Source organism: Diadema antillarum, unplaced genomic scaffold, assembly GCF_040938485.1.
Source record: "Diadema antillarum isolate AM-2024a unplaced genomic scaffold, OU_Dant_1.0 scf00000074, whole genome shotgun sequence".
Classification (NCBI taxonomy): domain Eukaryota; kingdom Metazoa; phylum Echinodermata; class Echinoidea; order Diadematoida; family Diadematidae; genus Diadema; species Diadema antillarum.
Genome location: NW_027270963.1, coordinates 1,375,211 through 1,447,299, shown reverse-complemented (window position 1 = coordinate 1,447,299; position 72,089 = coordinate 1,375,211). Strand labels below are relative to the sequence as shown.

General features: G+C 38.8%; 1 protein-coding gene across 1 annotated transcript; it reads left to right on the top strand.

Moving 5' to 3' along the window:
- The first annotated feature begins 42,809 nt into the window (after positions 1-42,809).
- On the top strand, positions 42,810-48,864 carry LOC139717282 (myc protein-like). The gene is made up of 3 exons (XM_071628774.1): positions 42,810-42,911; positions 44,261-45,090; positions 48,233-48,864. Exons 2-3 carry the CDS (start codon positions 44,403-44,405, stop codon positions 48,862-48,864), a joined length of 1,320 nt encoding a protein of 439 aa, XP_071484875.1. The 5' UTR covers positions 42,810-42,911; positions 44,261-44,402.
- The last annotated feature ends 23,225 nt before the right edge of the window (positions 48,865-72,089 follow it).

The following is a 72,089-nucleotide window of genomic DNA, read 5'->3' as shown; positions in this document are numbered from 1 at the left end:
TGATATTTATCAGGCCATTTAACTTGTTTTTTCTACTTCTAGTTAAATTGAATATATTTTCCTATATAGCAGGACCAAGGAACAAGCTACCTTTTTAACCCTCTGTACATCCATCTCTTTCAACGCTGAAGAGAGTTTAATCCATTAATTTGGGTTTCTGCTGAGAAGTTGGCAAACTTTCCGATTGCCAATGTATCCTTTTCAAGGTATGCATAAGGCTTGAATAAAACTGTATAGCGAACCGGTCCTTTTCCAGTGAGTACAAACAATCTAAAGACAGAACGAACTTTCCGAACCAGTTCGAACCAGAAAAGACCAAGCGATGGGTGAAGTATGAGACGCCTGTGTCAGCTATCGGCAAATCATCGTACTCGTTTATAACACATCCTTTTTTTTAATATTATACCTGACATAGCAAATACTATTATCCGGAATTGATACAATAGAATTTATTTCAATTTTTCATCATATCGATACATGAACAAGATCAGAACCATAATCAAAATGGCCTAGTTGTCATGATGATAATATTGATTATGATTATGATTACACATCCTTGTCAATATCTTTCTTGATGTCATTGGTGCAAACATTATAATCATCATAACATCGTCAGCATGGTGTTCGTTTTCTTCACCCAATATCAACTCCGGTAAACTCTTCCGACTCTAAGGGCCTGGAGCTATCGTAATCTTCCCATTATTTGCCAGATGCTCATTGCAGATAAAGATTTGAGGGGTACTACAAGTGAAGACTATTTATAAGTTGAGGACATGTTCTGCTCGATGATGGCCTTTGCCCGACTGCGCTGGTCTCCGCCGTTTTGTGGATTGTAGTGGAACAGTAATGTTGGGTAAGTCAGAACTCATGGAATTTCGGGAGGTCGCTCAATCAGGGATGAAGAGGAGAAATTTTTGATTTCATTGTGATTTTCCTACATAAACGGTAGACGTGGAAGGACGCCGTCATCGTACTATATAGCAAATAGCAAATACGTGAGGAACCGGAGGCCAATGACCTGAGTTTTGCTTTGTTTTGTTTTATTTTGTTTTGTTTTGTTTTGTTTTGTTTTGTTTTGTTTTGTTTTGTTTTGTTTTGTTTTGGGTGTTTTTTTTGGGGGGGGGAGGGGAGTGGAAGGTTGGGTTCCTTCATGTGGCGTGTTGATATTGGTTTGGTATAAGAATTGCTGTATGATACAACCTTGATAGACGAGTCACACATGATTGGTTGTAATTTTTGCCCAATATGTTTGTTTGACTGTTTGTTTGTTTGTTTGTTTGTTTTGGGGGGACGCATATTTTGAGGGAAGACAACCATAGGCCCACCCAACTGGCAAGGGTATAAAGTACCTTCTGATAATCTCGATGTCGGGACTTACTCATATTTTTCAATCCTCCTCGCAAAGTGCATTATTATTCTTGAGGGGGACAATATATCGATCGTAAGAGGCTTTAGGAGATTGATATAGCCTTCTGGTAGCCAGATCATTATGGCCCAGGTTTATCAGACATCCTCTCAGCAACGTTATATGAATTTCGTCGGTCCGTCAACTCCTGGAGCGATTAGAGAATCGACAAAATTGCCCCGAGGATTGAGTCTGATTGTTAAAAAAAACAAAAAAACAAAAACAAATGGTGTTTAGTGACTGACAATTACGACCAGTGATAAAGGAATGGCACGCGGATAAAGGAATTTGGACTTTGGTTGGAATGCGCATCCTGTCAGTGATGGGGGCCTTCTCCTCCCTTCCACTCCCAACTGTCTATTCTCTCCTTATTGTGTGTATACGTTTGTGTGTGTGTGTGTGTGTGTGTGTGTGTGTGTGTGTGTGTGTGTGTGTGTGTGTGTGTGTGTGTGTGTGTGTGTGTGTGTGTGTCACTGTGTCTGCTTTGAGAAACAATCGCTTGATATCGATCTCCCAGACCGGTTAGAGTTGGAATTTTTTCGTTTAGTTATCGATAAGAATGTATGTACAGTGAGCTGGCTAAGACAAATTCTTCAAGTGGGGCGAAAAGAAGGTTACGAGACCGTGTCGTCTGCCCCCTCCCCCATGTGCTTTCAACTTTTCTTCCAGTTTGATGGTGTAGTATTGGTAGAGATGAGGATTTAGTTTCTTAGCCCTTGTGCAATGTCTCTATCTCATTTTCAGCAATCTCTCGATGGTCATGCCCCAGTATTGATAGAAAAATAAATTAATGGGATCGTATAGTTTTGGTTGAGACCTAATTTCAGGTTTCTAACATTTTTTGGTGAGATAATGAGAAACCTCTGATGAAATATGACAGAGCATGCAATTCTATGAGGAATTCAACGTTTATTTGATGAAAATTGGTTTTTAAATGGCTGAGATATCCAAAAAAGAGCGATTCTAATAAAGTGTGGGACCCACACTTTATTACAATCGCTTTGTTTTACTTTGTTTTTGGATGTTTCAGTCATTCCAAACCCAATTTTCATCAAATAAACTTTGAATTCCTCTTAAAATGGTATGCTCTGTACTATATCATAGGTGTTTTCTTGGTATCTCGCAAAAAAGTTTAAAGCCCAATTCTCATCTCCACCAATACTGTACTATCCCTTTAATGCATTCCTAAACATTATATTATCAAGCGAAACTTCCTATACCTTGATATCTTTTATGGAAACTCCGTTCCCAGTAAGTCCCTCCCCTAAGAAGAACACTGTACCACCTGTCCGCCTCCTCGTCCACGCCCCCAGCCCCGCCCATTGGCATTCTCTGTTCAATCTCCTTCTACTCCACTGAATCCAATTCCTTCTCTCCCTTTTTCCCCATTATTAGGTGATCCGAGTATCCTCTCGTTTATTGTGTTCTTCTTCTCCTTCTCCTCCTCCTTTATCTTGTCCCTTCTACTTTTTATCCATTTTCATCTTCTGTTTATCTCTATTCATCAGTAGAGGGGGTGCCACAAGAGCCTTTCCCAAAATAGGTCGTTAACAGTTTTTTTCTTTCTTTCTTTTTGAAGTGTGATCAGCTGTTCAAGAATACAGTAACGTCAGGTGTGGTAAATTGCGCTTGACCAACGACCTCTCGATCGATTTATTAATCCGCCCATCGGATCGTGTCCCCCTGAGATTATTTTGCGGTCAAGGCCGCGGTCTGTCTGAGTGTGACGGTTTAATACCCTCAGCAGAAAGGCCTTTTGTCTGTTTCATCGATCCTACCTCTCTATTAAATCCTCTCTCATCTTTCTTTACCCCTCTCCCTTTATACCTTATCCAGGTAAGGGGCATTTTTTGAACTCTGTTAAGCCGTTGTCAGCCTAAAAGCTTGACCATTAATCACGTTGTGTTTTTTTATCATTCATCCAACCCCAACACACGAGCACACACACACAATATGAGCAGGCCCTACCTCCATTGCGCAACATACTTGCGGACTCCACGACAACAAAATCTGACATCTCAAAATACCCTCAACATCACTTAGGTGGCCAGTATTATATCCAATATAATTATACTCGTCATTATTTTTTCCCCTTCATTTTTCAGCTAACTTTTATACCGCCAAAGGAAAAAAAACACTTCCAAACTAAGATTCTCATAGTGACATCATCTGTCAATCATTGCTAAAGTATACTAATTGCAGGGAAACACGGTTATTGTAATTTACGCAGCGTCTATACAGGGGAAAGTGCATTCCAATTTCATTTGTTAATCATAATTAGTAGTACTTTAGCAATGATTGACAGAATAACTCACTCGTAGATTCTTGGTTGGGAGGTTTTTTTGGATACATTTGGATTTTGTTTTGTTTTGTTTTTTGGGGGGTTGGTTTTGGGGGGCGTATTCAAATATTCTGAAGAAATATAGTAGCACCATGGTATTGAGAAATATATGACACATATCAAGACATTCTTTTGGCCACATAGTGATGATCAGGGTATCATAAATCAATGCAATTAGCAAGTCAAGGTGGAATTGGCGCTGCATCATACATCATTATAAAGGGTTTTACACCCATACTTGTGACTGCCATATGTTCATGTGTTACGTATGATTTTGCTGTTTTCACGTTTTCTAATTTTTTTTCTTTTTTTGTTGTTGTTGTTGTTGGGGGGGGGGGGGTGTGCACGTATGTCGTGTTACACGTCTTCTTGTCAGTTCATTCGTTTGTACACTATACGGGAGTACCTTGCCTTGCTGTAACTTTAATTGTGCCCGACTTGAAAGAGGCTAGAAGATTAGACCGTCTCCGAAGTTTGTAATTACCCAGAGAAACTCTAAGCCCCTGAAAAATCGAACTTCAGTAGCAGTCAGTGTCGGGATCTCCTTGGTCCAATCAATTAGCAAACTGTATGACCGTGGCATTAGTCTAGACTTAGCTAACCACTTGTTGCGGTTTCCAATCTCCCTTTGACCAAGGACGTACCTGCTTGCTTTGGCTATTTGTATCATTAAAACCTCGTACATAAACATGATCAACATCACGCCCACCAACTAAGTGCATTAGCCTGACGTCCAGACTTCTCCATATTTTTTCAAACTGTATGTTTGTGTGTAATATTACTAATAATCTGCTCTGGACGTTGGTTTAATAGATGTAACGAGTTCAAGGTTGGTTGCCATTACGACATACATTTCTCTAGGGCAAATAAGAGAGGCATAAAAATGTACGGTCCTTGATAGTACAATGCATCACGGTGATTGACCGTATTAAAAATAGACTATCGTTTGACCCGACAGATAGCTTCGGCTCTGCAGTATAGACCTATATACTAATGGCTTTGAAAGGGCGGAGAAAATAGGCTTTCACCTGCTTATGACTGTAATTATCGCACTGTCGGTGAACGCGTTATATACCGTGGTTCATGGAGCTATGCAGCCCCGCGGTTATACTTTCTTGCACCCGCCCCAAGCTATGATCAAATGAAAGGGCCTCGATATACAAAGCCCGGTTTTTTGCAGGACCACTGGTATACGCTGTACACTGTAATACGGTTATTGTCAGTACCTAATGGCCGCGAAATCATCATTACCAGATTTTCGGATCGGATTTCCGAACTTCTTTTCGAACATTCTTTCAAGAGTTAATGAACCGAACACAAAAGACTTCTATCACCCTCAGTAATCCCTATCCTATACATTTTGTTACCTTGATTGATTTTTTCAACCATTTTACCACCGAATTCCATGCTGTTCAGCCAAAGAAATAACTAATACCACAATTTCAGAACTGTCAGAATGACAACAATCCGGATGGCTAATTGATATTCAAATTCATTGATGTTTCTGACACATAAGGCGTATCGTGTTTTTTTTCTAGGGTATTTTGTGTATACCCTATATCATTACACCCAATCTGGATACTCAAATTGCATAAATAAATGAGCTCTCTCCATGCCGAGCAATAGACCCTTTCTGAAATGTATTATCTTATCAATTTTCGTTTACTTTATTGTCTAATAAAACAATTTATGGATGTTTCTTTTCCAACAGATATATAAACGAAGCGTCTCATTCATCTCCTTTCTCCCACTAAGTTTAGGCAGGAATTCACCCAGTTGTTGCTAGATAGAGCAAGTCTCTGGCAAGCTTTGTTTGTTGAGGGCAACTTTTGTGCACAAAGCATGCATCAACTTGAATACATTACAGAACCGGTCTATTCACCTAAGTTGTCGCTATAGATGCAAGAAGGGCAAGCTTTATGGTTGATCATAAGGGTAACTTTTATGAACAAAGCATACATTAAATCTGATTAAAAATATTGTTATACAGAACCGGCCTATTAGGTGGTTAAAACTCTATATAGGCACCATAATGACCAAAGAGCTTTCACCTTTTTTTATTTTTTTTTAATTCCTCAATTCTTTTTTTTTCTTTTTAGAATGGAGGCATGCCTGAGAGTCGCACTCGATGTATGCTCGTGAATCGTTATGTTAAAAGTTGCGACTTCTGAACTTGAAAAATTCAATTCCAAAGTAAAGTCACATCAACCTTATATGGTCTTCTTTGTGCTTTGGTTACAGTTTTGACTGATATCGAGCAAGGCAAGTTGTTCAGCGTGGTAAGCATTTTTTTCGCTACTGTAAGTTTAAGTTTGAGTATCCCCAAAATGTATTTCATATCATTTCATTAGCGGCCATGAAGTCGTAACGAATATATCGCAGTAAGTCTCCGTAACGTTTCTACTCTTTACAGACCATAAATTTTTTCAACAAACCAGAGATATTCAGGAAAAAAAAAATCTAATTTGTACGCCACTTGACGCATGGCGGCAAAGTGAAGATTACGTAACGTACACTAACGAAAAGACGGTCTTTCTTTACATTCAACTTGTAAAAGCTTACCAATTCAATAGGGATCTGTTGGCGGCTAGACGAAGGTAGCGTTTAATTGTTGTCACACTCGCAAAGAACCCCTTCGTGACGAGGAACTCATTACCGCGTGAGTTTTTAATCCCCCTCTGAATGGATAGACGATGACTAAGCAACGGCGTAATTCCTCAGTGTAGTTCAAACCCTCTTGAAACAGGTGAGTTATCGTTCCTCCCCGACCACCCCCACCCCTTCTCGTCCCTCTCTTGCCTTGCAGAATGTGGGATAGTATGAGAATTCCTCCAGCTGACAGAATAAGTCCTCCAGCTGACAGAATAAGTACATGTCTGTTAAGTCCTCCTTTTAAAGGGAGAGTATAGTTTTGGTTGAGGTGAGGATCTTGCCAGATACTGTATACTTAGAAACCACGTTATAAAGTACCATAATGCGCATACAATTTTAAGAGGAATTCAAACTTTATTTGATGAAAATTGTTTTTGAAATGGCAGAGATATTCAAAAAGAAAGTTTAAAAAAAAGCAATGTTAATAAAAGGTGGGTCCTACTTTTATCAGGATTGCTTTGTTTCGGATATTTCTCAGCCATTTCAAAACCGATTTTCATCAAATAAACTTCGAATTCCTCTTAGAATCATATTCTTTTCAATATTTCTTGAGAAGTTTCTAATTTTCTCAAAGTGTCATCATAAAAAAACCTTGGAAACCTGAAGCCCCATCTCAACCAAAACTGCACTATCCCTTTAATCGTCAGCTGAGGGAATTCTCATGCTATCAAACATTCTGACCGAAGAGAGGGAGGTGGGGGGGGGGGGGGGGGGGTCGGAGAGAATTGTATGCTCTTTAGCATTTTATACAGTGGTTTCCAAGTATCTCGCAAAAGTTAAAAGGCTGAATTCTCACCTCATCCAATAATATACTTTCCCTTTAAGTACATCATGTCTGTTAAGGGATAAATCTTCCTTTTATAAAGCCCTCTCACATTGTGCCAAATTCCAAAAATTGAGGGTTCCCATGCAGAGCATCTGTATAGATTTCAAAGGATGCAATGCGTTATTCTTTTGAGAGTAAGGAATTTGTGGAATTTCATTTTCTCTTCGCCTCAAGTTTGAAACGACTTCCAGTCGCACTCATCAATAGTCAAGACTATTGATTATCCAACGTACCCAATACTTGACTGGTCCTATTAGGCCAAGAAAAAAAAATCTGTATAGGCCTACGCTCTTTCACATGCATCCGATCGGTTTCAAAGAATTTACATTGTCTGAAACAATTTCCAGTTTAGGATAGTCTGGACTGGATAGATAGTTACAACATGGCCCCAGAGTCTCTGTTATAGAATCCACGAAAAAAACAAACACAAAACATTAGTGTTGTAAATGAATGCGATATGCTTTTTTAAAGTGAAGAGCTGTGAATAACAGGGTTTACCATACTCTAAATTTCCCATGAATATTCTGTCACAATTAACCATCACCTTGCCGTTTATTGACATGGTAATATTCGTTCATAATATCTCCTGTTATAGCATATAACAACGTAATTATTCCCATTTTCTTAAATCTGTTTTTGGATAGTGTTATATTTTCAATGTATGCTCGAGCGTCATTTCGTGCGTTTGAACATCCTCATTCAGCTCATTTAGCTCAATTTGACAATATCTGATAGTGAACCACCACAAGATTTAAAAGGTATATTTAACCCTTTCTGCGCCCGAGACTTTGGGCAGAGTGTACAATGGGTTTACTGTGCCAAGTGACATAGACTCAAAGAACGCAAAAGGCTAAGTTGCTTCTTTAAAAAAGAAGAAGTAATCTCTACTTTTTTATCCCTTTCAGTACCTCTGTCTCAGTGTCTGTCTGTCTGTCTGTCTGTCTGTCTGTCTGCATATCTGTCTCTCCCTCCCTCCCTCTATCTATCTATCTGTCTATCCATCTATCTATCTGTCCATCTATCTATCTATCTATCTATCCATCTATCTATCTATCTATCTATCCAACCATCTCTATCCATCTATCTATCTATCCATCCATCTATCTATATCTATCTATCTGTCTATCTATCCATCCATCCATCTATCTATGTATCTATCTATCTATCTATCTATCTATCTATCTATCTATCTTGATATATCTATTTCAAAATGACACAGCCGTTGTAAATGATAGATATGTCCAGGGAGGAGAGAGTTTGCCTCTCTTTCACCTCCCTAGCGATGCCGGGACGAATGAATCCAGACCAGGCCAATGACCTGGAAAATGCACCTGTTTGCATGGTTTGAGGTATGCGTAACTGCACAGATGGATGATGTGAGTATCATCAATGGAACGGCTTAGCTAAGTGTCGAGTTGTTCTGTTCAGTTTTTTTTTCTTCTGATGAATACATTGCTATACTTGGAACGTGTAGTCTTTAAACATTAGGGCCCGAATTCACGAAGGTGGTACAAAACCATGGTTTAAACCATGGACAAAGACCGTCGTTTTGTTTTGTTTTGTTTTGCTTTTTATGGGGCGCCAAGTGTCGCATGGCCTATTTCGTTACGAAATCAGTCATTTCGTCGACGTAATACATTTCGTAACGAAATGAACATTTCGTCGACGAAATCGACGAAAATGACTGATTTCGTAACGAAATAAGCCATGCGACACTTGGCGCCCCATACAAAACTACGGTCTTTGTCCATGGTTTAAACCATGGTTTCAATTATTGTACCAACCATTACCTTCGTGAATTCGGGCCAATTTGTTGCTATGTCGGGCAAGCTGTTTGAGCGTTGGGAAATTCCAAACTGGTAATGCATCAAATTTGAATGGTTATGATAATAATGACGTGGTCTATGCAAAGACCATGGACCTACTAGGTCCTATGGTGGATGTTCATCTCTCGTTAGTTAATGCATGCCACTGTTTCTGTCAAAAGCGTAACAGTTATTGATGCTTTCCTGCCTTGATCTCATCATAACCGCCGACAGTCAGCCTGCATAAAAGTAAGACGGTGCTTTGAGAAATCTAAAGACTACATACGCAGAAGATGATACTTTATTTTTTAAATCAAGAATAATGCATGTGCAGTTGGAGTGTATAATTATATTCAACAATACTTAACATTTATTATACTGATTCAGATTGATAGAACTATTTTGAAGCACCAAAGCTGCAGGGGTTCTGTTTCATCGGCAAATGGTAAATAATGCCATTAAGGACACTGTCTGGCTTCTGACTACCATATCACAGTATTCTATAGTTAAGCGAACGGGTTGAATGTATAGTCTTCTAAAGTGATTGCTGTGTTGTAGAGACCACCTTCATATACATAAGGATTTAGAGAATGCAGCAATATTAGTAGAACACATCAGTGAAAGTTTGAGGAAAATCGGACAATTCGTTCAAAAGTTACGAATATTTTAAGTATTTGCGCAGTCACTGCTGGAAGAGAAGACTACTACAGTGTATGATGTCACATGCGTACAACTATATAAGGAAAATAAAAAGAGAATTTCACAAAACTTTACTTTTTGAATAAAGTGCACATTTCTTCGACTTGCTACTGCCTTCTGAAAGAGAGAAGTCGAGTGTTCTTTTGTTATGCGAAAAAAAAAATGGAAATATGTTGAATATTCTTTATTCTTTCCTTATATCGTTGTACTCATGTGACGTCACAAGCTTTAGTAGTCTTTTCATCCAGCAGTGACTGAGCAGAAACTTCAAAAATTCATAACTTTTTAACGGATTGTCCGATTTTGCTTCAACTGTCACTGATGTGTTCTACTAATATTGCTGCATTCACTCAACCCACATGTCTATGAAGGTGAACTTGTCCACATTGGCCTTTCCTTCGTAGAGAGTGCTGAGGGAAGTGCGCAAAGGCGAAGGTTCCAAACTCGAGCTAAGAATCGACAAGCACTTTACGGTCTAGAGGCTGGGCAAATAGAGGAAGTACATGTACCGATATAATGGTGGAGGCGGAGGCAAAACTTAAAGGATCTGAACCGTGGAAATGCACGTTTGCTTAAATAAAATATAATTGATCTATACTTTCCTGATCACGTGGACAAAGAATATCTAAATATGTGGCACATATTTCATAATATTTTCTGGCATTTTTTTAGATTACTCAGATGCGGTCAGGAAGGAAACTTTTGAGACCAAGATTCTGTCGATGACGTCATAATTTATGTCAATCACTGCTTGAGTACAGATTATGAGATATGATTAGCAAAATGCATTGGAACGCACTTCCCCCAGACAAGGCGTAGCATATGCACGATTTCATGTAATTTCTTTTGGTAATCATATTTAAAGGGGACGGCTAGTAACTGATCAGTGGGAATCAGTGGGAATGCTGGGGGATGATTGTTCCAATCCTTGTGGTATTCATCTAAGCATACGTTGTATATCTATTGTTGTGTGAACATTATTTGCTTCAGAATGGTCTCATATTCAAGTAATGTGCAGTTTAATTGCCCCGTCACTGTACAGGCATGCTAATCTGGAAACATTAAACTGCACATTACTTAAATATGACACCATTCTGAAGCAAATAATTTTCACACAACAATATATATATAATGTACTCTTAAATGAATCCCACAAGGATTGGAACAATCATCCCCCAGCATTCCCACTGATTCCCACTGATCAGTTACTAGCCATCCCCTTTAAAGCACTGTAGAAATATGAAAGTTTCGCTCAGTTTTTCTGCGAAGGTGCCTTCCAATGTCTTTTGTTAACCGTATATACAGTACTTTAGCAGTGATTGGCACATTAAAAATGTCATCGAGACAAACTCGGCTTAGAGAAATCTTCTTTTTTTTTGGAGGGGGAACGTATCCAATGAATTTGAAGAAAAATGGCAGAAAGATCATTGTAAAACATAAATGACATGCATTCAGACATTCGTTAATTTGGCCACGTAAGTGATGCTACTGCTGCCGTTGTCATGAAATCAACACGAGACAATGTGGATTACGCATTAGGTGCATATAGGTCCTTTAATGACATGGGAGCACATTCTCACGGATGCTACACCTGATTGGTGGTATGCTTGATAACGCTCGAACTCTTTTAACACAATCCATTCATGTTTCACTCTTTATTGCACAAATAGATAAAGGTTTAGGGGAGAAAAAAAAAATTATGGATATATAGGAAAGAAAAGCCGCCCACGACGGCGCGCGTCAATTTGCACAGCTATTGTCGTGAGTGTGAACCAAGGTTGTGTGGTTGACAGGTAAAGGTGTCCGTGCGAAACGCTTGTTTTTTAGTCATTGTGGCGTCTCCACCTTTATGCTGATATCCGCCAGTCTAAATGTCAATCTTTCTTATAGCCTTTGTTTCTACGTCTATCCAAACAATGATAATGACAACAACATAAAAAAGATGATGTGTTATTGAGCACTTTAGCCATGATTATTGTGCAGAAATTAACAGCAATACACGTTTTAGTTCCTCGCTATTCATTGCGTGTTGTATAAACGTTACGGTATATGGAGACGATTGGCATTATTTGTTTTTGTTAGTCATGATTAATGATGCTTTGGCCTTCAGTAATTGCACGACACGATCATACTGTTGTTTCCATACATTCGCTTGAAACAACAATACACAGTCATATATTATAAAACAATATCAGTTTGTTGTCCTTTATTCACAAGGATCACCAAGTAAACGTGCCCGATATAATATAATAGCAACGACTGATGTACATCATCTGTATTTTATCCAAATGGATATGATAGACAGATATGTGCATTTTGATCTATGGTCATATTTCCGAAAGGTCCAGTGATGATAAGCCCGTTACTATAAATCCATTTATTGGATCGTTATTTGGGAATACAGCTCACTCACACTGGTTGTTGCGAACTGAGTGTTTTCTTTAAAACATACTTTGAATCATTATGTTTGTTTTCTTTTTTAGTCATCAACGTTTTTTGTTTTGTCTGTTTTGTCTTGGGTTTTTTTATTTCAACGGTTTGTATAAAAGCCGGTTAGTAATGCCGGTACACCGGCATATCTATCATAGATCGATTCAGCTTGAAAATACATGTAATGTAACTTATATCGTGTCGGCAGTAACTATTAAAAAAAGGGGGAGGGGGGACTTCTAAAATAAGAAAAAAAAAGATGATTTAATGAGTTATGCTACGATCCAGGTGCACTGCTATGTCAGTGCATAAAATCATGAACTTATTGTTATATAGGAATATAGCTGTAAAAGCCTCAAGTCATGGCTGAAATTGACATTGCCATAAAAAAAGCACACAAACCGAACATCTTTTGTAAATAGACAAATTGGCCCGAATTCACGAAGGTGGTACAAATGAAACCATGCTGGACAAAAACCATGGAGCGCCAAATGTCGCACGGAATATTTCGTTACGAAATTTGTCATTTCGTTTCGTTAATGATTCGTGGACGAAATGTATCATTTATATACAAAATGTTGTCATTTCGTTACGAAATGACTGATTTCGTGACGAGATATTCCATGCGACACTTGGCGCTCCATGGTTTTTGTCCATGGTTGTTAAACCATGGTATCATTATTTTGTACCACGTTCGTGAATTCGGGCCATTCTGTGTGGGTATTAATGGTAACTTCCAACTGGGGAGCTTCAAACATGCCTAACAAAGGATCATTATGCACTGACATATAAACGCACCTTGCTCATTGAATAACCATTGAAAGTGTTTTTGATCTTCTTTGGAATTAAGAACCCCCCCCCCCCCCATCCTTCAATTATAGCCGCCATATAAGTTACAGTGCTGTGAAGTCGGATTTATCTTTATACACCATTAGCAGCATGGATTTTTCGTTACAATGCAAAGTGGAAAGAAAGGCATCCATAAATTTGCATACATGAAGAGCGACAACAACAACAACAACCACAACAAAACTTTACTTTCTCGTGGCTACACTGCGCGTGCGCATGTTTGTGGTTCAAACACGCGTTGATGAATATTCATTTTTATGCTGTTTTCTTCCGGATAAAGTATAGGCTATAATGACACAGAGATGATAATGATGTGCATACATTATGAAACGACTTCTTCAACTGAAGACAAGAGAGCCTGCATGTGCGGCTTGCTTGACTGATTAACTACAAAACAACGCAAACTAAATTCCAGGTATTGAAATACATTTATGCGACGCAGGTGGAATGAATAGTTTCATGCTATAAAATGAATCCTTTTTAACAGAAAAAAAAAAGAAAATATAATGTATTCGTAAATCAATTTATCTACTCTGCATGCATGCATTGTCAGCACTATTTCGGGAAAGCTTCGGGGGAATTACCCACAGGTGAGCTTTTCATGCAAGGAGCCGTCTCGCATAACCTCTTTATCATAATGAGAACGAAAGCTCGATATTTGAATGCACATGGCAATTCACGCCCATCTATCATTAGTCGCGAATAATAATTTTCTGCATCACTTAAAAAAAACCGCATTCAAACAGTTAAAATAAATAATGTTAGACATTCCTTCCCAGACACTGATAAATCGTGGATAGCCATGCACGGTCTTTAACAACGTGCACAGGTTGACGTCAAAAGAGGATTTGGAAGGGAAAAATGATGTAGACATACAATAAACCACCTTTGTTATGTTTTCAATAGAATGCATATTTCCGTCAAAGCATGTTCTGAAGGGCCTGTCTTGCAGGGCATTCTTGACATGCCAGTAGCAATATAGAAATCGATATTATCCCCGCACACCGACAATGTATTTAACATACGATACGGTTAACTGAATGTATAAATTCAAAACCATGTGGGTATTTTCTTTTGAGGAATTTAGGGGAACAAGCTATTCCAACCACCTCTGTTTTGAATAGGCCTACAATTCAAAACATGGAATCCAGTTGGCGTGTATCGGTGACTGTTTGCTATGTGAATCTCGGGCAATCTTTCTGCATGGTTGCTAAAAACCCCATTCTTTTATAATGTTCGCTTATAGTGGAGCTCGGCAGATTTATTGACTAGACTGTCTTTGTAATAATGTATTTAAATTCTATGTATGATGTTTCTCTTTTTTCCACAAAAGATTGCTCTAACAACAACAAAACTTGCTGAAGGCTTGCCCTACATGGGATTCCTGCAAAGGAAACTTGTTGGTCATGACATTAGGTTACAGAAACGGTATTGAATTGGACCTGTTTACAACTTGGCAAGAAACGATCAAAAGGAGACTTCAGTGTTCAGAGTGTATGTTTCTAACCGTACACAGACGTTGTTAAGGACGATTTCAGCATTTGCTGCCTGTGATTCCAATTCACAGCCTAGGATTCGTTTTGACCTATACGCATATTCAAGATTGTGCTTTAGAGGTCAGAGTGCCTAATTAATTCATGCCAGGTTCCTGACGCAATCCACTAACTTTGCGAAGGAAATGTGATTACAAACTTAAAACTCATGAGTAAAGTGTCCATCAGAGAAAACCCTCCACTCATTTTGCCACCTAATTTCATATCTCAATGAAGAGGTCTCAGAGTTTATTATAGCACAATACCCTTTCAAAGATATTTTCATGTTCATTCATTTTCATAAATTCATAATAATCAATAGCATTATAAATATTTGACTGATCATTTTTTTTCTGGCCCCAGTTTTACTGCATGAACCAGAAAACGCACACACACACACACACACACACACACTCACACACATTACGAGCTCACGTCTTTGGTAGAAGTGAACAGAGAGAGAGATAGGAAGAATCGTGTGTCAACACGTAGAAAGGCATACACGCACACGCAACACATACACACACACACACACACGCACACAGGTATCACTTAAACTCACTCGCGCACTTCGCTGTTATGAAGCAGATTCACGTTGCATTTATAGGGATGATTACATGGTATAGTTTTGGCTGAAATGGGGATTCAGGTTGTATTTTTTGCGAGGTAATTAGAAACCACATGTTTGAAATATTAAAGAGCATACAATTCTGAGAGGAATTCTGAGAGTTTATTTACTGAAAATCGGTTTTGAAATGGCCGAGATATCCAAAATCAAAGAAAACCGAAGGGATTCTTATAAAGGTGGATACCACCTTTTATTCGGACCATTTTGTTTTTGGGTATTCTGTTTTTGATAAATAAAGTGAAGATTATCGAAAAAATGCTCAATATAGTATACATGACGGAAAAAATGATAATGTCTAAATAGAATAGGTACTAGTATTCGTATGCGCATTGATACAGGGCCTACATTGTATTGAAAACGGAATGCAGAATAAACTGAACTGAACGGAACTGTACTGAAATACTATATTGATATCATACCATTATAGAAGGGAGCCTTCTAAGGTCATTCTCAGGTCATACTTATATTGACTGCCACACTGCTTCTGGTCACTTTTATGTCTGGGTCATTTCAACAAGTCCTTGTCATATCGCAAACGGGCAATAGCCAAGACTTGCAGATTTTTTCCTCCTTTTGGTTTGTGTTTTTTGCTGGTATTGTCGAGGGTGATATTTCTGATTCTGACTACATGTATATGTGTATACTTCTCATACTGAAAGTGATCATAATGAAAACGAGTCCTGACTGTGTAATAACTCGCTGCGTTTCACGAAGTATGGCTGTATTTCTTGCGCAAATCTGTCTGTATTCGTTCGCGACTTCTTGGCGGCCACTTATCACTGGTTATTAGATGTTTTGCAACATAGATATGTCAGATTTTATCACTTTTTTTATTATTACTGCTTTAGATCAACATTCAAAACTAATGGCTTATTCAGAAGTTATCAGTACACTATAAGCGTTCTCTGCCAGCTAATAAAGTAATACAAACGTATGTATTGAAGTTTTACTTCGTCAGGTTCATATAGCGTTGTTTAATCATGTCAACTATAAGCTTTACAAGCTTTGCTTTTGAATAGTGTACCACCACATTTTGTGCTTTATCTTTCAATTGTTTTTTACTTATGTTTATATCTTTGAGTTGTTGTTGTTGTTGTTGTACAGAATATATGGTGGAATTTACTCTCTAAGTTTGAATGGTTTGCTATGATTCTATGCTGAATGCCATGGCTTCGCCTTTCATTCATATATTTATGATTATCTCTAAAATAAATATTGTTTCATTCATTGTGATTCAAATTGGAAAATGTAAAAGATAGAGATAAAACTCAGTTGAACTCAGCATTGTGAGGGCATGTTCTGTCGTTAACATATCTTATGTAATTGAATATACGATACTAGAATAATGTAGGAAGGAAGTTATAGAGTTGAAATTAATTGTCAGGATGTGGTATATGTAACATTATTATTATCACAATACGCGCTTCCGTCAAATGCACGAAATCTGCATTGGCGGGTTATTGTATATACACGGCGCTGTACTCCTGGTCGTTTCATAACTTTTCCAGTTACGTATCCAGTTTTTATTCGCTTCCGTTTCTCAATGAATCTTAATGTCGTCGCGCATGCATTATAATTCTCCTTTCGCCATAGATAAATATCGTGGGGTTTTTTTAAGGGAATATTATAGAGATCATTATACCACGCATGGTGGACTTGCTGGTATATATTATGTCGTTGGTTCTGCAATACAACGAAGCATTAACGGAAGCGATGCGTGGAAATATGAGATAGATTGCAACAACTTGATCGACGGCTGATCGTGTTATCGATCCTATCAATTTCCACCCACCTGTCTGCTGAGGGTGGTAGGTCGGTTCATCACGTCTATTAAAGGGTTGTATCGTATTGGTTGAGATGAGGATTGAGCTTTAACTTTTTTTGCGAGATACTACGAAACCGCTTATGAAAATAATGTGTAAGAGCATGCAATAATCTACAAGAGGAATTCAAAGTTTATTTGATGAAAATCGGTTTGAAATGGCTGAGATATCCAAAAACAAAGTAAAATAAAGCTACCCTAATCTAATAAAGGTAGACCTTTTATTACGACCCCTTTGTTTTGGATATCTCAGCCATTTTGCAATAAAAACAATTTTCTTTAAATAAACTTTGAATCTCTCTTAGAATTAAATGCTTTTTTTCACATTTCATTAGAAGTTTCTCTTTATCACACACACACACACACACACACACACACACACACACACACACACACACACAAAGTTTGGAAACCTGAAACCCCATTTCAACCAAAACTATATACCATCCCTTTAACCCTGCGAGGACCGGCTCTTTGAAATGCCACCGACATTACACGTGATATGATATTGTAAATGGGGGTGGCAGAGTTAAGATAATAACCATAATAATCATACCTGCACGATTTCTTGGCGAGGCGCCATGAATGAATATAATTATGAATTATTACAATATGATGGTGAGTACTAAAGCAGAATTGATATGGTTGATATGAGCTTTTTTTGCCGCCACAGTGATGATTGACAGGCTATATGGATCGTTGTATAGGATTTTTGCTCTGAGTTTTACTTGGCACCATGATACAGCCCCTCACAGTACAAGTTGCACTATCAAATCAGTATTATTCTCCTACTCAGAGACCTTGACTTGATTTGAACGGATAAGTTGATAGGACAAGCAAAATTTCAGTGTGTAACGATCAGTGTATGTAATGAAGTGCTCTTAAAACATTTTAAAACAAAAGTAAGTCCATCATCAGATACAGCTAAATACAAACCTTTCAATGATACCTGACTTGTTGAAAATTAAAGAATATACTCGAAATTATGATTGAAAGTATCCAATATTTTCTTATTATTCCCCTTGTTTATTTTTTAGGCTTATTCACAAATATCTCAAATTGACATGATGGAGTAAAATCGTTTTGTAATGTAATTCTTGATATTTGGGCGCTATATTTCCAACATCCATCAGGCAGCTCGCCTGAGGCTTGTGGATATTTTGAGAAAAGAGGGATGCATATAGTAAAACACATTTTCATCTAATGCAATGTACTGAGAATAAACCTCGATGTATTGGTTGCGCTTTTGAACAAAATCCTGGCCCAAAAATAGTATGCATAGGACCCTACATTTGAATACACTTGTCAAAAGGTTTCTGAAACCATAATTGATACCGGGCAGACTATCCGCTCGGTCGAGAGAGACGTTACGTAACTGCCCTGCAACACTGTAAAATAGGTGTTTTTGGATGCTTCGCTTGTACATTGTTCGTTAATCAAGGAGCTATACTAACGTACTACAATCCATGTATAACTAACTGGCTTTAATCGTGCGTACTCTCAAACACGGTCGCTTGGATTATCCACTCTCAAAACCACAACGGGCATTTACAGACAATAGCGAGCTTTAGATCTTGGACGCGAACGCTAAAGACGACGCTGATTAGGCCAAAATGGTGTTCCGCACAATGCGCGTTTCCATTGTCAAGAGCTCCTTGATCCACAGCAAGCTATCACGTCGCAGATCTAACAGCTCGCTATTGATTTTTGGCTGAGTTGATTTCTTCACGTGTGAAGGAATTTTCTTTCTGCTCACGTGAAGTATATTGTATCATTGTTTTTTTCTTCGTCAGTGGAATTCCTTTTAATTGCGGTTGAGACAACGTCTGACCACCGGCCATAAACCGCCTACAACAAACCGATTAGATAATTAAGTCGAAGCGGTGATAACAGTTTACTGTGTGTGATTAAGTACATCGCTTTAATCGCGTTAATGATTCAACGTTAACGCCAAATATAATACCAGGCCCTGCCGCTCTAAGTAAAGTGATGGACAAAATAAGTAAAAAGAATATAAGTACAGGACAGGAGCGCTGTTTATTGTGCACCAGTAGCAGTATTGTACGTGTGGTGCTAAGCTCTTCAACAAACCATGCTGGTTTAATGCTCATTGTGAATATAGGACAGCGCGAACTGATGCACTTCACGGGGCCGTAAGATAGAACCTACGGACCGCTGTTTTTGCTAGTCCTTTGTCTTTCAAGATTATAAACTAAAGTTTCCTCGGCCTGCAAAGCTAGCTAAATATTTGTCGGCTAAATCAGCGCCATTCAGGCTTTCACAATGACAGCATACAGTGTTGTTAGCACACGGCAATTTGTCAGCCCAGGTCTAGACTGGTTACTTAACGACGTTATGGTGTAACCAGGGAGGTGGGAGTTATCCCTGTTTAAAGTGTATAAGGCAGACCACAATGCACAACAGAATTCTGTACGCTTAGTATAGCCTTTTACCAAGGCCCTCTCCCTTGTATGGTGGCAATCGAATGGGACGAAGGCGAACGAAGCATGCCCCACAGGGCTCTCTTCGCTCACCAGGCAGTAAAGCCAGCACATAGCGAGAGGGCCTTAAAGGCCGTTATGCTTGAAGGGATCAAATAGTTTTGGTTGAGACCTAATTTCAGGTTTCTAACATTTTTGGGTGAGATAATGAAAAACCTCTTGTGAAATATGAAAGAGCATGTAATTCTATGAGGAATTCAACGTTTGTTTGATGAAAATTGGTTTTGAAATGGCTGAGATATCCAAAACAGAGCGATTCTAATAAAGTGTGGGACCCACACTTTATTATGATCGCTTTGTTTTACCTTGTTTTTGGATATTTCAGTCATTCCGAACCCGATTTTCATCAAATAGACTTTGAATTCCTCTTAAAATGGTATGCTCTGTTCTATATCATAAGTGTTTTCTTGGTATCACGCAAAAAGTTAAAAGCCCAATTCTCATCTCCACAAATACTGTACTATCCCTTTAACGCATCCGTTTACGGTGTATATCATAATTATAAAGGAGGAATTATTCAATGAAAATGGCAGACATTAAAGGACAAGTTCACCTTCATAAACATAAGGATTAAGAGAATGTGGCAATATTAGTAGAACACATCATTGAAAGTTTGAGGAAAATCAGACAATCCGTTCAAAAGTTATGAATTTTTGAAGTTTTTGTGCAGTAACCGCTGGATGAGAAGACTACTGCAGTGTATGAAAAACTTAGATGTCACATGCGTACAACAATATAAGGAAAATATAAAGAGAATTTCACAAAATTCCATCTTTTGAAAAAAGTACACATTCCCCTGACTCGTTACCGACAAATGTTATGGGTAATATTATTCCCCCTGCCTTTTGAAAGAGGCAAGTCAAGTGCTCTTTTATTATGCGAAAAAAGTGAAATATTTTGAATTTTCTTTTACATTTTCTTTATATTGTTGTACGCATATGACTCACAAGCTGTAGTAGTCTTCTCATCCAGCGGTTCCAACACGAAAATTTTAAAAATTCATAACTTTTGCATCGATTGTCCAATTTTCCTCAAACTTTCACTGATGTGTTCTATTAATATTGTTACATTTTCTGAATCCTTATGTTTATGAAGGTGAACTTGTCCTTTAAAAAGCAACGTTCTTAAAATACTTTTACTGCATTAGTCCGCATTTTCATTCACGAGTGAATGTTATAGACTTTTCGTTTCGGTTTGTTATAGGTATAGACTTTTCGTTTCGTTTTGTTTCGACCGCTCTGCAAAGAGGTATTAACATATTATGCAAAGCAAATCGATTTTGGTTTCGAATAAGGTCTAAATATGGATGATTATAGCTTATGAATAGTAAATTGTCTTGTGATTTGGCAAGGTAACAACGGACGTAACGTCGTTCTGGTTCGTCCTGATCTATTATCAAGGATAACATGGATATAATACAAGTGTATAGGCCTACAGGTCTCCAAAGACTTTAAGAGGTGTCTGCTGCTTCTCGCGGCGCGACCGTTTGGCGTATAATACAGCTCTTGTTAAAAATAATGAAAACCTCTATGGGTTGATTTAAAGTGTGCAGTGTGATATCGTATGCGAGTACACAAACCAACGATGCGGTGATAACGAGTAACTACATACGAGTAACTGCGTACTACATACAACAGATCAAAATCTATTGTGATCTGTCCTGGAATGTTCCACATGATTATTGTTCTGAATGGTAAGCCCATACAGCAGGTAAAAACTGTTACATTGTAATCCGAAATAGTTTTGTGGTATTATCATATCGTTAACCAAGTATATCACTGCATTTATCATGGACAAATACTTGCTTATAACAGAACGGAGTTCCGATACGTTCGAGATAACAAACAGTAAACAACATTAACGAAGTCACATTGCAAAGTTTACGCTAAACCAATGTTGTCACGGTTGTCCGCGGATGATTCAAAATGTTAGATTAGTTCAGCGATGTTAGTTTAGCACAACCAACAAGTTGAATTAATTCGTATTTCATAGTCTCTGAAGAAATAATCGAGTGAAAAATATTCACCCTTGAAGGAGTGAATAACAGAAAAGAGTGAATTTTGAGTGAAATTGTTCAGTTTCACTCATTTTAGAGTGACCTCAGGATCACTCCAAAAACTTCGAGTGATCCCTGAGGTCACTCCCAAATAAGTGAAAATGAAAATTGTCCCTCAAAATTCACTCAACTCAAAAGAAGAGTGAATTTAGAGTGAAATTGGAGTGAATTTTTAGTGAAAATGTTCATTTTCACTAATTTTAGAGTGACCCCAGGGATCACTCCGAAATCTTCGAGTGATCCCTAAGGTCACTCCAAAATGAGTGAAAATGAAAATTTTCACTCAAAATTCACTCCAATTTCACTCAAAATTCACTCCAATTTCACTCAAAATTCACTCCAATTTCACTCTAAATTCACTCTTTTTGTTATTCACTCCTTCAAGAGTGAATATTTTCACTCGATTTTTTTAGAGAGATAATAGAATTAAAAAAAAAAATCATTAAAGCTGTCAAGTAGAATGTTTTAACGATATATTTCTGATATTTTTCTTTAAGTAACGGAAGTTTGTACCGTTTTTTCCAATTTCCAACCAAAGTATGATTTTTACTGTGTATTATGTTTGTTCTTTAATGATTAATTCTTCTTTATAGTTTGATTTATAAAAAAAGGGAATTTGTGAATATTATCATTCACAAATGCAGAGGAAAATTGTAAGGCATCACCACTATTTTCGTGAAAACTTGGGGGAGGATAACAATTTCAATAATTTCCCCTATTTCATGTGATTTTGACTAACGTGCCTCTGTATAGTTATATTTTGGAGCATCAGCGACGATTCACTTTATGGAACAAAACAAAGTGCCTCTAACTTTCCCCAACGAGCTCTATTCAATATAAATCACTGAAGCAAAAGACCTAGTCTTTAACAATTACGATATGCTCAAGCACTTCGTATTCAAAGATAGTTATAGAGAAGGATAAAGTTAATGTTTCTCTTACATTTTTTTTTCATTTTCTGTATTCTTTCTGTTTTAAATTGTGCAGATCATGAATCCAACCATCTGCAGCATCGTCCGGTCTCTCTGCGATATAAGACGAAAAATTTTATGCAGTGAAATTATTCAGAGACTGAGGTCCACTCATTGATGATATATTATATAGATGAGGATTTCTGTAGCAAAGTTCCCATGGTATAATATTTATAAGTCAATTATGGCTATCATTATGAGTTCGCCGTTTTACACCACATGAGTCGACTCGAGTTATGAGTTTGGCGACCTTGATATAAAATGAAATTGATTAGCTGCATTTGCTGGCAGCTTTTGTATGGGAAACCTACCAGTGATTATTCCATCGTACCGACAAAGGCCCCGACGTGCCTAATATGGCGAAGCTGGTAGTAATAACGAAATTATTATGGCTTCTATCGAACCATCGAGCATTAAAAACATATAACACACATTAAAAAGAAAGGAAACGGTTATCAAAGTTTAGTCATCCGTTTATGCAACAATAGTTTGTTGACTTTGTACTTCCTATCTTTGCAGAGCTCGAATTGTATGATATTTTTATCATGACATAACCGATTTATTCCTCGACAGGACGTTTTTGGAAGCTGGGAAATTATAAGATATTACATGAAAAGATTGATAAAAAGAAAATTTAATGGACTAAATTGGAGCCTCCCTGGTAACTCGGAAGATCAGGGTTTCTCTTGGCAAACTCCGGAGAGGAAACTGAAGTGATAAAAAGTTTCGAATTTCAGTAAATCAGTAAGATATTATCTTACCCACTTGGCAAATAAGACCGTTAGCTGTCTCATGCCTAAACCTAGTCAAAATGCTAATGATATATCAATGTATAATTATTCACCGACGGTATCTACAATACTCAGTATACGGAATCAAATTTTTGTCATATCCATTGCGTGATATAATATGCTCTGGTATGCCTGTGCATACCCACATTTATAAAAGTGAAATCGATATATTTCTTGAATTTTGATTGAAGGTAATTGAACACGTCTTTCTCGGAAAACATATAGATATGCTCCAGTTATTTGTGTAGGGTCATGGGCGGCGTATATATTTATCACATACAGATCAGAGTGTTCGTGTGCCTTTTTATGAACGAAAGGCAAAAAAGACGCCGTATAAGGCTGCTTTTATACGAGATTTGTATTGTTGGCAAAGCATCGAGTCACGATGTCAAATTATAAAGACATCATCCAAACGCTATTTATATAACACATGAAATCGGATGCATTTTTTTTTTTATCTCTCTTTTAGGAATCATCTTCCATATCCCTCCATTGTGTGACACCTGCCATTATGATTATAACATTCTTAGGAATCAATTTATTTGCCGGTGGTGGCTTAATGGTTGAATGGAACTTGGCATGATTCAATCGTTCGTTCATTCATTCATTCATTCGTTCGTTCGTTCTTTCATTCGTTCGTTCTTTCGTTGGTTCATTCATTGACTCACTCATTCATTCAATCATGCATGCATTATATTATTCTACCAATTCATTCGTCGACATAACAGTCCTTTATTCATCCCTTCATGCATTATGTATTCATTATTCATTATTCAATTCATTCACCCATTCAGTTCAGTTCACTTTGATTTCATTTCTGCCTTTTCCATGAAAATTATACATTAACTAACAATACATAATTATATTTGAACAAAAATCTATAAGGAAACGAATTCGCAGAATAATAGTCAAAGTCGCTTTTCTAAGTGCTTGAACAAGTACATTGATGCCAAAGAAGTCAACAATACCATCATTTCCTGTTTAAGAGAGAAAAAATGGCAGCCTAAAAAAAGGAAAGAAAAATCAAACAAATAACGGTCAACTTGCCATTAAAGAATGTTTTGTATTGACTTACTGGGTTCGCCAAAGGCAAAGTAATGGGTAAGGAATGAAAAAGCAAACTTCAAGGTTAGATGTGCATTACAGTGGTTAAAAAAGTAATGTAGCAATGTACTAATATTTAGTTACTCTAAAAATCAGTGACAATTAATAGACAATTGGAAGAATATGAAGAAGAGACGGGAAAACAGGGTAAAAAGGTAACACTAAGTATACTACCAAGACAAGCATTCTTCGAACGAAATGAAGAATGGAGTAATTTTGGAGCGAAATTATTTTCTGACTTTTCGGTTTATCTAGTTAATGCTGTGCTCTGTGCACGCATGCTTAATGTGCATTATACTATATGAACGCAAGATTTGACATCTTATAATAAATAAAGCGTTACTAGTAATATCTTGACATCGTTCAAATGATGGATGTGGTTACATGATTATGATAATAAATCATGGCATACTTTTAAACCAAGTAATATCCATACAGCTGTGGTAGTATCCGGTCTTCCATGGAGTCTTATCTTTAAATATTATACCTTGCGGGACATTCATGTTATATATTTTCTACCTGCACCTGGGTCTATACAGAAAAGGGGCAACATCATGGGTAAGAAAGACCAATATACACAGCAGTTCGAAAACTTAGATCCACTTCACCACAATTTGATCCCCACAATAGCGCTGACGTGCATGTTCACGTGAATTCCGTGTGTAATATGGGTATATGTTTGTGTGCACTCAAAACTTGTGTTGCCTTGTTATCAGACCATATCTGCTATGCATACATACAGAGCAAACAAACAAACAAACAAACAAATAAGTAAAACAAACAGATAGTAGTCCAGTCCCAGTGGGTCACACATTAATGCTTCCATATATTTCTCTCTCATTTGTATTCATGTTTGCGTTTTTCCATGCGAAGATTTGAACTTTTCATTGATAAAAAGAAATACCACAGGAAACCAAAAAAAAAAAGCACTTACAGAAAAAAAAAGAAAACAGACAGTAAAAGAAAAGTGCAACACACTTTTATCTCGTTAGCGCTCACCCACACTGCTTGTATAAATACTTCTTCTGTTCTCTTACTTAATAATTTTGGTCGTTTTCATAGGTAACCAATGGAAGAGAACAGTGAAACTATACTGGGATATCACATTACAGGAAAAACAATAAATGATTGTGCTTTAATGTTTCTCATCACTCTGCATATGCTGTAGATGATAAAAATTTTATTCTAGTCGGCGCCTGTTCACGAGAAGGATGTCTGTGTTTCTTCTTCTTTCCAATCAAAACGACAGAAAAACAAAACAACACAATGTGATAAGAATGATTCAAGACGCATCTATAATTAGATGTGATATCACGTCGTGATACTTGAGAGCCTGTAGTAATAGTTCACCTGATCATGCTCCCATATGGTTCATTCATTGAGATCGCCCACGCATCTAAAATGGTGCTGGTATGTCGTGAATGAACGAGTCTGCTGCTAGTCTCAAACGAAAAGACACGGTTCTACAAAAACATTTTCCCCCGATATACGGCATGCGCCCCGACCAGAGACATTCGGGAGTTAGTACACTGTGCTCGTTAATCCCGTGGTATGAATTTGACCTTTGTGCCTCTTCACATGAAATAGCTATGGCAACGAGATTAATGCAACATTTCGGAATTGACTGATGTGAAGAGCAACAATATTACGGGGAACAAAGTCTGCACAGTATCAGAGCTATCCTCACACACGAGCGTCGTTGCTATGGCAAGGAATGCGTGGGTCGTGGCGCTGAGAAGCTAGCTCGGTGTTCATTTTCTCCATTCATGAAAATCCATGTGTATTCACGCCAGCTGTTTTTGGAGTAGAATCATGCAAATTACAAATACGCCTCGTACGCTCATTGGCCGATAGCCAAATGGGTGGAATAAGTTACTGACTGCGTGCTTGAACCGAGTATAGTCATGGCATTTTTACAGTACCTCCATATGGTATAGACACAACAAGAAAAGAAAAAGAATAGGATAAAAACGTTCTTTTTCCACGCAATGATATGCCGGCGACAGCAAAGATAAATCTCTATGACATTATTCTGATCGTACATATTGCAAATTGTCTATTACAGTCAGACTGCCATGTGGTTCTCTCACAGCAAGCATGCAATATAGTAGTAGTGTATGTACTGTAACAACAAGCCCCACTAGTATAGCAGTTGTAGTATTGGAAAGGTGTGTAGTAAGGTACCTAAGTATATGGTGTAATGGGGTACCTTATTTTGTTCTAACTTACTTTATGTTAGATTGTAGAAGATGAAATGCAGAAATAAAATCAGTCGATCAATCAATCCTGAATGAATGAATGAATTAATAAACGAACGAACGAATCAATCAATCAATCAATTAATCTATCTATCTATCTATCCATCTATAACTATCTATCTATCTATCTATCTATCCATCTATCTATCTATCTATCCATCTATCTATCTATCTATCCATCTATCTATCTATCTATCTATCCATCTATCTATCCATCTATCTATCTATCTATCTATCCATCTATCTATCCATCTATCTATCTATCCATCTATCTATCTATCTATCTATCTATCTATCTATATCTATCTTTCGATCAATTTCAAGGGCAGACAACAACGCAGTCACAGTGACAGAAAAAAGCTGCACATTTTCTTTCTTTTTTTATACATTTTCTTCTACTATAACACCCATTACCATTGCCTGTTGTACACTACCACACCACTACTACTAAATTACTACTTCTACTGCTACTACCTATACTACTACTACTGTTACTACTACTCTTACTATTACTACTTCTACTACTACTACGACTGCTACTTCTACTGTTACTATATACTACATAATGGTGATAACATTTCTACTTCGTCTTCTTCATACTTTGCGGATATTATAAGGCCAATATCCAATGTTGTCGATGTATAAAACTGAAAGAAAACAAAAACAGTTCTTTCTCTCATTAATAACATTTTTGTTCCCTTTCCTGAACTTGTTTGTAAATAAATGAAAATTGAACTGATGAAATCATACGATTTTATGTAGTGCTTGTTGGTGTGTGTGTGTGTGTGTGTGTGTGTGTGTGTGTGTGTGTGTGTGTGTTTTCTTTCCTCTGCTCAATGTCAGTTGCGCAATAGGATACTTTCGCAGTCTGATTAAAAACAAATGCATCCTTGAATTTCCAGATTTGATGTCATGCCTTTTTGCTTCATTTGCTTTAGATTTTTAGAGAGTGTGTTGTCTAGGTAACCATCTAGATTAATTTGCATAAATTACAATCTGGACAAAATCGCCGTATTTTTTTTTTCCAAACTAAACGCTTTGACCTAACCACAGGCACTTCCACGAAAATTTCCCCATGAGCAGACACACGAGGTGTTACGCGAATTCGGCTTTTTTTTTTTTTTCTAAAGTGATATGCGAGTACTGGGGTAGTCACTTGATGCAAGCAAATGAACATTGAGCGGCGTTTTGAGTAGCAGGTTTGAAAAGAGGTGGTTGTAAGCACACAGATCCATGCTGCGTACATTGCCATGTGCATCTTCAACATGCCGCATGCATAATAAGGTGTTTATGCGCTGACGCTTTACGCCCCGAATGAAGTTCATGTTTGGCACCACCACCGCGGGGGAATGGCATACAACAGCGTGACATTGGATCCGGAAAATCCATGATGCTACTACTAATAGGGAGGTGGTTTGATTTTCAGAAAGGGAAACATGTAAAGAAGGAAACAATAAGGGTATTTTAGTCGTAGTATAATAGTAATAATGACAGTAGTTTTGATATTAGTAATATTTGTATTAATAACTGCATGAGTGGTAGGAGAGTGCAATGGTAATATAGTGGTGGTGGTTGGTGGGACATAGTATAGTAGATTAATACAGTAGCAGAATAGCAGCAGTAGTAGTGATATTAGTACATGTAATTGTAGTAGTAGTAGTAGTAGTAGTAGTACAAGTAGTGGTAGTAGTGGTAGCAGCAGTAGTGCGTAGTAGTCGTAGTAGTAGTAGTGTGACTACTAGCCTACTCATATAGTGTAGCAGTTGTATAGACATTGCACGCTGTATTAGAAAGGAGTAGAGTCAATGGGGTGCCTATAGATACATGCAGTTGTATAAGGTGATTAGAATTTGATGTACTTGCAGATGTAGATGTATATGTTGCGATATAGTGTAGCACGATAGTACCGCTCTATAACACTCACAATAGCAGAAGCGGTAACAGAAGCGGAATAGCAGAAGAAATGGTAGTATTTACATGGTATATAGTATGATAATGGTCATATCGCATAGTAGGGTAGTAACAAATTTCGCAAAAGTAATCAAAATGGCCTAGTAAAGGTTCACGTATTATTACTATCGTGTATTATAATTATTTTGGACTACAAATATATATCCTCTGCTTACTGGTTGAGAGAGCGTCACGTGATCAAATATATTTTCAACTATTTCAAAGTGTTGGCATGTTTGGCACTCCACATAATCATACTCAGTGACATTTGTGAAATTACGTCACAAAGCAATTATGACATCGTAAAGTCATTGTGACAATGCGCGCGGTAATTTTTATGTGAAATGCGACAAAGCAATGTGACGTCACAAAGCAATTATTGACAGCGCGCGCTGCTTCGCGTACCGTCATTATGTGAGCGCGCGTTGCTTCAACGGTACGGTTACTTATAGGTTCCCGATCTCTTGATAACATTGCATCCACTAACCCTACTATGTTATGTACACGACTTCTCGCCTCATTTCCCCCTCTTTTGTTTAAACTTTTGATCCAAAATATAAAGCAATCCCGCGTTTCTGGTTAAAACTGTCTGCTTTGGTGCCGCCAATATAGGACTATTCACCTCGGAGTACTCAGTAAATAGTGACTCAATGGTACTATTTTGGAGTCATCTTTGTCCATTATTGAACCAGAAACTTCCAAGGCAAAGTATAATTGTATAATATGAATTTTGACAGTGATATCAGTCGAAGTTGTGTCTACCGTATGTCCCCCCCCCCCCAAAAAAAAAAAAATTACAACGGACCCTCCGCAATGATATCTTTAAAAATAGTGAATCAATCCAAATACAAATTCAGGGTATATGAAACTACTTTGTATAACTCATTGCCTACATCTTACAGAAAACCCCATTCGATTTGCTTCAGTGGTCAAAGAGAAATGAGGAATTTTGTAGAGGATGTCAAGAATCAAATTAAAAAACGAACCAGATGTAACAACTCTTACCTCTCTGGTTACAAAGATATAAAGTAACAATATGTAATTGTATACTCGTATACTACAATGTACCATCAAAAAATGCATGCTGGTATGGACGATCATATTCACAGGACAATAACCTAAAGACTATTCGCTTACACTATCCAGGGAGGGCTCTCACCTCCCTGCACTATCGGATTGTTCAAGAAGTTACAAAATGTGCCCTTACTGCAGGCAGACGTGTGCCCTAATTCAAAGCATGGGCAGATAATTATTCATAATGATCTTCAAAAAACCCCACGATATCTAGAAGTCTCTGGATGTATAAAGAGTCCCTTTAATATTGGCTATCAGGACGCTGTGACTTTTTTTTTGAAATTTTGAGGTTAAAGTCCAAAACCAACGGACCAACGAAGATAATAGTAAGTATAGCCTTGTCAAGATCGCGAGATACAGAGCATCAAAATTGATTAAGAGAGAGAGAGAGAGAGAAAGAGCAAATACTGTATTGCTCTGCTTTTTATTGTGCCAGACACGATCCATTTCACGCACCCACTCGGAAAGTTATCGAGATTATACGTTACAATATAGCTATGATAGTGTCATTTCTGAACGTTCTCGACCTGTTTTGTATGCCCCAAATATTCCGCCGAAATCTTAATAATCTATCATTGTGTATTGACACAGATCGTAATCCCCCCATCTATATGCAGTGATCCAGAAAAATACACAGTCATCAGACACACACACACACACCCACACACAACACACACAAAATGCAGGATGAACCTGTGACATCGTCAGCATCATATAGCTACTATGGCTCGACCTTGCTGCAAATTTAGAATTACAAGATAATGGATCTTAAATATCGGTTATGCGGATTGATAAACTCCCTTGTCCCTTCTTTGTACACATCGGTCAAGCTAGCGTCCACGGTTCAATGTGCGCCTGCGCAGACTCTCCTTTCTCCCCTCTGTCACTCTCCTCTCCATCCGATGAATACATTGGTTGCTATGGTAACGCTAGTGAAAGTCATGTATGAGGTTTTACTGGTATAAGAGTCCCTGGATATAGGTGAATAGTTGGTCGTTCTTTCGTTCATTAACCCATTGGACGGACTGTGCTACAACACGCATTTTCCATAATAGACACCTGCCCAAGTATATACTCGGGACTCGTCCTCAATGAGTTAAGAAAGAAACGTGGTATACACAAAGAGCGTTTTGTGTTGTTTTGTTCTGTTCTGTTTTGTTCCTAAATGTTTTTAACTTAGTTTTCGGAGGAAAAATTTGCTCTCTCTCCTCCCCTGCTTTCGCCAGCTCATGCAGGGACTGTGCCGTTTTGATTTAGGAGATAGCTTGGAAGAGATAGTATGGTTTTGTTTGAGATGGGGATTCAGGTTTTAACTTTTTGCGAGATAATTAGAAATCACGAATATGAAATATTACAGATCAGTACAATTCTAAGAGGAATCTAAAGTTTATTTGACGAAAATCGGATTTGAAATGCCTGAGATATCCAAAGACAAAGTAAAACAAAGTAATCCTATAGAAAGAAGGTGTATGGTTCCCATCTTTTATTAGGACCACTTTTTTGATATTTCAGCCATTTCAAAACTGATTTTCATCAAATAAACTTTATATTCTTCTGAGAATGATATGTAATATTTCATATTCGCAATTTCTAATTATCTCGCAAAAAGTTAAAACCCGAATCCCTATCTCAACCAAATTACACCATCCCTTTAAAACCAGAAGGTAAGAGTCTGAAAACCAGAAGGTAAGAGTCTGATGTGAGAGTGGAAGAGATAATATAGAGAAGGGGAGGGAGAGGGGAGAGAGGGGGAGGGAGGAAGGGAGGTGGAAGGGGAGTTTGTTTTTTTTGGGGGGGGGGGGGTGGACGGATGCGTGAGTGAAAGAGTGTTTATACAATGTACAATATTTGGAGTAAAAATTACACTGTGGAGTCGAGCTAAATAAATGTTCGGAGACTGGATTTTGTGACAAACTTTCACTTAAAAGTTATCAGGGAACGATAATCAATATTCTTGCGCCACTTGATTGCAAAGAACCTTCATCAAAGTATAATGATCTATAACTCCGTTCCTGTATAAATACGAAACTCTCAACAAAACATTGGCCAAGGTACAAAAAAAGGCAAGGTCGATGATACACTGCCCTGGCGGATTGGAAAAGCGTCGTCTGCAAAACCGATCGCCAACTTCCGGTCGGTTGGTAAAGAGAAGAGAAATCCGCTAACCTCGATCCGCAAGGGTCTCAAAAACCATTCACTATAAATGCCATGACCGTGGTGCGCAGAAGAGACAACGCCGCGGCAACCGCTTTGTGCAGACTGATCAGTTTGGGATATCGGCTCCGGTGTTTGATTTTCATTTCCTTTTTGCCTGGGCTTTTGAAAAATGAGAAAGAGATTTTTTTTAAAGAGACACAAACAAACAAAGGAGTCAATGTCCACTTAGGGTACATAAGAATCTCACTTCCACCCCACGCTTGAATGCGGTTTTTGACTCGAGAAGTAATGCAAATATAAATGGAGTTTGTACCAGGGGTATAGACTGATGTGAAACTCTAAATATTCCACATCAGAACTAAACTGGAATTCTGATTCTGCCTTGCTCTGCACATAATATGGGGATATAATATGGCGTGTGTCTGATGCAATTTCGGCTTCGTTCGACTGGTCGAAATAATGAGTTAACGTCAAACGTGGAACAAAGGTGCAAACGAAAATTACAGGAATTGCTCAGGCAGCGATACATCTGGCGAGGTGTTTTTTTTTTCTCGTTTGTTTGTTTGTTCGTATGTATGTGTGTTTTGGACACTGTCGAACCATCCACTGAAAAGATTTATAGACTATTTTGAGCCTTGCCACAGTGCTGCCATCGTATCCCTTAAATGACGGTCAGATTTTTAGCAAGCCCTGTATAGCTTCGAAGCAGTCTCAAGCTTCATGCGAAAATGCCTTCAAGTATAGGCCCTTTAGCAGTACGGATGACGTTGAAAGTTATAACAGTGTACTAGTATATAGGCAACAGATCACTCATGGAATTTTGGCAGGATTACAACAATGCATTAATGACAAATCGTAGCGATATCCACGTTGGGCACCACAGAAACAGGCATACAGTATGTCCCAAAAAACGGGGCCCTATGCATTGATATCTTTGAAAATGTTGCATCAATCTAAATACAAATTCAGGGTATGAAACTGTAACTCATTGCCCACATCTTACAGAAAACCCCATTCGATTTGCTTCAGTGGTCAAAGAGAAATGAGGAATTTTGTAGAGGATGTCGGGAATCTCTTTTGTCCAAGTTCTGTCTGTTCACACACAAAATCATCGAAGTGCTAAACTTGGAAAAATCAAACTCATGACATGCTTTACAACAATCTACATTTCTCTGTGACCGCTAAACCAAATTGAATGGGATTTTCTGCAAAATAGAGCTAAGATGTTATACTTTATAAGACATTGAAGTAGCACTTAGACAGGTGGATCATTTTGGATGTTATCATTCGAAAAATTGATTGTAATTTTCGGGGGACATACTGCAGTATGTCACACACAAATTACAATCAGATTTTCGCATTGATAACATCCAATATGATTATTTTTTTCAATGCTACTCCAGTTTCTTAAAATATAACATCTTTCAGGTCTATTTTGCAGAAATCCCCATTCGATTTGGTTAAGCGGTCACAGAGAAATATGGATTGTAGTAAAGCATGTCATGAGTCTGATTCTTCCAAAGTTAGCACTTCGATAATTTTGTGTGTGAACAATAGACAGAACTTGGACAAAAGAGATTACCGACATCCTCTACAAAATTCCTCATTTCTCTTTGACCACTGACGCAAATCGAATGGAGTTTTCTGTAAGATGTGGGCAATGAGTTATAGTTTCATACCCTGAAATCGTATTTAGATTGATGAAATATTTTTAAAGATATCATTGCATAGGGCCCCGTTGTAATTTTTTTTGGGGGGGACATACGGTATAGACAACATGCACACCTCGCCAGGAGAACTCTTACACTGCAAAAAGTCCGGTGTTAAATAGTGAACACCGAGCTGGTGTTAAATTTTTGGTGCTCATTTATGGTGTTAAATTAACACCAACGGGTGTCATTTCCAAATTTTAAACTGCTTTTTGAAGAGTTTCTTAGTAACTGCACTTCTTGTTGATTTTTAATTTAAACAAGACGATCAAGAATTTTACATTAAAATACTGGATTTTTGAAAAAAATGTGAAAATAAATTTACACCAAAGTAACACCAGCTGGTGTAGTCCCTTATTGAAGCTGGACGGGTGTTAAACCATTGATATTAACACCAACAAAGATCAAATCAACACCATGTGGTGTCATTTTTGAATTAACACCAGTACAGTGTCAAAATAACACCAGGTACAGTGTCAAATTAACACCACGAAGTGTCAGGTGAACACTTTTCAACACCATCACAGTGCATTTTTAACACCTGTGGGTGTGGTCCTTTATTGAAGTTTGATCGGTGTTAGATTTAACACCCGTGGTGTTAAATCTAACACCGATGTTTTTACAGTGTACATAGAAGAAGGAAAAAATGCTGAAGACACGTACATCTTCTTTTGTCTTTTTATTTGAGTAATCAAATCCACCTGATTATGCCCTTGCTCAGTAAAATAAAAATGTGAAACTGAATTATTTCCTTCATCCGTAATTGTATCACCGGCGTCTCTTATACCCGGATCCGGATTGAAACACTGCGTGTACAATTATATGCTTCAACCTTTAATTGCTATCACACTGGAAGTGGAATGATGGGTAACCAATCATTCGTCCATTCATGACTCGGCCAAATCGATTTGCTTCCATTGGGAACGAGGTGACTCAACGTGTGAGAGAGCCCGACAACCTATAATACCAACAACGAATATTTACACAAATCCTATCAGCAAATAAAAAGGCGCCGGTGTTTAGTCCCCTCTATAATACTCCCATTGCAGCGTGTGTTTGAATCCGGTCTCTTTCACGGGTATACGCTCGACGTTTCCTCGCGAATTCCAGTCATGAATTGAAAATCCCACCCTCAAATAAAAGTTGTCTCTTTCTTTAACTCTCCTTCTTTATGTCGCACAGAGCCGCAGGGGTAGGTGCTTCCGGGAAGTACAGTGGTCCGATACCAGCGGAGTCCGACTGGTGTATCAAACAAGACAGTCTCTCATATCCAGACCAAATACTTATCCTTGATGAAACCACTTTTAGCTTCGTAAAAGGAGAATTTCGGGCCAGTCAAAAGTAACTAATGTCTGAAAAGAAAGAATAACATTTATTCACAAGAACAACAGTGAAGATTTGATCAAATTCGGATAAAGTGTGGGGAGTTTATTTCATACCAAAAAAAAAAATTGTTGATTATTTTTGTTTAAAGCAGTTCTCAAACAGTTGATGTAGACCTACAAGTTCAAAGTGAGCTGATGACGTCATCACCTCGCAATTTTCGTTTGATCATGTAAAAAAAAAAATAATAAAAATAAAGATAAACGAAAATCCAAAGTTGTATCCCAGGGAAAATCCAAAGGTATTGATGGAAAAAAGGTGTTAATCTCTTAATATCATTCCTGGCTGAATGATCAGTCAGATAATAATTACTAAGATCTGCTTGAGAGTAATGGAGCATAATTGCGGGGTTTTTTTAAATCAAAAATCATGTATACAAATTATGGCATCTTGTGAGGCGATGACATTATCAACTCACTCATTTGTATGTATTCATATTGACTGCTTAATGAGATAACAGAAAAACCAGAGAAGTAGATGAGAAAAAAAAATGGGAAAATCGAACACTCGCACGGAAAAAAAAAAATGAAATGCAAATAAGAGGGGATATCAAAAGACCTTGATTGCCAACTCTGTGTATATAATTATGTAAACTTGTGTTAAGCAGCTCTCTCTTCGATGTGTACACACAAAAAAAATCACTAATATACATATTCATTTTTCTCCGGGGGGGGGGGGGGGGGGGGCATCTCCGGGCCTGTTCTGAATAATCTATTATATAGTTGTATAAGAGTACACTGTAATACTTCTACTGTGTTCTCCTCAGCGGGTGAAATCTGTTCGTGCCCAATATGAGCAGGGAGGTGTATGAGGGATCTCGCCTCCCTGATATAATGTATTATGAGCAAAATCAAAATTCATGAGTGAATGTTTGTCTACAGAACACATGGAAAGCATGCTCAACAACAAGGAATATACATATACAGAGATGCCATTTTGCCTTAATGCTCTCTAAACTTTTATTTACATAATCAAATAAACTATATATTCTGGTAAGAATTGTGTTCGATTTTCATTTTCTCACTCATTGACTGATCTGCTTCTCTGATTTTTCTACTTCCGTACCGGTTACAGCTCGTTATTCCGAAGTGTTCGTTATTCCGAAGGCTCTTCATTCCGAAGATTCGTTATTCTGAAGGTTCGTTATTCCGAATTTCATTTTCGGATCAACAAATCTTCGGAATAACCAACCTTCGGCATAACGCCACAAATTATGTTCGGATTAACGAACCACTAGGTATAGGGAATATGTGTTTCGGATTAACGAACCTTCAGAATAACGGACCTTCGGAATAGCGAACCTTCGGAATAACGAACAGCACCCTCCGTACCATGGAGCTATAGCTCCATGCGATATGCCAAGCAAGACGATAAAGGTGGACGACCTTGAAATGCCCTTTGATGTAACCTTGAACGTGATGCGGGATACACTTGAATTGAGGCGTACTTTGAATGGTTACCTTTTTGACTCTTCGCCATGGTGCCTACTTGCATTGCATGCTTTTGTTAATTACATTTTTGTTCATCACCTCGCGTTCAGAGGAACAATAATTATTTACGTAAAAATCAATTTTCCCACGTTTCTCTCTCTCTCTTCGTGTGTGTGTGTGTGTGTGGGTGTGTATGTGTGTGCGCGGGGGGGGGGGGGGAGTAATACCATTGTTATTACTAGGTATATAAGAAGTTGAATGTACACTGAGATAACGGGTTTCTGCCGCTGACTAAACGGCGATTTGAAGGTGAATTTAAAACTATATAGATACCCGGTACCTTTTTAGATGCGCGTTTTCCGGAATAGCTCCTTTGAAAAGATGAATAACTTCTGTGTTCTTGTCTTTAAGCAGCATGCATGACCTTGCAGCTTTACGAACTCTAATAAGCAAGGTCATGAAATTGTGAAATTCTTTAAACATCGCCTTCGTAGAGCTAAACGTAAAGCACACGTACAGAACGATAAAGTCAGCATTTGGATTCATGGGAAATGTATATACATTTTTGTATATTATAATAGCTGTAAGTTGTGACTCAGCAATTCGTGAGGTTGGCGTCGTTACGGTGTCGTACACCTCTGTTATGAGCCTTTTTGACAACAATCACGACGTCATTCGAACTATTAGCTAGTTGTGTATTTTCATTCAGCCGCGGCTGTTAAGATTATTTTGATCGCTTCCTCGGTAAATCATCGCTCAGTCGAACAAAATGAATTCACAGCTCCGTCGTTGACTCGAGAGCATTCTATCGATGAAAAAATATTATGAATAAATGAAAAAAAAATGTTACAATTCCTCTATCTATCTATCTATCTATCTACCTATCTATCTCTTTGCCAATCTACCTCTATATTATTTTGTTGTATTACGTTATGTCATTGTTATATAATACAACATTACTATCAGGCTGGTATTATATAATAATGTTATATTATGAATATAATATAATATGATATATTGTATTATATTATGTTATATTACATTATATCATATTGTATTATATTATATTATATTATATTATATTATATTATATTATATTATATTATATTATATTATATTATATTATATTGTATTATATTATATCATATTGTACTACATTTTCATATTACGTTATGTGTCATTGCAATTATTCAATATTAATGTTCTATCTGACCGTAATGATCAACTCTTTCTGTTGGATATTATTATACTTCAGGCTTCCGTTGATAGCTAAGATCTTATCTTATAATCTCCAAGACGGGTTAATTCTCGCTTTCGACTCACCGCAATGACGCAGACACCTGACTTGACAATCTACACACAGCCCAATCTTAAAGAAGTCAAAGTCCAATAGGCAAGTAACAAAATTATAGCTTCTGAAGATTTGTACCTCAATAGCTGACTGAGCCATTATTCCTTATTAAGATTTTGTCTGTTTTCCGTCCTTTATTAAGTTGAGAAGATTTTGGGTCAATTTTTTGAAGTTCTATCATACTAGCAGATCATTATGTTCAAAACTCTAAACTTTGTCTGTTTGTTTGTTTATTTATTCCTTTTTCTTACTGTTCCGTTTGACCCTATATCGATGTTAAATTAACCAAAGAGATATAGGTGAGCCTTTAGTATACCTCCTTGAATTAAACACGAAATGGCTTTTCACTTCCGCTGCAACGTGAGACATGGTAAATATCCCGCTCTGATATAATTTCACATACGGGGTCTCCTACAGGTGACACGCCCCTTGAATTTATACCACTGTTACACCAAGCTGTTTTAACCCCACCAGCTTCTATAACGTCAGAGCACATCCAGGTACAAAGGACCTTTATTTTTGTGGTTTGTGTACTCACATTATCTGTGTGTACATGTCCCTGAGAGATAATTCCAAATTCATTTTCGCTTTCATCCTGTTACATTTTTTCTCTTCCCCGTACACACCATGTCAGTCGACATTCGATGCTCTAATTAACTATCAAGGTTACCATTCACGTCTGTCATTTGTTTTTACCCCTGTAATACAGCTTTCGCATATGATGCATGCTTGTTGTACCTGGAAATTCCATTAATTCATGATAATACAGAATATTATTTCGTATACTTATAATCACCATCAGGAATAGCAATGTTAATCTGTATTATTCGCTGATCAAATATATAACAATGATAATGAAAACAGGTCTACTTCTTAAGTCCGTCAACCATCACCCATGCAAACATCAGAATGTATCACGGTTAATTTTGTTTGCCCCCATCAACAAATACCCCATCCCACCCCACCCCCTCATTTTAATTCACTCGACACCAAGTCAAGCAATGTAATTCCTCAACATAAATGATAGCAACTCCCTTCCTAGTAAATGTATAGGCCTACCTGAAAGTCAGTCCGATGATGTTTTTTGTTTCTTGTTTTTTGTCTTGTTTTGTTTGTTGTTGTTGTTGTTGTTGTTGTTTGGGGTTTTTTTTGGCTATGTATTCCGCACATGAATTTTCTTCAGCTTCGCAAACCCACTTTGAGTGTTTTCGTCACAGCATCAGGTCCCCATGCATTTCATAAAAAAACACACACACACACAAAAAAAACAAGTTTATACGATAGCAACTCGTGCTGGAATGGTAGTTGTCATGGAAACGACAAGAATCTAGCTTCCTGATTGGCTGCTGATATTGGAAATTGCCATTCCAGCAAGAGTTGCTATCCTATAACATCTTTTATGAAATGGGGCGCTACACAGACAGGACGGTGAGTGGGGGAAACTTGAACAACATAAGTCAACATGCAAGGACGCGGTCCACGAGTGCGAACTGTCTGATTTTGCACAAACTTTGGATAGAATTCTATCCCCCGATTTTGCTGGTTCAAATCCATTCACGCGCTTTCCTGCGTATTATTGTAAATTCCCTGAAAAGTGAGAGAGATTTCATGCCTATAGGTAAAGTTGTATAGCCACTCATGCATATTCGTGTGTGGCAGCGAGATTCGAAAGTATGTGTGGAATTTTGTTTCGTTTTACTTCGAATACCAGCAGTGTAGGCCTGGAATACCTGTTCGCGTTCCCCACTTGTCCGGTCTTTACACACCGGGAACATGTAAACGTTGACAAGACCAGTGTGAAAATGTTGTGGTTTGTCAACCCAAATATTTATCTTCGTCTATTTATTTATTCATTCGTTCGTACTTTTGTTCAACCATCCGTTCATATATAATCCGTTCATTTATTTTCATCCATTCATCTGTTTATTTATAGTTTTCTAGTACAATTTGTACTGATTTTGCATTCTGAGCTTTGATGTATCACTAAAAATGCATATGCAATGTTCAATCTTTTGCCACGATAAACTTTATAGGGGAAGTAAAGTTCTATCTCACAACCGCTTGAAAAATAGGGGTCCTACGAGAAATGATTTAAATGTGTTTATTTTCATGCAGTTCTTCTTAAAGGTCCTACGTCCCCCGCCTTCCTAGTAATCAGATCGGCTTGGGCAACATCAGTCATATTCACCCCACCCCCAGTAAGTGAGCCTATAGTCATAATGTTAGAATGTAAATGTCTCTTGCTGTCTCAGTCTCGTGGAATACTGTTGGCTGGTCATTTGACCGCTTAGTATAATACCAGAAATCTTGGAGTTCAATGAGAGGTACAGAGTGTAAACATTCAACCTTTTCGAACAAGCAGCCGTGCTTGCCCCCAAACTTCCGTCCCCTACCACCTACCCACGCAACGGTGGGTTAGGGCTTCGCACCGGCGCGTTGCTCGCTGCATACTCTGTAGTGTCGTGTATTGAGTCTGATATCTCGTAGTCTTCTTGCATAAAATGTCGAATATGTGGTCAATATCGGGGATAACCAAGCAGCGTTCACTTTCATGACAGCGAAGTGACACGTTCCTTTGTAAAAACTTGTAAAAAAACACATCAGTTTTTCTGTTAAGAAACCGAGTCTAGAATACGTGTCGTCACATACTGGTAGTTCGAATACTGCGCATCACTGAGTGGTTGTTTAAATTTGCCAAAATGATATGAACGGTAGTACGGCACACGACGGGCCGGGTGCAGGAAGACCATCTGATTGCATGCAGACATTTAGGCACTTTCAGCACCCTTCTTGAAGAGTGGAATAGCTTCGCGGGCTTGAGTAGTTCTCGGTCCGGCTAGTTAGGGATAAGCTCCGCCTTCCGTGACAAGTCAGTTATCTCATTGGTCAACATTTCTCGCGGGCTTCCCAGGGCCCCGCCTTCTCTGTCTCATGAATAATAACCTCGGTGGACGCGACAAAATTGTACAAAATATCGCCTGGAATGCAGGACGACTACTAAATATGAATACTCCTTTTACGCGATATTTAACATTTATGAAGGAAAAGTGGGATATAAGCGACTAACATTGAATAATTGCCCAGAAACTCACTCATCTATGTTTTTTGTCAGGCAGCTGATATCATTTCAACGCGATACTGCGGCTTATGAGGGGCCGGACTCCTATGGGTCGAATATAAACATCTCGCTTCGAGTAGCACTGCTCGAGAACGGTGTTAAAGGGAAGAGTCAGACTTCTGCTACAGGTAACTGCTAGTTCCCCGCAGCTTTTTCCCCCATAGTCCAACCAGAGTATCAGACCACACGTGATTTGTAATTGATGGGGGGGGGGGGGGGGGGGGAGAGTGTAAGTTAGTGGGTGAGTGAATGAGTGTCTTATTTTGTGCGCGTGTGTGTGTGTGTGTGTGCAAAACATTGACTTTAGTTGTGTTGAATATTTGTGTCAATGTGTGTTTGCAGAATTGTATCAGAATCGCATAGCGTTAACGATGAAAAAAAAAAGTGATGGTAGCAGTGGCGACATATTCTAAACGTTGGTGGTGGTTGAACATATTGCATTGATAAGTTGTGGTAAACTTGAAAATGGAATGGTGGACGACGTTAGAAGTGTTCCAAGGTTGCCGGTTGCGGTGCTTGATAAAGTTCAGTGTTGGTTTCAGGGTTCGGATCAGCGCTAAATTTGAGGAACGTGGTTTAGCATTTTGTGGTAAGGTGGTGACCCATCTTGGCCTATACGCTGGGTGATTAGGCCTACATTTGCGGTGGGCGGTTAAATGATTACTAGTATGTATATGTTGATGCTGTGGTGGCCATGGATGTGTTGTTGCGAATCTACAGTTGCGGCGGATGGTTGTGATATGGTAGACGGTGGTTGCTGCGTGGTAGGAATTGATGAGCTATAGCTATATTATTACAAGTTTCGTAGAGTGGTCTCGGGAGAAGGGGCAACTACTTATAACTTGTTACTGGTGGTTACTGTGGCGATGGTCGGCGCGAATGTAACCATGTCGTTTTATGTGTACAGATTGACCGTTTTGTGAAAGTCGACAACTTTTTGATAGTGAGAATTATATATATATATATATATGCCTATACTACTAGTAACCAAATAATAGTTTCATTACACTGTTTAGATATGTGCAACATCCCTCTTTTATCCCTATACTGCTAGGGAAAAAGTAACGAAAACAAAGTAACAAAAACGAAGTAAATAAATATTCCTACGCTGTAATACATAGTAACTGAAGGCTAACTTTGCATCTATTTTGCGCCTATATCGTAACTATTTTCACAATGCGACGCATGCTCTATTCCATGCGATCTTGTTAGCGTTTGATTTTGCGAAATATTGCTGTTTGGCTTTTTTTTTTTAATCGACTCTATTTCATGATGAATCCGAGGAGAGGAATAGTGTGAGAGATAAACGGTATTTACCTTTCTAGACGCACTAAATTATTATAAACATAATGGAAAGTTCATACTAATTAGGAGAACGAACTTCACAGGTAATTACACTCACTATAAACTCTATTTATCTATCTGAATAAATTTATGTTTTCTGCAGTTGATGTCGAGTGTAAGCAAAGCATGACAAGTGCACTTGCTGTGGACTTTAACACGCAGCAACTGTACTGTGTGTTTATCGAGCGGTCATACTGTATCACACCTTGTTCTGTACATATCTTACAGCTAGTAACCGTTGGAAAGAAGTTGACGCTATAGTATATCGTTGAAAAGGAGCAGAACGCAGGTTACCGTGTTTAGCATCATAAATTTGAACTTACCGGCGTTTGTTTGACACGGCTCCGGTTGTCGCAATCAAGTAAGCACAAGTAATATTAGTAAGCGTAATCCAGATATGAGTTCCTCCCCCCGTTTGTTGCGGATGAATATCCTCAAGTGTTACGGTCGTAGTTTTTTAAAGGGCAATCGTACGCTAGTGTGCATAATGAACGATCTTGTTGTACGCGTGTGTCTGTGTGTGTGTGTGCCGCCACGCAAGTCCATTTAGCGAGCATCGCGTTATTTTAGGACAGTGAAATATATTATTCCCGATCCAATCGTTGAGAGGTCACTCTTGTAGAGCCGACTCGGTCGAGACAGATCAGACGGCGTTGTTCGCCCCTGACATTTGGATTTATAATTGGGTTTTTCTCTAAGTGTTGCCCTCCGTGCCGAAGAATTCCGTAAGTAGTTTACCTATGTATCCTGTGTTTGTAAAATTTCGCGATTTGCTTTGACAATTTTAGACATGTTTCGGAACTTCCAGACGTGGGATACTAGTACTGTGCATCGACATCGTCTTGCTCTGCTGACCTGAGTAGAAACATATTGTGGTAGGGCCCCGGCTGAACAGCTGAGCGTAGATATTTCCACTTCGATCATCTTTCGACTTTGCTGCCTTCTTCCCTCTAGCTCTGCGATTTCATCTGCTAGTTCATCTGGAGAGGATGGATTTTGAGTTCATGTAGGCCTAGACCACTCTATAGTGATTGTAATTAGATATTTCATTTATCATGAAGTCGTATATCCAGCCTGTCTTCGCTTTCAGACGTGTACATGAGATTTCACTTTGATTCTACCGGCGTTTTTTTTTTTTTTTTTTTTTTTCCCCGAGTGTGCGATAATGCGTTGCGATGCCATGTGTGTGTGTGTGTGTAATGTGTGTGTGAGATTGGTCTGCGGTGTGCTGTGCTGTTCGCAGCAAGCGATCAACTGCGTGTATCATACACGTGTATATTGAGACGAGATTGCGAAATAGGTCTAGTTTTGCCAAGCCAACATGCGTTGGACCTACGTCGGGTACTATCTTCATTTTTCATGAATGTTCCTCCTTCGTTGTTCATCACTCGTGTGGTCACCCTTCTTGTTATTTTATGTCATTGGTATGTTATTCCACCGCCCATTCGGTAGGAATGATGTCTTTCTTCCTGATCAATTCTAACGTTAGGTCTGCATCTCCCTAGTGGAGTTTGTGTTGATGGGGTGCCTTTAGTTGTCGCTTACCCAAGCAAATCCTCTGGTGATGATGTGACCCTGTGAGCACTGGACACGGGCTGCGGGTCGTGTTTTATTTACTTTCAACGTGAACAAAGCCCTCTTAGATATAATACGATCAGGTGTTCTGATAGTGATAATATTGCATATGGTTTGGTGCTGTAATCTAGCTGTGTCGCATCTTGATTCGAGTTCTCAGATCTTGGATGTTTTTTTTCTAAAACTCAGCCCTTCTTGTCTTGGTCTCGCGGGCGGTTAGATGAGAATCTGGTTGGCTATGTTCTAAATCCATCGTTCATTTGGCAAATGCAGGTGTGACCTCTATTTAGTATTATGATGATGATGTGAAAAAAAAAACAAGTTAAGGTGCCTAGAAATCTAGACCCTAGTATTTAATTCAAATTGTTTTGTCTTTCTGTCTGGTTGAAGGGAAAAAAAAAGTGCTCTTGACACACTCTTTCATTCTCAAGTCAAAGTTTATTCTTCGGATGTATCAGCAACCATGCTAACAGTTTTTCTCTCTGTATTTCCGTCACAGGACATCCAAACTCGGAATATAATTCGGATTAATAATCTATTCCTAGCTCAACACAAGGTCGATTCGTGAGACGACGGGACTTCCTTATTCTGTGGACACTATTTCTATCAAAAGTCGTAACAACGGAACCGTCAAAAAAGCAATGGCTGTCATGGAGACCGACTTCGACCCGTTTAAACAGTGCTTCATCGACAACACCGACGTCGAGTTCTACGGCGAGAGCATGTCGAGCGCCTCGCCCAACGCCACGACGCCCAGCGAGGATATCTGGAAAAAGTTCGACGAGGACATTGATTTCGAATTGTCGCTGTTCCCCACCCCTCCCCTCAGCCCTTCACACCCCAGCAGCGACGGGGAGGATAGTGGCGGTGGAGGAGGGGGTCGTGGGTGTAGCCCCCTGCTGACGAGCTCGTTTTCCGAGAAACTGCAACACATGTCCGACCTGCTCGACGACGAACCAATGTGGATGACGCAGAGCTTTGCCTTTGTCGGGCCAGACACGGGCAAGCAAGTGACGGCTGCTACCTCCGCCACACCGACAGCGGTAGCCCGGGCGACTAGCCCCGCTAGGATTGGCAACCATAAGTCGAACTATCTCATTCAGGACTGCATGTGGAGTGCTATCCAGGCAGAGGAGAGGCGACGACAGATGCAGGCAGAGCGGGCGGCCAAGAGCAAGCTGGTGGGCCAGGTCGGGGCACTGACCAGCAGCGGCACCGGTGCAACGGGCGACTTCAATGCCAATGGATGCGTAGACCCTACCTCGGTATTCCCCTACCCACTCAGTGATACGAGACTAGAACTGGGCAACAATACACCGTCAGATTCTGGTAATTATTTTATCAATTGTTTAAGAATTTACTCTTTGATGGTCATCATGCATGTAGCCTCCCTCCTGTAACTATTTGTGCCGAACCAACAAATTTCCCCTAAAATGAAAATAGTTGCTTAGCAAGTGGAAAATTTAGATATTTCACGAGTTTGACTGTGAATGTGACATAATGAGCTGTTAAATCAGGATTTTTTTTTTTTTTTTTTTTACTAGACGTTTTCTAGATTTCTACGGCATGAAGAGAAAGAAATAATGCACTTGTCAATGTAATGACTCACCCCACTACCCCCGGACATGGGTGCGTCATTTCCTCGTTTGGTCCGTCAAATTTGTGACCAGGTGTTCGTCATTTTACCAGCTTTGTCCGTCAAATTTTTGACCGAGGGGTGCGTCAAAATCCCATCATTGTCGGTCAAAATTTTGACCGAGGGGTGCGTCATGGTACGTCACTTGGCTATGGAAAATAACACGCATTTTTGCACGCTGGATACACGTACCGCGAGTGAAATTACAGTGAGCGCTTTCCCGCGGCAAGTGAAAATCAAAGTCGGGAAGCGTTTTGGAATAAGAGGAAAAAATGCTTGCCAGAATCTGGCAAGCAAAGAATTTAAAAGCCACCCTTTCTCCTTACATTTTCCCTCCAACAAACCCATGAAATCATGCATACTCAATCTCAAACCAGGGACTGTTCAGCGATGTAACAACTTAGTTAAATCTTTCCTGTCGAAACGGCAGCAGAAGAACTGCTTGCCGCATGCCATTTTCTGCTCGCGGGATAGCCCGACCAGCTGGCCAGACGCGCGCGCGACGCTGTTAGCTGTGCGAATCTCTACGTACCGCGACTTGGCTGTAGTTACGCAGTACTCGAGCGGGAATATGAATGCCGTGGCGTGGTGTGTACCTACCTGCGCTGCAGCAGTATGCATCCACCGCACTAGCAATGGCCGCGCACACACAGCGCATTCTGCACACATGTGATTGTCATGTATGGATTGCATGCACAGAATACATACTACTGCACGGAATATCGTAGCAGCAGCGTGATGTACGGTGAATGACAATACGGTGCTTACATGGTAAGGGAAACTTGCCGAAACTTTTACAAATTATGTGTACGAACCAAAAGAAAATGAAATTGCTTGAATAAAACGTATGCAAAAATCGTTTCAGTATTTACGGGGGTGCGTCAAATGTACCGAGGGTGTCCGTCACAAAAGTGACCGAGGTGTGCGTCACTTTCAACGTGTTGTCCGTCAAAAAAGTGACTGTGGTGTTCGTTAATAGTAATAATCTTGCAATGATCTCGTTGGGAGTCCCAATATCTTTGCTCATTATTCCACTGAAAAAAAAAAATCGTACAACCAGAAGTTAGGAAGAACACGAAATCAGGCCGTCTGGAAAAGAGGCTCAGTAGTTAGATTGTCATGAATAATTGATCTACAAAAAATGCCGACTTCTTGGAATTGCTTGCAGATGACGAGTTTGAGGGAAAGAACTAAGGAGATAATTTTGAGTGTTGTAAGAAGGTGGGGGTAAAAAAAAAAAAAAAAACAGGAAGCGTGTAATAAAAGTTCCCTGTAGCCTCCCCATCCGGTTTGCCTTGCAGTTCACCCAGTGAATTATGACTGAAGCCGCTGCTAGGGGTAGCGAAAGAAAAACAATCCCAGTGAAATGAGCAATTTGGACGTAACTCAAACGTTAGAGTGCCTGCCTACTTGCACTTGCGACAGTCTTATGACCTAAACAGTAATAGTACTTCCCGGCGACTACTGCACCCAGAAACAAATTTGGCTCAATGCCCCGAGAACTTTGGGGAGGAGAGAGGGAGAGAAGGAAACACTCCCTTTTTCAAGATTGGCGAGCTTCATTTCTCGCGCCACAACTTCAAAAAAATCGGGACAGGAGTTCCATTTCTCCTTGCCCCCGCTAAATGAGTCACTACTACTCACTACAAGTAGAGCTACTACTACACTGCTACTACGGTCCCACTCTAAATACTCGTACTTCTTGCATTGCACACAGAGCTTGCTAGCTAGACGCGGGAAAGCCACTTGCCGACTCACTGATAAACCCCGTTTGCTGCTGTACACCCCTAAACAGGGCCCCAATGGTAGGCTTGGCGTAATTTCCTGTGTTTCTCTATCCCTCTCTCTCTCCACTCCGCCATACCATGTCCATGTAAGCACAAGAACATTTTTCCTGTCAATATCCAGGAAATGCAGCGCAGTAAAACCAAACGTGCATTAATTTTCTGTGGGCTGCGGAGAAGTAGCATAATACTGCTACTGTGGGTAGATTCTCTAGTACTAGTAGATGAACCTGCAGTCATTTAAAAGTATTAATGAAGGTGCGCAATTGGCTATTTGAAATAGTGGTGGGAACAGGTGTATTCAAAGTGTGTAGTTCAGTCAATTAGATGAGCAATGCATGATATGTGATAGAGAGAAGCAGGTGCTGGTGTAAAAAATTTAGAGATCTACAGCTGAAACTGAGAAGCCTTTCTACTTCATTCATTGTATAGGTCCTCTTTGGTGAGTGTCCTTCGTAGCCAGTCTACACAATTGCCACCATGTTATACAACGATTGTAAGGGGAAAATGCAAAACAAATCATACAAAATTCCAACGTTGCATATCTTGAATTTGGTCACAGTGCGGTGCTCAAAGGGGGAAGTCTCATTTTTTAATTGTCCCACCTCTTTTCATTGGTGCTGGTCCCTGCGGCAAGATTTAAATGAAGGGGGGGGGGGGGGGGGGGGGAGGGAGGGATGCTGTAGTGCGACCTCTGGTCTGTTCACTGTTGCTTTCTGCACTGAGACAGCCTGTATGTTGCACTGGAGGCAGGCTTGTGTTGCAATACTGGGTTTGTATTGCAGATACCATACCATCTCCCCTTTGCAGTGGGGACCTAGCGGTTGCGCAATCTAGGATTGTTGTTGCCTCATGTCAAGATGCTAGTAACTTCTGCTGTCTGTATTTAGTTCTGCTCTTACAGGTTAATATCTATACCTTTTCTGAAGTTATTTGCAGCATTATGTCTGATATTTACAGATTTTATCAATGTTATGAGCTTGTCCAGTATAATTCTGATGAATCTGAATGAAAACTGATGGTCTTCTTTTTTGTTTTCTCTTGCCTGCAGAGGAGGAAATTGATGTTGTAACAGTGGAGAAGAAGGGTACCCCATCATCACACAGCGTGCCAAGGACTATAATTATCAAGCGGCATTCAAAGCATTCGCGCAAACATGGCTCCCATGCCCATCAAGTGTTTAAGGTTGTTAAGCGGTGTTCGTCGAACAAGTCCATCCTCACGAAAGTGCAGAGCTCGAAAAAGAGCGGCAAGCATGTGAACTTGGAGGAGGTGAAGCGCGCCCTCGAGAACAGTTTCACAAAGGGCAGCCTTGGGTCCAAGCACGCCAAGTCCAGGTCCTACAGCAGCAGGGGTAGCAGTAGAGGTAGCAGCAGGGGCGGCAGCCAGTCCGGTAGTCTGGCATCCTCGGACTCGGAGGACTGCGATCGCCGTGCCAACCATAACGTGCTGGAGAGGCGGCGGCGGGAGGACCTGCGGACGAGTTTCTTCAAGCTGCGCGACGAGATCCCCGAGCTGCGGGACCAGGCGAGGGCAGCAAAGATTGTGATTCTCAAGAAAGCGACAGACTATGTGCACGAGCTCCATGCTGAGGAGGAGGTCCTGACGAGGAACAAAGACGCGGCCAGGCGGCGACATCGAGCGTTGCTGCATCGGTTACAGCAGCTGGAAGGGTCCAAGTGACTAGACGTGGACTTTTGTGCCTCCCATGGACACGATTATCTGTGAAGAGTTCTTTTTTTTTTTTGAACGACGATGACCAACTGTATTGTGAACATCCGTTTTCTGACACTGCCTTTTTCATTTTTTTGTATCAAAAAAATGTGCCCTTTCTTTCACCCTGAGGGTGTGGAGTATGTGAACAAGTCTATCTTTTGCATTTTGATATAAGCAGAATTTCTTCTTCCATTTTTTTAATGATTTTTTGTAAGTTTTGTATACAAAAAGCAAGAAACGAGAAAAAAGTTGGTAGGAGAAGCATACCAGTAATGTCTCTTTGTGACTTAACACGTTAGATTTCAGAAGCTAATGTGATGTGCAGATGTGATGTGAATAACCCTTGATTGTATTTATCAGCCAAATAGAATTTAGTTTGTGTAAACATTTGTTTGCTCTGTGGTGGGAATTTTGTTTTTAAAAGAAAGAAGGATTTTGATAAGTTTTGTTCTGTCAAAAAGTTGTTGAAGAGCATATCAAAATTGTCCTCGGTCCCACATTTGGTGATAATATAAACATGAAGGCAGGAGGAGCGAAAGCGGACTCCAGGTGCAGAAACGAAGACCGGATGAGAACAGTGTTGCTTTTTTGCACAGTAAGCTTAAAAAGATGAATCTGTAAATAGGAGAGGTTGTATAAACAGAAAAGCTATTTTATGATGGATTAAGGAGTGGATGTTCTGTAAAAGACTGATATTTTTGCCACATCCAACTAAGCCCAGAGAGGTTTTAACAGAAAAGCTATAACAGAGAGACAGTATATGTACAAAGGATACATTTATTTCTATCAGAACAGCAAGGTCTATAGCTTCAGAAAGGCAAATTTATTAGGGGAGAGTTGACAAGAAAGAGTTCTATGATGAAAGTTTTATGGCGCGAAGTTTGTACAGTGTTTAAAGTGTATATTGTTTACATCATATATATTTAGTATTGAAAAAAAAAAAAACTCGAAAAAGCGAAATTGGGTACATACACTTGTAGATAACAAATGCTCAGGAATCGAGACTTGTACAACAGAAAGGAAAATGTATCTGGTGATACTTCTACTGTATGGGATTCCTGTCCTTTGCTTTGCATGCAGCTTCTGTATGTTTGTTTAATCCTCACGTTCAATTCGACTCTTTACATAAACACAGCCTTACATAAATTTTTTGACAACGTACTACATTTGCATTCCGTGACATTTCAAATCAAAGTTGACTGTGTACGCGTAGTGAAATGAGAAAATTGCTCGTATTGTTTCATGTGCGTTTGTAGGCACACAAAGATAAATCGTTAGTGTGGCCCGAACGAAGGGCTGCCTGCAGTAAAACAAAGGTGTTGAGGCATGTATTTTACACTGGTCATTACTGACTTCTGTCTAGCCTAAATCCCTGTTCTTGATGGGGCCCCGACTTGAAAGAACCATGATCTTCGTTAAAGAAGATAGTCGACAGTGAAGTGAATTCAATACGAATCAACCTTGAAACAGTGTGCGTGCAGAGTTTGTCTTTTTCTTTAATTGCACCTTGGCCCAAACTTCCATGTAGCGAGATTTGTTAGGACAAATATTTATTGCAAACGGGTTCTTGCATATTGTTGTTTAAAAAAAAAAAAGAATCAAGGAAGATTGTTTACAAACATTGGTTTGTTCGTAAAAGAGCGTAACCCTTGGTATTGCGGTGTTTGCAGCGAATTCTGTTCTCAAACTTGTGTTAGAAAAGCTACCATAATCGGGAAAACATCTTTTTGTCACCAACAATCTGTGAATTGTTTTTATTCTGTAGTGAAAGTGCCGATTTGGCGTATTAAAAACACGGAAAAATCTCACGTACATTTAAAAATGTCTGCCGTCGCTTTTGTTCCATTGTTTTGGACTCACAGCTGGTTCGTACAGCACGCTGAGACCTTTTTTGTTTGGGGTTGCGTCGGCTTGGTGAGTCGCGGGGTTTGGAACAAAAAAGCCCGCGGAAGACATCACGTGGGCTTTGCGCCCTTTGTGATGTCTTGCAACATGAATATGTATAAGGGGGTGTGTCTCTTGATTGGAATGCAGACTGCTCGTGCCCTCTGAGTGAACTCAAGTGTGGAGAGGGGCCCTTATGCACCAAAGCAAGGGGAAAGCTGTGTGTGTCGCGTGTATTGTGTGAGTGATATTACATGTACAGTTATACGCAAAGTAGATGCCTGGAATGCGAGTGAGCGTGAGAAAATGAAAGTGTGGGTTGGAGAATTGTATTGTATGTGCCTACACACATCTCGTTGGTAAGAGTTTTCGCGTGGATTTTAAATAATGTGCAACGAAAATATGCAATGAAACAGTGAGCGTCAGGATTACGTGTTCTTACATTCTTACTTGCCACGCCCACACGATTCTTGGAAAGACGCACGTAATATTTCTCAGTTCGTCCTTATTACTAGTCCATACCGGTATGTTTTTATTCAATACTACCGGCAATTATCCCCCGACTTCTCAAAAGCAAAGCTTGTTAGGTGTTCTCCAATGCCTTACGCCCAACAAAATGTATTGAAACATAAATACACAGAAAGAGATTTAAAAAGGGATGTATTGTTTTGGTTAAGATGGGGCTTCATGTTTCCATTCTATTGTGTGTGTGTGTGTGTGTGTGTGTGTGCGCGCGCGACAATGAGAAACCTGTTATGAAATATGAAAGAGCATACAATTCAAGAAGGAATTCATGATTTTATTTGATTGAAATCGGTTATAAAATGAATGAGATATCTACAGACAAAGGGTCCAAATAAAAGGTGGATCCCACTTTTTTTTTTTTTAGGACCACTTTGTTTAGCCTTGTTCTTGAATATCTATAGTGACCATTTAAGAAACGATTTTCATCAAACTTTGAATTCCTCTTAGTAGTTATTGTATGCACTTTAATATTTTGTAAGTGGTTTCCAATTATCTCGCAAAAAAAATCTGAATCCCCCCATCTCAACCAAAATAATGTTAACCCTTTAATCGATATGCAGAGGGCGGAGTGAAGGGTGCCGCATTAAAGGGTGTATACAGTTCTGGTCGAGGTGAGGATTTAGCATTTAACGTTTTGCGAGATATTCAGAAACCACTCTATGAGATGTCAAAGAGCATGCAATTTTAAGGGGTATCAAAAGTTTATTTGATGAAAATCGGTTTTGGAATGGCTGAGATATCCAAAAACAATGTGAAACAAAGAGATCCTGATAAAAGGCGTGGCCTGTCGCCTTTTATTATTATCACTTTTTTTATCTCCGCCATTTGAAAAGCAATTTTCATCAAATAAGCGTTGAATCCTCCTTAAAATTACATTCTCTTTCGTATTTCATAAAAGGTTTCTCATTATCTCACCTAGGAATGTCAAAACATGAATCCCCACCTCAACCAGTACTGTACAGTCCCTTTTAGGCCTAATGGGGGGGGGGGGGGGGGGGTCATCTCTATCTGCAGCTTATAGGAACACTACTTTTACTTCGACGGACTTATTTTGCTTATAGGATTGGAAATCTTCATGTCCCAAAGTTTCCGAGTGCTGTTCGAAACCATGTTCACGTTGATGGTAACCAACAAAATCGGGCTAATTGAATGCTAAACCGCCAGAGTTTCGTCCAGCTCGGATGTGACTTAAAATTAGAAAGTCATTTGATATAATGGTAACTACTGGTGAAAAAAAAAAGAAGAAAGAAATAGGCCTTGCTTGAAAAACTAAGTTTGTGGTCCGGGTAGTTGGCTTGGTATGCTCCAGGTATTTAAACTACAACCCTTTCCACTCTAAAAAAAAGTAATCACCACTAGTTACACCACAAACAAAATTGATTGATTTCATGAAAAAAAAAATCAGTTACAATCGTTTCGTTTTCAAGAATGTGGAATAAGTCAGAATTGGTAAATGCTTCAAGATCCTCAGATCTTTTTTTCAAAGTTACAATATTTTGTGAAGGAAATAACGATGAAACTATTCGAACCAAGGTTTGGTATAACGTCACGTGTTTGGGGGCATCTAGATAAGTGCATGGAACTGCAGCGCATTGTGCAAGTGGCATAATAGTTCTCCGACAGCAAACAGCCACAATAATCTATGAAGTAAACAAAAGGGGGATAACAAAGCTAAAACGCCTACTTGCTGTCTCTTGTCTCGGAATGTAAGGCACTGTTCATACATAGTAACAGTATGACACTTGGAATTTGAGGGTTGCGTTGATTTCTTGTCGTGTTAGAGTCAACCGGAAGTGATTGTCGACTTTATACAGAAATAACAACGTGAATAAAATCATCACAATACAATGTGTATGTTTCCGCTTTTTGCCACTTACAACATATGCCACTGTCACGCCTACCAATTCCTCATTTGACAGCGTCCGACATATGCTTGAGAATTCGACAAAGGGTCAAGACCTTTTTTTTCACTGCCAAATGCTCACGTAATTTATTGTTCGACGAGTTTCTGCGCTGGTCGTAACGACACAATTTTTTTTTTCTATCCTCTCTGTCTTCCTTTGTCAAACACCATGACCTATTTTCGAGATTACGCAATATTGCATCGACACGGTGCGCCTAGCGAAACACGTGAGTAGCTGCGTCGAGCTCTATCTCTTCGCTCTATCTCATCCAGTTTCATCTACTAGAGTTACAATCCATGGATTTACCCGTGCCATGACGTGCCGCCGGGGGTGTATCGACACACACACTTCCCTTTAAATTTCAGAAGATAAACTTTCTGGACGTGGCTTCTATTGTCAAGCGCTTGCCGTTGTGATAGCAAAATGGGTCGGCGGACGTTTAAATGGTATCGCCACACACACTTCCTTTTGAATTTAAAGAGGCAACTGTAATAGAGATTCCCATTTATTTGTAATGCGACCGGCGCTGAGGGCGGATTGAAGGGGCGGGGGTGTTTGAGGGACCTACACTAATAAAATATGTGGACATAAAAAGTGGTTTATTCATGTATTGTATGATGAGAGTATCCTTAACATGGTATCCACTAACAAAGTGTTGTTAAGTACATGCGAAATGCTGCATAGCCAACAGTAAGAGATGGGGGGGGGGGGGGAGGGGTCCCCCAGTAGAAATCCATGAGTAATCATACATCTTGTGTCAGTCACATCTCAGCATAAAAAGTTGATACTTGCCTTTAATTTGTAAAGAAACAGGACCTTCTTTCAGTCATTTTCTTTCATTTCTCTTATCTTATTCACGTTCCGAGAACAACGTTTTACTTGAAGTTAAAAAAAAGACAAACAACTGTGTAAAAATAAAAATAAAACAAAATAAAACAAAAACCCACTTGCTTTATAAATTGTAGATGAAATGCATTACCTAAACAGCTTTGACAAAAATGATGCTTTCATACGTCATAATGCTGTACTGTGCGGTCACAAGAAGGCAGTCCCCCCTCCCCCTCTTATGAATATTAATTTAGAGGGAGAGCCGAGCATATGGATCAAAAAGGAAATGCGCTCTCTGCTGCTTTGAATATTCATGATTTTACACAGCACTCCATGTATGGTCTTGAATGTAACATTTTGTACATTTCCTTTTAGGACGACCGGAAGACAATTCGAACCTTGGAAACGACAATCAGCGTGGGCCAATCAAAGCTTGCATTTATTTCGACGACCTGTCACTTAACTCCCGAATACTGTATCCCCATGCGATAGTAGTACAGAACAAGCGTCTGATTATGCCTTAGATGTCATAAATTTTGAGATGAAATTTGATGTACATTTTGGCAAAATATGTTTTCCATGCAATTAAACTTATACTTTTCCCCTCTGGATTGTTCGATAAAACCCATCTAACATAAATTACACAATACCTACGTATATTCTTGAAACATGGCTTGCAAGGCAAACATGGCTTGCAAGGCACGAACAGTAATAAATCACCGATTGGTCTGAAACAGAAATCGATGTGAATTATTAGACGATGGCACCTTCGAGAAATTGAAAATGCCCAATATAGAAGCGATCCACTTTTTTTTTTCAATTATCATGCTGTATCAAGTCAAAAGGGAGAGAAATCCAAGGCTCTTGGAAAAGCACCTCCCTGGGTGTACATAGGCCAATGTAGACAGCAGTAGATGATACTAGTATTGCGCAAGAGGTTGGGCTACATGTTTCGATTCCGGTTCGGTAGGCAGGCCTACATCCGTTCAATGGCACAGTCGATTGACCATAGGCCTACATGTTGGCCCATGTGTATGAATGATGCGTACCTGGTAGGATCCTCATTTATTCGGACATGTCCGACCGATTAAGGACAGTTTGATACAATAGTATTCGGTCTATTGAGGTTATGCGGCATCATCATTCATTATCACGGGACTGTGGCTCAAATCTGATCAAATCTGATGGCCATTTCCGCCGCAATGGCCATCTACTCACAATGGTATGTCTAGGCTGACCTCATAAGGCTTGACCAGGGAGTATGGTGAAATCCCGAAATGGACAGTGGTGATTTCTAGATAGAATGTACTAGTTAGTACATTGTATCTCCCTCCCAGCTGGTTTGACAATATTTGTGTGTACCCCAAATCTCTGTGAGTTTGTTCCAGGGCCGTGGTCGTAAATCGTAGGCATATAATTAGTCGTATACATTGTATAATGTTGACGAAGAATCTGGTCAAAGAACGATTCGTCAAATTTCAATTTGCTTGTCTGTTCATGTTGATTTTTGATTGCATTTGGCTGTTGCTATATATAGATGACTGCAAGTAAGATTTCATTTTGTCTTTTTTGTTTTTCCACAGGGGTATCCGTGCAGTTACTGGAAATGCTATATATTCCTTTTACAGTCGTTTTACATTGTCATATTTGTCACAGTCGGTACCTTTATCTTAATAATTTGCTAATAATCAGACATCATCTGAATTTTGTTTTCAAAGATCAAAGTGAAAGGTAATGCACATATCTTGGCTATGGTCTAAACCAACCTACTGGGAATTGTGATTCTTTTCTTTTTATTCATATATTTCCAAAATGCTAAAAGAGGGTATAGCAGTTACATTTATTGATAGCCCGATCTGATAAATTGATTCAATTTTTTTTTTAACGCCTGCACGGGATGACAACGGATGCTCCTAATTCACAACCTTGAATTTGTGTCTTTCGTTTTCAACATAATTCTGTATTCCTTTTTTTTTTACTACTAGACATAGAATACAATTAAACGCACTCCTTGCATTTTCTTTGTATTTCTTTGAGTATGCATAGGCCCTACTTTTTAATAGTCATAGGATCTAAGTACGAGTATGCGATGTTCAGTACTCGAGTACCCAGACCACGCCTTCAAAACGGAAGTAGGCTTTTTTGTTGTTGTTATTTATTTGCATACTGTGGCACGCCTTTCCGTGTGCTAGCGCACCGAGCGCGTGGACCTTGAGGAATGTGCGCATACCGGTGTCATGTAATACTTTCTCCTGTTTTGGCGCGCTCAAGCCAGGAGATCGCAGCAAGTCACTGACCTCGAATAACCCCGGAGTATTTACATTGTACCTGTACAACATTTACATGCACGTTATGGCCTTTCCAAGTTTTCCTGTTCTGAACTACAATGTCGTAGGCATTTATTGATAGCAAATGCGATGATCTCGCCTTTTATTTAATACGGCAGATTACGCCAAGCGTAATGAAAGTCTTCAGATCAAATTTGATTATGAATTTCCCCCAAGAAATATTTGTAACAGAATGTCTCATAAAGATCTCGAATATAAATGGTCGCAATCTTCATGAAATGAAATGTATTCTTTTGCGTCTCTTTCGCTCAATTTGGTTTTTGCATCAGTCCGTGTTGCTGTCTAGATCGAGTTAACTTTAAAAAAGAGGAAAGGAAAAACTTTTCTCGCCGTTTTCTTACCATCTAGATGTTTCATGTGCAATTTTGGTAAAACTCAACTAGTAAAGCATAATTACACGAATCAAACCGGGTTAGAATTTCGCTGACACTGAACTAGCAATCTCTGTAAAAAACAAACTTAACACCGTTGCATAAAAGTTACTACAGGTCTGCATACAAACATGATTCATAGTTGTTATTACAGATAATATTATGTGCTCTCGTTACATCGTTCTAATGTAGTCAGTGAGAGGCCAGAAACCATCCATTCCCTCAGTGACTTGTGGATTGTTCTGGACATTTAATTTGACAATGACAATGAAAACGATGCATGATGATGACGACGGCGATGATGATGATGATGATGATGATGATGACATAAAATGGTGATAATATAACAATGATAACGATGATAATAACAATAGCGTAGCAAAACAAACACAAATGTCACCAGTACACAATATTAGTTCACACGTACATGCTACGCAGTACGAATGAATGCATAACATTACCAGAACTACTTCCGAATACATGCATTTATTTGGCGCCTTCAAAAGTAACAACTTCAGGAATGTCGCTGCCATCAACGAGCACGTGCGCTAGCGTGGCAGGGTGCTTGTCATTTGAGAAATGAACGGAGGGGCGGGGCTGGTTGGGTTAAAAAGGGGGCGGGGCTTGTGCATAAACAAAGAACAGGTAACTACTAGTAATGCATCGAAAAGAATACTAGTAGCCCTATACTGAGTGTTCTAGTTAAAACAATCTCTGTTACCACCTTCCTGATTACAGAACAATCTGAGGCCTGGAGGGCGTTTTCATTGGGTAAAAATCACAACCTCTACTTCTGGAAATATGCTCCAATACACTGAATGTAAAAGGGAAATGAAGCATAGAGATATAATAGTGTATGTTTTTCATTTCTCTTTACAATTATATACATCTAGGCCTATTACGATAGTTCAGTTTAAATGATGAGGAAATGAAAATATTGAGGATTTAGCCATACGTGTACGACAATAGGGTCCTCACATTATAAGGCCTACGTATACGAAATGAATCGTGATATTATTGAATATCTAGCACATTTTTGATATATCACAATATCCTTCCCCCATTTTACTGTAGGTATTCAAGTGTAATGTCAAGTATTCCCATTCTCGAACCTCGCGATATTTCGTCCCCTCATTGACACATTATCACATGAATGAAGTATATTGTCATGTCATTGACTAAAATAGGATCGATATCCAGGGGTACATCCAGAACAACTTTGCCAGCGTATAAAATCGCTCGTCTTCATCAATGTTTCCCTACTGTGGGCATATTGATAGACGCATTCACACCATAATAGCGGGGAAAATGATCGCGATGCAAAATCTCGAGATTTGTATCCCGCAATTCGCCTACGCGTGAATCCCACTAACATTAATAGCGAAGACGTATAATATGTTTTAGTAATTTATCTCTATGCAAGATAGATGCACGGATCAAAGCTAATGTATTGCACCACGCTGTATGTGTATACCGCTACTGATGGGCGCGATAAACCGACACAATATTCACGGAGAAGGGCAGACAGACGCTGTAAGATAGTGCACTATTTGAATTATGTATCAACACTTTAATTATCGTATGGGGCTCCGTAAGAAGTAGTCGCTAACACTCATGAACATCACATTTAAGAAGTCAATCCCTGTTTATGTCAAGCGAAGGCCCAATTTTTCCACGACCTCGCCTCCTCGCGAACTCTCCTACTCGCGCGCGTATCTCATTCATTTGCCATTGACGTCATAAAGCGGGAGATTATGCGGCATGCGCAATTGTCTAGGCTCAATTTATTCCTTTCACCTTTCTCAAGATGTCGCCAAGTGACTTTCAATAACATGTACCTTGGTAAACGAAATAGCTCTTCAGTTTCTGTCTGAATTTTTACTTCAAGTACTAGTATATATAGTCCTTTTTGCTTCGGGCAGATACTGGAATAAGAATATAACGTGCCAAAATCATGCATCCGCATTGCAAGTTAGTCATGAGAAAAAGACAGTTAATATCCAAGATGTCAAAATAATGCTCATCATGCAATTGATCTTACTGTACAAAGCCGTTTCTTGTTAGAGTTGGCTCGAATAACACCCCTTTTCTTTTCTCATTAACTTTGTGATTTTCAAGTGTTTTAATCTTCAATTCGACCAATTCACTTTCTGGCGTCTCAATTATTAGGTCGGCATTGCATTTTGTTACCTTTTTTACCCCCGTCCCCCCCCCCACCCCCCCAATAATAATGGCAGGGCCCTCCGGTAGAGCAAAGGTGTGGATTACCTTGCCAGTGGAAGCCCGCTCATCACCCTCGATTTTGGTATTCAAAGAGAGTTTGAAAAAAGTTCCTACATTCTTTTTGACTTTGTCACTGGAACGAATTTGGATGTAAAGCGCATTGATCAGTTTATTGGAAATGCGCTATAAAAGACTTGACTATTTTGTTATTGGGACTATTGTTATTACTATTATTGTTATCATTATTATTATTGTTATTATTATTATTGTTGTTATTATTATCATCATCATTATTATTGTTATTATTATTATCATTATTGTTATCATATTATTGTTAATACTGAAGAACTATTACTCTGTGGATAAAGGAGACCTTATCATTATTGTTATTATACAATATGATACGCATTTACACTTGGTTGTATGAGGGTAGGCCTACTATGATCGTGATGTAACATGAGTAGTATAACCCAGGCTTGTCAAAATCGATGAGCACTATGAATTTTGTTTCCAATGTTTTCTTATGTTTGATAGGGTTGACATAAAAAAAGTCTTTAAAAAAGCCTGTAACCGTGACTGAGTATCAAAGAAGTGAAAATCTATCTCCCAGGTCTTCTGGACTTGCATGCAGAGCACTCTATATCTTCGCATCATTCATGAAATCTGCATAATGTCATACAAATCCACCAACATCGAAGTCCCTGTGACTGTTTACCGGCTCCTCCCCCCCCCCCCCCCCCCACCCCTTCTTCCCCACTGTGCGTGACCTGATGCAGTTCAAACAGTGACGACACGGTGTCCTTGTGGAATTGCTCGTATACCTTTTCCCCACCTCTGGCCGTGGACTATACGACCAGAAACATCCCTCTTCAAAGGAGACATCAGTTGTCATTTAAAGCGGATACACTGTTAATTTGCAGAATGATAGTTATGTGCGGCTGTCACTATTATATCATCGATTTGTAGGACTATTACAACATGATGTGGAATGTACAATGTCAATTTCATGATCGTGGTATTTTTCACTTCCTGTTCACCCTTGAACTATCCTTGAACACGTTCAAATGTTTGTCTCTTATTGTTTTGATGAGAATCACATATAGGCGTGTACCTGATGGTGGACCGGCTCATATTATCCAATATACAATGTACGAGTATCCTTGAAGTAGACAGGCTCATTTTTAACTTCTACTCTGGCCGACAATATGGTTGCAATTTAACCCTTCCATCGCTACGACTTCAAAATGACTCGGACGTTGTATACAGACAAATTGTTCATGATAATGACATACATGCTTAAGGATCACACTGATCCAGCTGTAGGAATTAAAAAAAAAAAAAAGGTCGGGAAGGTGGGGAGAATAAGGTTATCGATCACGGTTATCGATACACCTGTATCGGCCTACAGGCTGGAACATTCATCGTGTAAGAAGGCTGCGTTATACAGGATGGAGCTAGCTCCATGGTTACAGATTCGCTGTATCTCGCGCTAAAAAGTGATATGATACGCAGGCAAGTATCGAGATACATAATTATCAGCGCCTTGAATGATGACGATCCTGCAATTATTACTGCAAACAGAGAGAGCTAGAGGAGAGGGAAAGGCAAGCATCTCTTCAATATTTGGCTCTACTGGATTGTGATGTGAGAAATCGGAAGGTTTGATTCACCTGTGAGTATCATAGTACGACCATGAGTCCACTCTGAGTCATCGCTCGTTTCATCTCGCGCGCTCAACCACTACTTCCTTCAGCTGTCGTCTGCCGAAGCAGACGCGGTGGAATATACGCGTTTCAAGACGTTTTCTTTAAAAAAAACCCTAAACCCACAAAACTTCTAGGATTCACGAACCTGCTTATATATCCAACTGTTTGGTTTTAAATGCGTATTAGAGGCGTGTTTTCGTGTCTTTCGATGTGTGGGTGTTGCTGTTGCTGTTGCTGTTGCATTCTTCTTTTTTGTTGTTGCGACGATACCCTGTCAAAGAACATGTTGCACTTGTCTTGTGGGGAAATGGTGTTCTTATACGGATGTTTTACCCCCCCCCCAAAAAAAAAGTAAATGTATGAGTATACAAGTTTTTCTTGTGTAGCCACTCACCCCCCCCCCCATGCATTCCGCAAATAATCACTTCGCTGTACTGTATGTTAATATTCAGAAGGAAACAAACAAAATTTGAGAAAAGCGTATAGGGCCTATCATTAAAATACGGTAATATGCGAAAAGTGTTTACAAACTTTCTGTGCGATGGAAAACCAGACGAATTTCAGGCGGCTGCTGGCCCTCAGCCAAAAGTTGCCCGATCTTGAAGGACTAAAGGTCTTAAAATCTAATTAGCCAGAGGATCAATGACAGGGCACTGTATTCCGAGAAGGCGTGAAGAACAAGCTTACGGAGAAAACACAGCCTTCTATAGCTCCTGATGTCATCAAGTTCAACATGAAGACGAGTAGTCTATCAGTTCGAGGGAGGGGACAGAGAACGGCGGAGGGGTGGGGATAAGATAGAGGGATTAGGGGAGGGGTATTATGGAAAACGTCGGAGGGAAAGGGATAAAGCAAGGTGTGGGAGGGAGGAGCTAGAGGACGTTGATGAGAGCAAGGTCTTCCACCTCCCTGATGAGAGGAAAAGGAAGGGAGACGGCGAGAGAGAATTAAGGGGAGAAAATTAGGGACGAATATGGGCGTGAGTGGGAAGGTGCATGCGATGGGAATGGCAGATGAAGGGGAGGACCAGGAGCGACGAAAATGGACACCAGACAGGTGGGGAGGAGAGGGGCGGGGAGAAGAAAGGACCTATAGGGATGCGTAAGCACAAAGTGGGAGGGGGTTCCAGGCGAGAGGGGAGGGGTAAGGGAGTAATTATTGAGTGGAGCCGCGCGATTTAATTGCACTACCTGAGACTGAGAGAGAGAAAAAAAACCTACAACAAAAACTAAAACAAAAAAAAAATTCGACTGCTCATGAATATGCATACACTTCTCATTCGGCAAGTCGTGCTTCTTTATATGGATGGACAATATGCCTTTGTCACGTGACCAGGATTTCTGTTGTTGTCGTTTCCTTTTTTTTTTCTTCTTCTTTGTCTTTTTCTTTGTCTTTTTTTTCGCTGCCAATTGTATTCATGATCATGGTGGACAGGCATATACGACAAAATCTATACAGTCAATATCGTTGGTTATTTCAAATAGAATTATTTAAAACAAACCTATATTAAGATGCCACTAGCATAATATTGACACCGCTATTTCAATATAAAAAAACGCAGTATATCCCATCTCTCCACGCTATACAATGCATAGATAGGATTATTGTGGATATTATGATTATTCAAAATGAGCGAAGTTTGTTTATAGCTGCTGTTGCCGGGCTCAACACTATACCTTTTCTTTTAGTGGCCCGACAATAGTTTTGGTGGCCCGGCCACCGGTCCACTGCTATAATAATGTCGAGCCTGATTGCCTGTATAATGCAGGTGATATGAATAATAGACTCTATCGAACTACTGACTTAATAGACTACACGTATTATAGAATTCTTCATTTGTGTTGCATCTGTCCTAGATGTAAATATGTTACTATTATACTTCTTGTTAATATGTTTAAAACTTTAGTATGTTTTGCTTTGTTTTATATGTTTATCCGGGACCCCTTTTTTACAAGCTCTGCTTCTTTTGGGGTCCCAAACCATTCATTATTCTTAATGCTGTACCCTTTTGTAAAATGTCAAATGTTTAATGAATTGGTTAAATAAACTTGAAACTTGAAACTTGAAACAATATTGGGATTCAAGCAGAGCGGTATTTTCAGTTTCACCTTTAGGCCTATACTATAGATCTATTTTAATAATAGGCGTATATAGGTCATGGTCTCTATTATAGGGTTTCAAAACCAATTATGTTGAATGAGTTCTCATTAGAACAATAATTCCAGCCTCAATCTACCGTCACTGACGATGAAAACTTGATAAGCCCTGGACTCCTCATTGCAGTGTTGGCAGTTTGGTTTTTACAAGTCCCGTGTCTTTTGTGGTATGTAGCAATGGTTTCTGATGTTGCGTATATAAAGACTGTTGCGACTTGACGCAAAACTACCAGGTAAATGTCCATTGGCCGATGCGCCAGCCGGTCGCTACATCACGAGCACTGCTTTCAATCATTATGATATTGGGCGTGCGTACAAAAATGAACAAAGCGGCGTATTCCGGGAAATGTGCTATTGAGTCCGTTAATCATTGATACGAATCTGGTCGATGATCACTTTTTTTTTTTTTTTTTACAAATCATTACTTGATTCTTCACTTTTTAAAACCATCACCTCCTTCACACAAAGGCAGTTTCAGTTTCATTACTTTATAGGTGTGCGAAAAGGGACTCGGCTTGTAACGATAGCTTCCGAGAAGCTAAACGTAAATACTTATTTTAATCATACTGTAAAAAAGCTTCAAAGTGTTAATATTCACCCCCACTCCTTCTCTCCCTCTCTCCTTCTCTCAAAGTCTCTCTCTCCCCCTCTCTCTCTCCCCCCCCTCTCTCTCTCTCTCTCTTTCATTCTCACTCTTTCCGTCTCTCCCTCCATCTCCTGCACTTATATACCTGTATGAATGAGGAAACGCATGATGTCAATTTAATTTTAGTACAATATAATTAAAGTCTTAGAAATTACTGTTTTAAACAGCTAAAATCTGATGCACACTTATTACAGTTATAAGAAAAAATGTGCATGCACTTTTCCTCCATAATATTATATAGGTTGCACCTATAATCGCGAAGTATGTGCATGCACAAAGTAAAATGTGCATATTATTATACATGCCTATTATGACAAAAACACATTTTATCAATGCTTATATAGTCTTACTTAATAATGTGCGTATGACATAACATACTTTCAAATTAGTTTCCTGTTTAGTGCTTTTTTTCCAAGAACTATATAATTATTTTGTTTTTATGATACCATTCTCAATTCATCCTTAAGATCAATCAGAAACTATAAATAGAGTTTGTATACAAGATCAAGCAAAGAGAAGGGTATTTACCACAGTTTTTATCAGAATCGGACGTTACTGAACTTAAGTTTCACCATCAGTTTTCGCGAAACTGTGACATTGGTTCCGAGCTCAAAATTCTTAAAGAAGCTATATGTGGTGACGACATCATCTTAGAAGATTTCCATCGATTAATGCTTGTAAATAATGATAATGACGACAACAACAACAGCAAATAATTTTATGGTCACTTTGTAAGTAACTAGAGATAATTATCGAACCCCGCCCCCACGAAACGATGTTTTAATCACAACATGTAGAGCAAGGGGCATCACGATAGTCTTGTTCTATATCATTAAAGGACAAGTTCACCTTCATAAACATAAGGATTGAGAAAATGCAACAATATTAGTAGAACACATCAGTGAAAGTTTGAGGAAAATTGCACAATCGATGCAAAAGTTATGAATTTTTTAAATTTATGTGTTGGAACCGCTGGATGAGGAGACTACTACAGCTTGTGAGTCATATGCGTACAACAGTATGAAGAAAATGTAAAAGAAAATTCAACATATTTTCACTTTTTTTGGCATAATAAAAGTGCACTTGACTTGCCTCTTTCTAAAGGCAGGGGGAATAATATTACCCATAACATTTTGTCGGTAACGAGTCAGGGGAATGTGTACTTTTTTCAAAAGATGGAATTTTGTGAAATTCTCTTTATATTTTCCTTATATTGTTGTACGCATGTGACATCTAAGTTATTCATACACTGCAGTAGTCTTCTCATCCAGCGGGTACTGCACAAAAACTTCAAAAATTCATAACTTTTGAACGGATTGTCTGATTTTCCTCAAACTTTCAATGATGTGTGTATATTGCTACATTCTCTCAATCCTTATGTTTATGAAGGTGAACTTGTCCTTTAAGGACTATTAGAGGAAAGTTAGCTCATTATGTACAATTAAAATGGGAGACTTTTAATATAAGAGGCAATGATTATGATATCACGTCATCTCGTATATGCATGACTAATACTATATAGTGTAAGATACTATCGTTGTGTTGTGAAAACATGCAACATTATATGATCTATAAAACCTGATGTCTCGTTTGTGCGTCCGATTGTCTTGTAATGAATGCGTTTTATTGTGGTTTGTGTGGTTTTATTCTTTGTTTCAAAGCCATTTGAACGTGGAGAGGAAATGCACTTTTTTTTTCCGGTTTACGCTCACTTAAATTTTGCGTTTGTTTTCTTTCTTTTAGTCAGCCTTTTTCCATAAGAAAAAAGTCAGTTCATCACGCAACCATCCACACCCCAACTCGACGGCTCTAATCAGGTTTTGCTTTGGTACGCTAAAACTCCTCCCCATCAAAACCTGTAGATGATGAAATACATCATCGTCATCATCAACATCATCATCATCATCATCATCATCATCATCATCATCTTCATCATCATCATCTTCATCATCATGATAATTAATGAGGACAATAATAATGTTCGATTCAATTCAATTCAATTACCATTTAATTCTATTCAACAATTTCACAAGGGTGAAACAAAATACAAAGCATACATTGCACAAATTGTTTTATCATTTTGTAAGGAATTATAACAATAATCATAATCATAATCATAAAAAATGATAATGATAATAATCATGATAATACATTCTTGAATAATGTCTTAGAAAATGAAACTACGTACTGCACTAGTAATAATATTTATGGTAACAACGGAATGAAATGGAATGAAACAAGGCTTGTGTTACATGCACACCGCATTCCTACTCATCATAAAATGGCGGTGAACATTAGCGCCGCCGGAGTTGATGAACACAAGCTCGTCTAATGATACTGTCATGTGCACCGCAAACATCAACAAAACCAGTGGTACAGTCATCTGCATGAGAACATGATGCGTCATCAGAAGATAGAGCCCCAGTCGACCGAATTGAGGGAGCTAGACGGTTCCCTCGCTCATCACTCAACTATTTTTTTTAATGACCCCGACAGCGAGTGCCGACACGATCAGGAGTGCAGTCCATACCTCGATTACCGGCTCGACGTGTCGTTTCAGGATGTGGATGGGATGGGAGCCGAGGTGTACTCCGAGAGACGTCGAGAGGGGCCGAGAGGGGTCGAAATACACCGAGGGTGTGCCGAGGTGGATCCAGTATAATAACTAGTGTACAGCAGTATCATCTTCAGTAACTCAGTATCTGAGTATCGCTGAAGGATTGAAACCAAGGAGGTATGCCTCATTGATTGAACAAAATGCCAAATGAGATGGAACACATAGATCAGTGATATTGAATATTCATGACTGAATACAACAAGTGAGGGCATAATAATGGATCTGCAAAGAAAATACGTTAACTCAGGTGAACAAAATAATGAAAGTATATAGGGATCAATCATTGTATGATAAATATACAAAGTTGAGTATAGATCGGGAAAGAACAGATGATTTTTTGTTGTATAGATTGTAGAGTAGGACATACATTCTTCATAATTCTTCTTCTACCCTCAAGATTATTCATCTTTCGATCCATCTCACCAGACTTGACACCATCATTCACCTATATAAATGCATGGATAATTGGTAGGTAAAACCAGTGGGCCTATTATACATAGGCCTTATCAAAATGTCAATTAAGTAAGTTCATATAGATTAATGGTGTAAGTAAATATACTAGGTAAATAGATAGAAAATAATAAAAAAACAACCACATGAATGAATGAATGAATGAATGAATGAATGAAGAATATATATATATATATTATATATAATAATAATAATAATAATAATTAGACAAATTTGTATAGCGCAGCTACTATGTAAATATACTCTACTGCGCTGTGATGTATATTATATATGTGATATATATATATATATATATATATATATATATATGGGTCAGAATTTTGAACGATGTACAATTGAGCCAAAACAAGGCAAATTTTAAAAAGTAGGAAATTCTCCAAATCATTTATCTTACCTGAAAGAGTGTAACTCAAGCTTTAATATGAACCCAATTATACTGGGATTTTCCCAGAGGAACAAGTTTTTATTCACCGAGGAAGTTAACCATGTCCAGAGCAGCGAACGTCCGTGGGGAATAGTACTGCACTTACATTTGAATACCATTTAACATAGTTTGCAACAATCTGATTCAGTTCAAAATCGTAACGAAATATCTTAAGGGACAGGTGAATGTGTTGGGAGAATATCAAGCTTGTACTCCTAACCAGTACGTAATGGTAGACAACTGATGATTTAACCAAATTCGTCATTTCTGTTGAAATATTGCTCTTCCGCTAAACACTTTCTTCACTTTACGCGCATTTTACAGAAACTCAATATTTCGACCTCTTATTTCACTATCCCATACTTTAATCCTCACTCCCAAATAATAACATACCCTTCTATCATGTTTCTGATCTAGGCAGTCTCGATAACCCAACAAACATAGCATAGTTTTCACCACGGAGGTTCGCATATAGCTCACGGACGTTCGGAACAAACAAGATATTGAACAATGCAGTTCTCTTGAGTTGGAAACGCATTCTACTCACAACCAACCGCAATTCCATGTCAAGAACAAACTCCTCCGCAAAATCCTGAATAGAATTTAACCAATTCTCAATTATAAAAGCTTGTTTATCTTCTCATAATGAGGAATCAAAGAAAACAATTTTTCCATCTCTCGTAAATGAAAGTAGAAACGTACGTGTACTCTCAGTGATGTAGTCCATCCTTGAGAACGAATATATTTATCAAAATTTCGTTATCACGAAGAAAAGATTCAGGTCCTAAATTTGTTATCTTAAGTCTACAATGCAAAATTTGCTTTTAACGAACATGGTCACAGCTAATTATGACATAGAATTAACATAGAAAAACAAAAGAAATGTGCTCCATAGAAATACGAAGTTTAGTTGGAGAGGACAAACGAATACGTTAGGAAGAAATCCCTCTCCGTTTGCTCCTTGTGTTACACACTGTTACCGAGGAGAATTTGTGTTATTATATTAGTCAGCAATTATATTAGGTTCGATACTGCGAAGTTTCGTCATACCAAGACACAGTAAGTCCATATAACTTGGATGGATGTTTGTGATTTCGATATTATACAATATGGTTTGTTATAACAAACATTTTGTAGGGCGTCATTTCGGAGGCTCGTTATTCATGCAGTTTGTCAATCCGAAAATTGATAGAGTTCGTTTAATCATGAAGCTTTTTTATTCGGTAAATGATAGGAATCTCGGAAGATTAATCGAAAGGTTTATTAATGGAACATGAACGATCAGGTTTGCTTATCCCAATGTGGAGAAACAAGTTAACAACCAAATCCTCCAAATTTCAAAACCTCATGATAACCGTTTTCACCTAATGAATGTCAGGCCAATTCCACATTTAGAAGAACGGACCTAAAAGTAATGAACCTTGATTTTTAATTTTCGGACTAACAAACTTTCGGAATAAGAACATTTTTAATAAGAAACCTTCTGAATTAACTAGGATTTTTTTTTAATTTTCGGAATAACAAACCTTTGGACATTCGGATTAACGAATCTTTGGAAGAGCGAACGTATCAAAGTGCAAACTTTAACCTATTCTTAATCACTGCTTGTTTAGCATGTGTTTACAAAGTAAGCACAGAAGCACAAACAAATTTAAGATCTCTCTGTCTCTTAAATGTAAAATGAAAAAAAAAATCTTAGAAAGAATTAGAAATTAACATTGCTTTCATTGATGAGTATAAAATTACACTATGTCATGATAAGCAGAGGATTTGCGTGTTTTCATCAGACAATAATTGTATACTGCATTATTTTTGTTCGCTTGTGACGGCATTTCGATGAATAAAAAAATAAATAAACAAACAAACAAAAAACTTCTTCAGAGGAATTTGGTAAAACGGGAGTGCACTGGCAATTCTTTTCTCTGTTTGTTGGAGCTCGGTCCCTTCTCTGCTTCTTCTCATTAATTTTTCATTCAACTGCTTCCACGTCGTTTTGAAACTTTTCCGTTTCTTCGTCAACACATGCCCATTACAGACTTCATCCGTCATTATCCTGAATGTGATTGCGTGACACTTTTCGGATTTGTTTTGGTTTGGTTTGTTTAGTTTTTGTTTTCTGCTTGGTCGCAGCATGTTCAGGTTACTTATGGGATGAGAGAAAAATAGTCGTGAACGGAAACATAAGAATGAATTAACGCATTTAATATCATGACAATTAAAGCGAACGTCCGTTATGGCGATCAAAACTGGATGTGTTCTGTTTGGGACGGCAGCTACCATACTCAAAAGATAAACACTTGGAGCATCTGTCACTAAAAAGTGGCACTGTTCTTCTATCTCCTACTATGTAATCCATTGACTTATTCTGCAAACGAACATCCGTGACCAAAATGTGTTCCGTTTGTTATTACAGGTAAATTGAGAGCTGAACGCTATTCACATTTGGGTATGAGAGACTCGGTGATTTGGTGATATTTTCAAGTAACATTAACTTAATGAGCAGTGATATATTTGTAATTATCAGAAATTTCCATTCTCGGACAGAACGTCCGTGAAAGAAACTTTCAGAACTTGTAACAGTACAAATTGTCTCCAGAACCTCATTAGAAAGAAATTTAAATGCACCGAAATTACAGATTACACAAAAGTCCATTTTCCTGTAACTTTGTTTTCAGCGTTAAGCTGTTTTTTGTATAAATAGAGGGACAATAATCGTAAAACTGAAGGTAAATTTTCAACTGTTTGTTCATCATGATCACATAACGCCTTAAAAATTCTGAGACTACTGCTCTAAACTCATTGTTTATTTTGTAAAACTTTCCGTGTCGCTATTGGAGCCAAAAGTTTTATAGAATACAGGACATTTTCGGGACAAATTATACCTATCGGTGGGGTTGCATACGTCACGGACGTTCGCTGGAATTGCCACGGACGTTCGTTCTACAACTAGGGTCATGTTCCAGGACGGATAACTAATCGGCAGAGAATACCTAGCATTCCTAACTTTTTCAAAATTTTGAAAAGGTATTGTCAATCCAAATTATAAGAATTTTGACATTCTTACAACATATGTATTGCTCAGATGGGGAACAGGAGGTGAATTTTCAGAGAAAAAGTTAATTATTTGCTTGGTTCTCGATGAATTGCATGGTCCAAAAACTGCGGACAAACCTCATACTGCTCCAAAAATGACATGCAGCTCCTCTGCTAGAGAGCCAAAGGCAAAATGTACCTCCGCCATCAAAGCAAGATGGTGTCCCACTCGAAAACGTTTTAATCATCACGGACGTTCTTTTTTTCTCGGAGGTTCGTCTAAAAATATCATTTCGGTTCCTATTCGACAAAGGATAGACAGAAACTCAAAACAAACATATTATCTTGTGGCTAGATCTTAGTTGATTACGACTCAGAACAATATCGCCAATAACGTTTAATAGGCTGCGATCTTTACTAGAAAATAACGGAAGCACGTCCGTGACGAAAACTGAGTATAATTTTGTATGTAAGAATGTAACGCCCCATGTACAGCGAGCAGACGTACAATTTTTGCAGGATATGTTTATTAGGTGGAACACCAAATTTTTGTATACATTACAATTGGGACAACAAAGTAGAATTTGTAGCAGCGATAGAAATAAGAGCATCACGGACGTTCATCTGTTTAGTGCTTTGATATTTCAATTGTTCTCTGTAATTTTATACGTGCTTATAAAGTTCTTATAATTTTGTGATACGTACCCATGATATGTCAGATCCAGAACATGGTCAGATATTAGATGCCACGTACCATAAAAAAGTCACATCATTAGTTTGAAAAACAAAAATTATTGTGAAAATAGCCATTTTACCGTATTTTTACGCTTTAAGTCCTTGTCAAATGAAAAATATCGGGCAAAAGTCAACCAAACCATACATTTCCTGAAAGGAAATTTACCTATCTTTGAGATGACATGAAAAAATCTGGTTTCTTAGATCATCCTGGCGTGTTCTAAGGGAAAGAATGTCATAAGGTGCGAAAATTGGCAATTGTACATCGTTCAAAATTCTCACCCATATATATAGAAATACATATATATATATGATATATATATATACAATGAGTGTGTGCTTATATATATATATAACATATGAATATATAGGTACATGAGAGATCAAAATGAAAAATAATTACTTGCATCCGAAATATAATATAATAGGGAGAAACTAACAACGAGCTAAACGCGACATCAAGCGCATTGAAATTATTCAAAGTGGTTTCAACTCCATGGTGAAACACGTATCCCGTATGTATAGCTGTGCCATTTCAGAGGCTGGTGATTACTGATTTGCATTTTTATGAGTTATTATCTCGTAAATCAAGTCAATACTTTGGTCCGAAAGCGAGCCAGGCCAGGCATACATGGGAAAACACTACGTCATAATTATCAGAAGGAAAGCCTCAATGTCGCAATACGAGAAAGCTTTCGCTAGATTGCGCAAGAGAAAGTGATGGTGAAATCGAATGTGTGTAGGGGGGGGGGGGGTCGGCATTAATAATATATGTCAAGTCATGTGATGCCATGACCATGCGACTACTGGTAGTAGAAGTATACTGATGCTCCCGTTTCATGTGGTGTATCAATGTTGTCTTAATGCAAGGGGATCATTCCTGTACTTGAAATGGATTTATGTGTAGGCCCTGTTGTTTGAAGCTCCGAGCAGGGAGGTGACACCTCCCTGCTCCGTGGTTGCATCAACAGCTAGCCAGCAAGACCTGGTGGGCGTACGTCAACCCTTGCGTCCGCCTTGGGCAATGCTCCCGTATTTTCTCGACTGCGATCCCTGATGTAAATAACTACGTGTATATAATAATCATCGAAAGTGATATCATGCAATCGTGGAATGGGAATGTATACTTAGTTAGTATAATACTCCCTTGCCATTCACCGCGATTCGCTTACATCATGCTGTTGGTAATAATGATTATTTTATGTCAGTTAATATACTGCGTTACGTTTAGCTGACTTTTCCGTCTTTGACTGAGGAGAACTCAACCCTCATCACCAACAAAATTGTTGAATTAGTGCGATGCAGTGAACACTATGATTAT

Excerpts from the sequence above, each read along its gene's own strand:
- LOC139717282 (XM_071628774.1), top strand. The coding sequence starts at position 44,403 with ATGGCTGTCATGGAGACCGACTTCGACCCGTTTAAACAGTGCTTCATC. Across the intron at positions 45,091-48,232 it reads CAATACACCGTCAGATTCTG|AGGAGGAAATTGATGTTGTA; the intron begins GTAATTATTTTA and ends TCTTGCCTGCAG.